Raw genomic sequence first — 72089 nt, 5'->3', positions numbered from 1 at the left:
TTTTTGTTTCCCAAGCGAATCGGCAAGCCGTTTGTGAAATTGTGTCTTGCTGCCCATTAACCGGTAAGCCGGTTAGTAAATCCGGCAAGCCGGATTCGTGGTTTATGTTGTTGTTCATCTTCTTCCTCTCTCGTGAGTTTTCTGCACGTGTTCTCTTCCTCTCTCTCAAAACCGTGAACCACCCTCTTCCATTTCCAATCAATTCCTCTTCATTTCTCCACCATTTTTATGCCAAGATCAATCTCTTAAACCATTACGCATGCATTTCATCTTCATTAAACACTTCTCCATCATGATTTCTTCACTTGTTCTCCATCATTCCATTCCCGCGTGAATAGTGTTCTCCATTTTTCTTTCTCAAATCTCTTCATCTTTCACTCATTTTCTTGTTAAAATCAATCATCCAACTCATTATTCATCCATTACTCTTTCAATTTTCACTCTCAAAACTTGATTTCATCATCTCTCCACATAAAACCCAAAATAAAAAAAACCTAACTACCCGTTTCTCTCTCTATATTTTCAAGCTTCCTTTAGCCCATTTTTGATCCAATCTACATCATCTATTAGCTTCATTCATCTCTAGGATCGATTTTCTTGGCTCAAACAAATCCATTTCACTCAATTTTTGTAAACCCGAAATTGGATCTTTAAGCTTGTTTTTGTTCCAACAATGGTGGATGGTTGTATTATGCACCTATATTTTCATATGCATAATTGTTTTAATTGCGGATTACGGATGATGGTTGTTTAATATTTGGATAATTTATATTTGGATGATATTTTTCTGAATTCTTAGAATGAATATGACTCTTTGAATTAATTGCATGCTTTATTTTTATATGCTTCTTGATTAATCATTGAGATGTTCTTTTTGGTATAAATATGGATTCATATTGAATTTGAAAATTATATATGTGTCGCTTGATGAATGGATGGAGTTGTTGGTTTGGTATAATTGTTTAAGCTTATATGGAAGCGTTTTTAACCATGTTGTGTATTTGAGGATTTGTGCATTTTAAGGGGAGACTATGTCGAAATTTTTGCTCGCACAAAATTGGTAATATCTTTATTGACTTATTTTTTTTGCTCTTGTTTTGATTGCATCTATCTATTTTTTGTGAAGGGGGAGACAAATATGACATGTTTTTGGATAATATCATTTTGGTTAATTTTTTAAATTGGCCATATATTTAGGGGGAGCATATAATATGTTTTAGAATAATATGCACTTTGAATATTCTTTTGATGATTTTGATGATATGTGATTATGGTGAGTACTTGATGATTTTGAGATATGATGATAATTTATGAGTAATATTACTAAATTTGTATTTGAGGTGATGCTTGTTGTTAGGGGGAGATTTTGTCGAAATTTCTATTCGGACAACATGGGTAACAAATTTCCTACTCTTATTATTTTCCTTTACGTTTTCTTTTTTATGATGAAGGGGGAGAAGAATACATGTTTTCGAATTTATAAAAAAAAAAAATTGCTATTTTTTTTTTTTTGCCAATTAAGTTTTTTCTTTTTGATGATGAGGGGGAGAAAAATCCATGTATTTAAATATGGTAATTTAGCTAATTGGCAAATTGTAAAAGAAGATTATATTTAGGGGAAGCAATTTGTGGAATCATTCTTTAAATACATGAAATGTTTGTCATCATCAAAAAGGGGGAGATTGTTAACATATATGTTTCCATAATATTGATTTTGATGATAACAAACAAGATTAAGAATGATTAATCTTTTAAGATCAAATTATTTTTTATACATCTTAAATAAATCATTATTTTCACATTTTAAAGGTTTTATATTTAATGGAAAAATGATTTTATGAAATTGATTGTTTTTATTCTTTTTAAATAAATCATTATTTTCACATTATAAATGTTTCATATTTAATGGAAAAATGATTTTATGAAATTGGTTGTTTTTCAAAGTTTATGGTTTAATTGAAAGAATTTTGAAAACTTTGAAATAAAGAAGTATTGCTTGAAATTTTGGTAAAGGACTTATTTGAAACGTGTCATAGCATTTTTGGCTATACCATAATTTCAGAAAGTTTTGGGATTAACAAAGTATTATTTAGAAATTCTGAAATTGGACTTATTTGCAAAGTTTCATACCGTTTTGGGCCATAGTACAGTTATATAAAGTTTGAGGGTCAAACTGTTATTTTACAAAATAGTGCACTGTAGTAGTCACTGTAGCAGTCACTGTAGAAAACGGCGATCCGACATTTTGTTAACGGCTCGCCGACATCGAGCAGAATTGAAGATCAGCCTCTGGACACTAACGGCGATCCGACTTCGTGATAACGGCTCGCCGACATCTAACAGAATTGAAGATTAGTCTGTGGACACTAACGGCGATCCGACATCTAGATAACGGCGATCCGACAATTTGAAAATCAGCCCCAACGGTCATATTGACCAGTCAAACGGCGATCCGATATCTAGTTAACGGCGATCCGACAGTGTGCAGACAGTCTATAACGGCTAGTTTTCAGCTGCAACTATAAATAAGCTCATTCAAATCCAAACAAAGTTTGATCACAACACAACCATTGAGCTTATATTCGAGAATACAATCTTCATAGAGCTTTAAACACATTTTCTCTTCATCTATTCACACATTGGGCATTGATTTGTAATCTTAAATATTGTGTGAGAGAAAAACAATTTGTAATCTTTTACTTTGAGTGATTGTAAGTGTTGGGATACACTTGGGTTAAGAGATTGGGGATAATCTCTTGTTGTAAAGGTCCATTGACACCTTGGAAGTCAAGTGTAAGCGTTTGAAGCCTTGGGAGGCTAGCTTAGTGAAATCCTCAAGCCCGGTGAGCTTGGAGGCGTGGACGTAGGCGGGGATTGCCGAACCACGTAAAAATCCTTGAGTTTGCTTTCTCTTCCCTTGCTCATTTATTATTGTGCTTTCATTGAATTTATTGTTTTCGAATTTATTAAGGCATTAGATTGGATTGTTTTGTGGTTTATTTAGCTTAATTTTTAAATCCCAATTCACCCCCCCTCTTGGGTTGCCTAGTTAGTATTTCAAAAATAAACACAAGGATTTTTACGTAGTTCGACTATCCCTACCTACGTCCACGCCTCCAAGCTCACCCGGCTTGAGGACTTCACTATCCAAGCCACCCAAGGCTTCAAATGTTTACAATTGACTTCCAAGGTGTCAATGGACCTTTACAATAAGAGATTATCTCCCCAATCTATTCACCTTAAGTGTCTCTCATGAAATACAAGTATGCAACCCAAGAGGGGGGTGAATTGGGTTTCTAAAAATTATTCAATTTATAAAGAAAAACTTAATGCAAATATAATCCAAATTCAAAGCAATAAGAATTAAGTTGATCACAATATAAAAAGATAAAGGAAGAGGGATTCAAACACAAAGATTTTTACGTGGTTCGGCCAACCTCGCCTACGACCACGCCTCCAAGCTTTCCGGGCTTGAGGATTCCACTAAGCAAGCCGCCAAGGCTTCAAATGCTTACACTTGACTTCCAAGGTGTCAATAAACCTTTACAACAAGAGATTATCCCCAATCTCTTAACCCAAGTGTATCCTAACACTTACAATCACTCAAAGTAAAAGATTACAAATTGTTTTGCCTCTCACAATATATAAGATTACACAATGATGCTTAATATGTGAATAGATGAAGCAAGAATGTGTTTTAAGCTTTATGAAGATTGTATTCTCGAATATTTGCTCAAAGGTCGTGTTGTGATCAATCTTTTTTTTTTTTGAATTTGAATGAGCTTATTTATAGCTGCAGCTGAAAACTAGCCGTTATAGACTGTCTGCACACTGTCAGATCGCCATTAGATAGATATCAGATCGCCGTTTGACTGGTCAATATGACCGTTGGGTTGATTTTTCAAATTGTCGGATCGCCGTTTATGTCCAGAGGCTACACTTCACTTCTAGTTGCTATCTGCGAGCCGTTTATCAAATTTTTTGGATCACCGTTTTGGTCCAGAGGCTACTGGTTGATATCGGTGAGCCGTTTATCAAACCTGTCGGATTGCCGTTTAGGTCCAGAGGCTACTGGATGATATCGGTGAGCCATTTATCGATCTTGTCGGTTCGACGTTTATGTCTACAGACTGCCCTTCAGTTCTGGTTGATATCGGTGAGCCGTTTAGTAACATATCGGTTCGCCGTTTAGATCCAGAGGCTACTGGTTAATATTGGCGAGCCGTTTATCACACATGTCGGTGTGCCGTTTACGTTCAGAGACTAATCTCCATTTCTGCTTGAAATCGGCGAGCCGTTTATTACACATGTCGGTTTGCCGTTTTCCATAAAAACTACTGCAGTGAGCTATTTTTGCAAGAAGACTGTTTTGACTCCAAATCTTTACTATTCTTTATGAGGCTTTGTTAAAGATAGAGAAAATTATATTGAACTCTTAAAAGATTAACCAAAAACTTAATCATGTTTGTTATCATCAAAATCAATGAAGAATTATTTAGGTTAACAATCTCCCCCTTTTTGATGATGACAAACTTTTCAAAAATAATACTAGTGTAATTTTGCTCCCCCTAAATATGTGCTCCCCCTAAGTGAAATTTTGAAAGACTTGTTAACTCCTTTAAAAAAAAAATCATTTAACAGTTAATCTCAAAATTTTAAAACACGACAGATAGATAAAAAAAAAAATTATGCCAATACTATTTTGCCAATTACCAATAAACTCATGCCAATTTCTCTCCCCCTTCATCATAAAAAATGGCTTATGTTTGGAAAAAAAAATTGGGCAGAATCTCCCCTGAAATGTGAGTATATCCCCAAGAATACATAGAGTCAAATACGAAAAGCACTTCCATATAAGTATACCACCAAAGTAGCCGAGAATGCGACGTTGTCCCGCAATTAACTCCATCTGCTGATCTGAAATTTGCTCCCGAAAGGTTGCAAAATCAGATCGAAGCTGCTACTGCTGCTGGGACAAAGCATCCACTCGGTCGAGAAGCTGCTGGAAGCGATCCTCAGGAATAGCTGATGCCGCAGGAGGGATGGCAGTCTCGGTAGGCTCGTCATCCTGAGGTGCATCTGCTGCTGGTGTTGCTGGTGCTGCTGCTCAGCGAGGAACACGCGGTCTAGCCCCAAGACAGAAATCAGGTAGCTCATCCTCGGAGTAGACATCATTCAGCATGCGATCATCCTCGGGTGCAACCAGTGTGACTTCGTTTTTGGAGGATGTGGTCTTTTCCCATTTCCCACGCTTCTTAAAGAATCCGATGGCAGAAATAATTTCTCGTCCGAGCTTACGAGTCTCGAGAAAAACAGGCTCGACCATAGGAACATGAAAGTGGTTCAGGATCCTAGTGATTATGCTGCCATAAGAAAGGGATCGGTTGGATACTTTAGGAGTGGATAGCATATGACACATAATAGTGTAGGTTAGGCTCACATGACGTCTACGGATGAGAGAATCTAATAGACCAATATCAAGCCTAGTGACCTCATTAGTGTAACCCTGTCTAGGAGTGACCATGTGTTGGAGAATAATGTGAAGTATTCGAATCTGAAAAGGGAGGAGTTGAGACCTAAAGGACAAAGAGCAGATGTCATCGGAAAGATCCCGACGACGACAGATGTTCCGTACACCATCCACATGACGAAAATTACTAAAAGATAACTCTTTCCTAGCGGTGTACAGATCTAACCCTCCATAAACGATTCCTAGAATACTACATAATTCGGGTTTATCAAGTTCAATGCGAATTCCTCCTACGAATGTATGAAGCTTGTCACGACTAGTAGAGGAGAAATCTATGTTTGAATAAAAGACTCGAACTAGATTTTCATAAATAGGTTCTTTAATACTTAAAGCTTGCTGCCAATGACTAAGCATTTGAGTAATTGAGTGACCACAAACAGTAATATCCGAGAACTCCGAAATGTTAAGAGAAAAAGAACTTCTCACGAAAACGCTGAGCAGAGGTAGCATCGGAAAAATGAAGACTCTCGAAGTCTTGAGGAGGAGACCTAGGTGGACTAGAACGGCGTGGAGTAGTGTGCTTGGTTCGAGCACGCCTTTGTGGTCGTTCCGCCATGGATGTGTTAAAAAAAAATTTATGGAAATGAAGTTGGAGAGATGAGATAGTGATTGTGGGTGAAAATGTGATTGGAAAAAGGAAGAGATTTAGGTTAATTTGAGCAAGGAAGGCTCGGCTGGTTCTAGGGTTTCAAAAGGAAGATTTTTCAATTTTAGATGAAAGAGAAAGATTTGAGTCGGTTAAAAGGGTCTAGAGAAGATAAAAATGGTTTGTAATGCTTCAATTTGATGAAAAATGACAAGAAAAGTGATGGATTTGAGAGTAGAGAACTGGTGCAGTCGCGAGCTGAAGAGAGAGAGAGAGAGAAAGGGAAGTCGAAATGAGGAGGAAGACAAAGGACTGTTCAATTAACGCGTGATAACGGCGAGCCGTTATAAAGAAAACGGCGAGCTGACAGAGTCCAGAGAGGCCTCCAAACAAATTCATCAAAACGGCGAGCCGTTTATAGAAATAACGGCGAGCCGATAGGATCCAGGGAGTCCCCTTAGAAATTTGTATCAGGAGGGCGAGCCGATAGATAGTTATCGGCAAACCGATAGCTTCCAGAAAATGTTACATTGTTTCTGCCCAAAATGGTTAGCCGTTTATTGAAATAACGACAATCCGTTTTCTACAACTTATGATTTCGCACATGTATTATGATATTTGGCTACTTATTAATACATTTCAAGATCATTTTATTGATCCAGAATGATTTGAGTGCCAGTTCAATGCATAATTCATGAACATATATATATATATATGTATTGCAACAATTGATTCATACATTTTCAAATATACATACACATCACATATATATTACGATTGAGCATCCCATAGAAATTAAAACATCAAGTCATAGATCAATCAATGTTAATAGACTCAATAACATGAATGAAGATGTTAATGTGAAAATTTCATCATCCCAAGTTCATGCCGAATTTTGAAAAATTGTTCTTCGCAAAGAGGTTTTGTAAAAATATCGGCAAGTTGTTTTTCCGTAGAAATAAACTCTAATGCAATGTCTCTCTTTTGAACATGATCTCTCAAGAAATGATGTCTTATTTCTATATGCTTGGTGCGAGAGTGTTGAATGGGATTCTTTGAAAGATTTATGGCACTAGTATTATCACACTTAATAGGAATTTGTTCAAGATTAATACCATAATCTCTAAGTGTTTGTTTAATCCAAAGTGCTTGTGCACAACAACTTCTGGCAGCTATATATTCAGCCTCGGTAGTTGAAAGTGCGACAGAATTTTGTTTCTTGCTAAACCATGGAACAAGAGAGTGTCCTAGAATATAGCAAGTACCACTAGTGCTCTTTTTATCCACTTTATAACCAGCAAAGTCCGCATCCGAATAACATGTTAAATCTATATGAGTTCCCCTAGGATACCAAAGGCCAATATCTATGGTTCCACTCAAATAACGAAAAATTCTTTTAACACCAAGCAAATGGGATTCCTTGGGACATGACTGAAATCTTGCACACAAACATACACTAAACATGATATCGGGTCTACTTGCAGTCAAATAAAGTAGGGATCCAATCATACCTCGATACATTTTGATATCCACTTCTTTGCCTTTTTCATCTTTGTCCAGCTTGGTTGTTGTGCTCATTGGTGTATTTTTGGTCTTCAAGTCATCAATGCCGAATCGTTTGAGTAGATTTTTTACGTACTTGGCTTGATTTATGAAGATTCATTCCTCGTTTTGTTTGATTTGAAGTCCAAGGAAGTACTTCAACTCTCCCATCATACTCATCTCAAATTCTTTGCTCATACACGATGAAAATTCTTTACATAACAACTCATTAGTAGAACCAAAAATAATATCATCAACATAAATAGAATAGTATCCGTTTTACCCATTGAAAAGTCATTTTCCAACAGAAAATTCTTAAGTCTATCATACCATGCTTTAGGTGCTTGTTTTAATCCATACAAGGCTTTAAGCAACTTATAAACGTGATTTAAAAATTTTTCATTTTCAAAACCAGGGGGTTGTTTTACATACACTTCTTCCATAATATACCCATTTAGGAAAGCACTTTTCACATCCATTTGAAATAAAATAAAATCTTTATGACATGCATATGCTAACAACATCCTAATGGATTCTAACCTTGCTACAGGAGCAAAGGTTTCATCAAAATCAATTCCTTCTTCTTGGTTGTAACCTTGAGCCACTAATCTAGCTTTATTTCTTACAACCACACCGGATTCATCCATCTTATTTCTAAACACCCATTTAGTACCTATGACAGATTGATGTTCCGGTTTAGGAACTAATTCTCACACATTGTTTCTTTCAAATTGATTTAACTCTTCTTGCATTGCCATAATCCAAGATTCATCATTTTGCCGCATCCGCAAAGGATTTGGGTTCAATTTGAGAGATAAATGCATTATGCTCACAAGTATTCTTAAGAGATGATCTAGTTGTAACACCTCGTGAGGGATCTCCTAAAATTACATCTTTAGGATGAGAAGAGATATACCTCCACTCCTTGGAGAGTGTTTGAGAAATACCTTCTTGTTGCTCCAGCTCCGTATTTGTTTGCTCTTCTTGTCTATCCTCTTGATTTTCGTGTGATGTATTCTCTTGAATCTCTTTTGATGATTCTTCTTGTAAATCTCCATCTGCATCATCATTAGTAACTCCTTTCTCTACAGAGGAGGGGTTAGACTCATCAAACGTAACATGCATGGATTCTTCCACAACTAAAGTTCTTTTATTATAAACTCTATAAGCTTTGCTTGAATTTGAATATCCAAGAAAGATGCCAACATCAGATTTTGAATCAAATTTACCAAGATTATCTTTTGTGTTTAAAATAAAGCATTTGCATCCAAAAACTTTGAAATAACCAATGTTGGGTTTTCTATCTTTCCAAAGCTCATATGGAGTTTTATTAAGATTAGGTCTAATCAACACCCGATTTAAAACATAACAAGCGGTGTTGACGGCTTCGGCCCAAAAATATTTTGGTAATGCATTTTCATTTAACATGGTCCTAGCCATTTCTTGAATAGACCTATTCTTTCTCTCAACAACTTCATTTTGTTGTGGAGTTCTAGGTGATGAAAATTGATGCTCAATGCCTAGATTATTGCAAAAAATCTCAAATGCATGATTTTCAAATTCTCCTCCATGATCACTTCTAATGCATACAATACCATGCCCTTTTTCATTTTGTAATTTCTTACAAAGCACTTTAAAAGCATCAAGAGCATCATCCTTATTGGCTAAGAATAATACCCATGTATATCTAGAATAATCATCCACTATCACAAATGCATAATATTTGCCATTTAGACTTGCATATCTAGATAGCCCAAAAAGATCTATGTGAAGAAGTTCAAGTGGTTTTGAAGTAGAAATATGGTTTTTATTCTTGAAAGAAGTTTTAATTTGTTTTCCAAATTGACAAGCTTCACAAATCTTATCCTTTTGAAAACCAATTTTCGGAAGACCTTTAACTAAATCATCTTTCAAAATTTTTGAAATCAAATCCATACTTGCATGTCCTAACCTTCTATGCCATAACCAACAATCATCATGCAATGCCGAAAAACATTTATCAAGAGTAGATGCACATTCTATGTCAATGATATAAACATTACCACATCTATTTCCAACAAATAAGGTTTTGCTATCACATGAGTTCTCAATAACACAACTAAATTTATCAAAGATAACTTTATAACCTTTGTCATATAATTGACTAATGCTAATTAAGTTGTGTTTCAAGTTCTCAACCAAACATACATTCTCAATTAGAGTTGAAGAGACTTTACCAACATTTCCAATTCCAAGAATTTTTCCTTTTGAGTTGTCTCCAAAAGATACATCTCCACCATTTTCAATTTTGGTGAAGTTTGAGAACCATGCATAGTTTCCAGTCATGTGCCTTGAACAACCGCTGTCCAAGTACCATTTATTTTTCTTCTTCTTCAAGCCCTACAAGAAAAAGTCTCAAGTTTTAGGTAACAAAAGCTTTTTGGGTCCTTGAGAGTTAGCAACGGTTCCTTTTGGAACCCAAATGCATTTGACACCATAATATGCATTCCTTTTTACGGGACATCTATATTTCATGTGACCATTTTGATTACAATAATGACATATAATCTTATGATCATTTGTGGAGGTAGCGTTAACAAAATAATTCTTATAATACTTTTGCTTCAAGTTAGGCTTATATCCAAGTCCTCCTTTATCAAAAACACATTTTTGTGAGTTAAGCATATTATCCAACATCTTTTGCCCATTTGTAAATTTCAAAACAATTTCATTCAATTCATTACTCTTCTTCTTGAGCATTTCATTCTCATTTTTCAACTCATCTATGTGTGATTCTAAATGCTCATGTAAGATGCTAGGTTTCTCACTTGATAATGCAATTTCATCATGCAATGTTTTGTTCCCTACTTCTAGGCATACAATTCTTGCATTGAGAGATTCATTTTCATTTTTAAGTTTTGCCATTTCTTTTTTAAGACATACATTCTTTTTACCAATCTTCATCAACTCATTATGCAAATCTTTAAAAGCATCATACAATTCATCATAGGTGGGATCACTTACCTCATTGAAATCATCATCCTCTCCTATTGCCATGAGTGCTAGGTTAGATACTTCTTGCGATCCTTCTTCATCACTTGATTTGTCCTCACTATCATCCTAAGTTGCAACCATTGCTTTCTTCTTGAGTTTGTTGATAAGTGGGCACTCCGATCTTATATGTCCAGGCTTTTTGCATTCATAGCATGTGATTGCCTCCTTCTTCTCCCTATGGTTCTTGAAGTTTCTGAAATTTCTTCGCTCTCCAATTTTCTTGAAGAATTTTCTGAACTTCCTTGCTAGCATGGCTAGCTCTTCATCGTCCAGTTCACTTTCCTCATTACTCTCATATTTTGAAGCTTTGAGAGCAATGCTTTTCTTCTTCTCCTCATGTCCTTTTTCTGCAGCTAAATCCTCTTCATATGAAATAAGAGAACCAATTAAATCATCAAGAGGTAAAGTATTTAAATCTTTGGCCTCTTCAATGGCGGTTCTTTTAGGTCTCCATTCTTTTGGAAGTGACCTAATGATTTTCTTAACTTTCTCACTATTTGAGAAGGTTTTCCCTAAGGCACCTAGGGTGTTCACTATGTCCGTGAATCTAGTATACATAGAATACACATTTTCATTTTGTTCCATTTGGAACAACTCATATTGACGAGTGTATCTACTGATTTTAGACTCTTTTACTTGATTTGTCCCTTCATAGACAACTTCAAGTTTGTTCCATATCTCTTGTGCACTTTCACAACTAGATACTCTATGGAATTCTTTCTTATCAAAGGCACAAAACAAAGCATTCATAGCCTTGGAGTTTAGAGACATTTTTCTCTTTTCTAACTCACTCCATTGACTCGATGGTTTAGGAATATCATCTCTTACTTTATCTTTAAAATAGGCATGAATGGACCATCACAAACAACTTCCCAAATTTCATAATCTAAAGCTTGCAAATAGATTCTCATTCTAGTTTTCCAATAAGCATAGTCATTACCATCGAAAAATGGTGGTCTAGTTGTGGATTGCCCTTCTCTAAAGGTTGAGTCATTTAGGGTTGCCATGGATCTTTTACTCTAGACGATTAAGTCTTAACAAGAGAACAAGGCTCTGATACTAATTGAAATACAAGTATGCAACCCAAGAGGGGGGGTGAATTGGGTTTCTAAAAATTATTCAATTTATAAAGAAAAACTTAATGCAAATATAATCCAAATTCAAAGCAATAACAATTAATTTGATCACAATATAAAAAGATAAAGGAAGAGGGATTCAAACACAGAGATTTTTACGTGGTTCGGCCAACCTCGCCTACGTCCACGCCTCCAAGCTTTCCGGGCTTGAGGATTCCACTAAGCAAGCCGCCAAGGCTTCAAATGCTTACACTTGACTTCCAAGGTGTTAATAAACCTTTACAACAAGAGATTATCCCCATTCTCTTAACCCAAGTGTATCCCAACACTTACAATCACTCAAAGTAAAAGATTACAATTGTTTTGCCTCTCACAATATATAAGATTACACAATGATGCTTAATATGTGAATAGATGAAGCAAGAATGTGTTTTAAGCTTTATGAAGATTGTATTCTCGAATATTTGCTCAAAGGTCGTGTTGTGATCAATCTTTTTTTTTGAATTTGAATGAGCTTATTTATAGCTGCAGCTGAAAACTAGCCGTTATAGACTGTCTGCACACTGTCGGATCGCCGTTAGATAGATATCGGATCCCCGTTTGACTGGTCAATATGACCGTTGGGCTGATTTTTTAAATTGTCGGATCGCCGTTAACTAGGTGTCGGATCGCCGTTTATGTCCAGAGGCTACACTTCACTTCTTGTTGCTATCGGCGAGCCGTTTATCAAATTTTTCGGATCACCGTTTTGGTCCAGAGGCTACTGGTTGATGTCGGTGAGCCGTTTATCAAACCTGTCGGATCGCCGTTTAGGTCCAGAGGCTACTAGATGATATCGGTGAGCCGTTTATCGATTTTGTCGGTTCGACGTTTATGTCTAGAGACTGCCCTTTAGTTCTGGTTGATATTAGCGAGCCGTTTAGTAACATATCAGTTCGCCGTTTAGATCCAGAGGCTACTGGTTAATATTGGCGAGCCGTTTATCACACATGTCGGTGTGCCGTGTATGTCCAGAGACTAATCTCCATTTCTGCTTGAAATCGGCGAGCCGTTTATTACACATGTCGGTTCGCCGTTTTTCATAAAAACTGCTGCAGTGAGCTATTTTTGCAAGAAGACTGTTTTGACTCCAAATCTTTACTATTCTTTATGAGGCTTTGTTAAAGATAGAGAAAATTATGTTGAACTCTTAAAAGATTAACCAAAAACTTAATCATGTTTGTTATCATCAAAATCAATGAAGAATTATCTAGGTTAACATCTCACACTTGTACACTCACAATTTGATGAGAAATGAAACTTACAACAATGAAACTCTCTTTAAGAGTGGATAACAAATTATAGCTCAATAATGACTCAATAAATGATGATTTGCTAAATGAAAGCTCAATATATGTTATATGATCTTATTTATGCTTGTATTAGTTCTTATAATGAAGTTTGAGTTGAGTTTTTATAGTTAAAGCCCGAAAACTAGTCGTTATGGGCAAATTCCCGCGCCCAAGCGGTTAGCCGCTTGATTTATCCGGCTAGCCGCTCATGAACAGTGATATTACCGTTATTTTTGAATTTTGCTACAGTAATATTGTTCACTAAAATTACACTTTGGCCTAAAACTTTCTATTATTATACTACGGTCCAAAATGTCATAAAACTTTTCAAATAGGTCCAATTTCATAATTTCCTAAGAATAGTTGTCTGTCCAAAAACTTTCTGAACTTATGATATGGCCCCAAAGATATTATTATTTCACAAAAAGGTCCTTTTCAACATAATACCCATATTTTTCAAAGTTCTCAAAACCTTTCACTTTAGTCCAAAACATTTCAAATGTTTGTAAAAAGGCCCAACTTTGAAATTCAATAATAATACTTATTAAAATCAAGGATTTCAAAACTTTGCATTTAAGTCCAAATTACTCAAAACCACAAGGTACTTTATCTTATAAAAATAAAACCTTTTAGTTTATGAAACGTAATTAATTAAATTAATCTCTTGAGCTTCTCAAATGCTAAATCATGCATCAATTAAATCATACCAGCTTTACAAGAATTTATCGCACCAATTTGTCCGTTGAGCTCTAAACTTTATTCTTAATTTCGCCATTGTCCGTTGAGTGTCTTGAGCTTGATTTCACTTGATTCACTTGCATAAATATTACCCTTCAAAAACTAGTGAAAATGTGAAATACAATATCTATTAAATCATTTAATACATATGTTTGTTATCATCAAAATTACATTATGTATAACCCTTTAGGCTAACATTATTTTGTAATTTGTATTCTCGTTAGTTAAACGATTATGATATTATCGGTCATTATTTTCATATTAACTAATTTGGTGTTGTTTGCAGCTGTTCTACATGTCATCAACTAAGTTTTATCTTTCTTCTGTTGTCGAGAATAGATGTCCTCTTAGTGCATGAACTGATAGTGAAATAAAAGATTTCTCAAGTGTGACAAAAGTTTAGTGACCTTAAGAGCAATGTGGTTTGTTCCCTTCCATAATTGTATGATTTTTTTAGTTATGTTATTAAATTGAATAAATTATTTATGGATTTTTTTAGTTAATGTAGGTTCCGATGTGAGAAATCAGTTGCGGCACATCAGGTGCTCAAAGTGAAGGACAAATTGACGATGGTGACGCAGCAAGGAAGCATTCATTTCATGCCATATTAGCAGTAATGAATAGAATGGAGGAACATATGAGAAGAAACAATGATGTGCTACAAAAAATGGGCTTGAAAATGGACTCTCTTATTGAAAAGGTTCAAAAATTAGAACGAACATATTTTCGTAAAGAATGAGTGAATGTCACTGATGATAGTCAATCACTTCCTACATATACTGGTGTCGAGGCAATTGATGGTCCAATCTTTTCCTCTCCAAATATGGAGATGCATCCGCTTATCCTTTCAGTTGTCATGCTTTCATCTCTAGTACAGGAAAAGCGTAAGCCTGTCGAAGTTCAAGATCAAAAAGTTGTGAACCTCAGCACATCCACTAATGATGAAGCCTAAATTGGTACCGGAACTTGAAGATGAGGTATACATAGACTAATAACTTATTAACTTTTGTCCAAATTAATTATGATTTAGTCTAATCTTTCATTTTTCTTTGTCTTTATTAAATATGTAGTCTTCCGCGCAACAAGTGGAAAAATGTCAACAGCCCCAAGATTTTAATCCGCTGTCTTTAGGCCCTCCTCGACCATATAGAAATCGAAAGCTAGGGTGGTACCAATTGTCCTTGTATGATCAAGTCCCATCTGGTCCATAGATAAAATACCGAGCGAAATCTTTTTTCGTGAATGAGCTGATGACCCTCGATCAATTGAAGATGATCCAATATGAATTCGAGAAAAGCGCTAGCCAAGAGTAACCATGCCTTCATGCTCGCTCATCAAGTTGTTTCAAAATATATTGTAATAGTAATTTTATTTTGTTAATATATCATGAATTTTATGTACAGTGAAATAATTATGCAATCAAGTCATGAGGATATCACTCGACAAGGCTTGTTATCAATTTTGCCCGATGTATCACTTGACGAGGATGTTTGTTCTTAATTTTACTTTAATGATGAAATTGTAGTTAATAAAATCAATTAAATTGTTCTTATGTTTAGATTATTTGCATGATGAGTGATTATCTTACACGACGTGAGTCATGCAAAAGCCATGGGCAACCAATCAGCTGGTTCCTACCAACCAGCTATGTAGTTAGTGATTCATTCTTGTCTATTTGTTTATTTCATATCCTTTTACTCATAATTAACTACAATGCCAAATGCACATTTAGATGGTTTCAAGGCTGCTTCCCAATACCGCAAACATTATATGTATGACTTGCACCGGTGCCATCAGGTAGCATGTGTGTTTGGTTAAATGGTTATTTGTTATGATTGATATTATGTATGGTAAAAGTGACCCTAAATTGTTATTGAATAGATCTTTGTTCCCATGCATGATTGTGGCCACCATTGGTTTATGCTGTTGGTTAAAATTAAAGACAAATATATGGAGATCTGAAATCCACTACCGGATGCACGACGGACACAAGATCAAGAAATCCAAGTGAATAGTATTATAAGTCTGACCAATTTTTTGCTAAAAAAGATGAGTTTAGTTTTTTGTGTATTGTGTTATTAATAAATGTGATGTTGATTTTACTTGAAAATAGTTACACTTGTTGCATGCTATACTTCATGGCGTCGTGGATGTCACATATTTAGTAGCTTGGAGTTTCTTGTCATTTGTAGTGACCCATGGTGAAGGAGTTCCTTGGCAACCTAATGGTTTTGATTGTGGAGTTTACGTCATCAAATTTATGGATACTCCTGGAATCATTACCAACAAATCGTATGTGGTATGCTCACTTATTCGTCTTATGTGGTATCTTCGTTGATGTTACTAATATTGTTGGGCCATTGACATGATGAAATTGTATAATTATTTCGGTAGCATGACTCACAGAATGTTCGGGCACAACTTGTGTTACAGTTTATGGACTCTTTGTTCAATGAACAACGCGATCAATTATTGGCGTTAGCTAATGCACACTACAATAACGCTGCAACTTTCATACACAAATCGAAGCTGGCATCAATAGTGAAGCCTCGTAATGTGTCCACCAGAAAAGGTCATTAGAACAGTTGCACAAAACGTCGTTTAAGGCGGAAGGGCTGAGATTATTGTGAATATAAATTATGATAATTTTTTGTTGACTTCATACACAATTATTAACTTTTGCTAAATTACTCTTCTAACTGGAGTTGATAGACATTCCACGTACATTGTTTTGATGATCTGAAGTCGTAAAGAGATTTTTGGGGCTACTTTGATTTTTTTTCTTCGTCAACCGGTTGTCTTAATTAATACTTGTTCAAAGGAAGATAATTGTTGTTAATGTTGCTATTATCACCAAGTACCCAAAATATGTTATTACATTATCATTGTTCACTTCATGCATGATAATATAAAATCAATGACTTCCAATAAGTTTGTTTTGCTCATTCGATTCAGATCCAAAAAGTGCTTCATTAGCGATCATCCCCATCCTCCAAGGATGTGTACCGTTCTTAACTATGCATAATGTAAATCTGAGTTAGTTAAACAACATAGGAAAGTTAGTCAAGCAAATTCATATATCATGAGAAATCACTTACAAATTATTATGAGGCCACCAATTATAGTATGTTCTTGCATCGGTTTCATAAGTTATACCAAATACATTACTGCTGTCGCAATGGCCATCAATTCCTTCTGAAATGTCATGCCTCCAAGGACAAGTTGTCTTGAACGTAAATGTTGGGGAACTTGGCGGGCCTGTTGCCATCGACACAGTTGTTGTTAACACATTATAAGTACAAGCCCTTGGCTGATTGTTAGTCAAAACACAACCTACACCGCCAACGATGCAGTGAAAGTCATTGGGCTGCATGTCCTTTGCCGGATATAGCGGGCAAGTCCGTTTAGTATGACCAGGCTGAAAACATTGATTGCATTTGCGATTTTTAGCCCCATCATGTTTAACGATTTTGGAGCAACCTTTACTGTTCACCTTAACTGGGTCTTTCAACTTCATACGTGCTTGAAGTACACAATTCTTGGCTCGTTTAGTTAATTCATCATCGGCAAGTATTTGTTCAAAGCGAAGCGTCAACCGTTGAATTTCGTCTAATGCTATCATATAACTTTGTTCATTCTTTGCGGCAAAAAAATAAAGATTAGTAGATGCTGCTGAAAGTGAGCCAAACTCTGCAGTTTCTGACACTTCCTTATCGAGATGTGACACTGTAGCGGTCATTCTCATCACTTTACTTACCTTTGCTGACTTAGTCTGGCGACCAAGAATTAATATTGGTGGTATGCGAACTAGTTGCTCCAACTTCATGACGTGAAATATATGCGTACATGGAATACATGAGATTTCATCATCTTGCCTAAACAATTACAACCATTATCCTGCAAATTCCACCACTATCCATTTTTTGTTCTGAATGCTGAAATTTAGTCAAAGTATAGATGTGGGAATCATCTGTCTTGGCGCACTCAAGTATAATTAGTGTGGCTTCTCCGAGGATCTCTGTCCGCACCCACTTCAATACATTCCTTGTATATATTTCGGACGCATGTTTTTCAATACTTTACAGATGTATTGTAAGAACAAAGGCTGTGTGGTTTGTCTCAAACTCATTTTGGATTTCTTTGTGCCTTTTGCAATACATTGCACAATGAATTTGTCTAATGAAATCATATTGTTTTAGCTTCTGTTCAACAAACTGACGCAAGTAGGAATTCAAGCTCTCACACCTTTGTGCGATTTGGATTCCGCCAAAAAATGTTCCTTTCAAATAAGCCTCTGCCCATTTTTCATGCTTTGCACACATTCTTTTACCCAAGGATTTTGTTCAATTTTTTAAGCCCATATCCTTGCCCTGAGCAAACCCATCGCTGACTTGCTATTTTACCACTTTTACCGTCGCAACAGAGTTCATCTTTTCTCACAGAGAATCCAACAGACTTAGCATAATTTTTATACCATATGTGGGCATCATCAACAATATCAAAATATGATCCGACACCCACTTCAATGAGATCACTTTTTGTGGGAATAGTGTAGGTTGTATGACTAGATGATCTTGTAGCAGATATGTCCCCAAAATATTCATTACTTTCGGCAGTTTGTGGGGGTAATGACGTACCTGCACTTGCACTAATTTCTGTCCCATTCTCATAAAATAGGTTTTCTTGGGCTTTACTAGTTTCTTGTTCCGATGGCATGTTATCATTAAGGTCTAACACCCATGCAAAAATGCTTCCCACGTTTGAAGTTGTTGTCATGCTGTCTGGTGATCTTGTGTCAAGATATTACCATTTCAAGAGCATGAAAATGAGCTAGTTCAAGGCTGAAACAAGAGAGTAGTGCGTGGGTTGGGTTTTTTTTTTCACGTTGAATGTCTTCATTAAATGGTGGGTTTAGTTAGTGCTTGGGTTGGTGGATACATCAATTCCTTCAATTTACAAATCATTAAGCTCCAGCTAACCTTTATATATTAACGGGTTAACTGCATACAATGCAGAAAGCAAACATCCTTTAAATGGCTACCCTCTTAAATAAAAAGGCTAGCCAGTTTTGCGTTTTTGCTCTTTGGACGTTAAACGACTAGCTGTTTTCGTGTTGGTTGCACACTTCAATATATTGAACAGCTAGCCTTTTAAAAAAAATGCTATCCAATTTCGTGTGTTTTCTCTCTAGATTTAAACAACTAGCCGCTTAAACACAAACGACTAGCCTTTTTCGCTTTGGTTGCTCTTTGGACGTTAAACGGCTAGCCTTTTATGTAGCAACCGTAGCAGCTGCTACCTGCTTATGCCAGTATAACCAGCAACTGCTGCTGCATAAGCAACAGTTGCTGCCTACTGTAGCATAAGCAGCAGCTGCTATTGCATAGGCTGCAACTGCTACTACTGCTGCTGTTATTGCATAAGTAGCAACTGCTGTTGTTGGCCACTTATGCCAGCATAAGCAGCAACCACTGCTGCTGCTGTTGCTGTATAAGCATTAGCAGCTGCTATTGGCTGCCTATGCCAGCATAAGCAGCAACTGCTGCTTGCTTATACTAGAATACGCCGTAACTGCTACTGCTGCTGGTTGCTTATGCCAACATAAGCAACAACTATTGCTGTTGGCTGCCTATGCTAGTATAAACAGTAACTGCTGTTGTTGTTGTTCAATAAGAAACAACTAATACTGCTGGTTGCCTATGCCAGTATAAGCTGCAACTGCTGTTGTTGTTGCTGCATAAGCTGCAACTGCTACTGCTGGCTACTAATGTCGACATAAGTAGAAGCAGCTGTTGCATAGGCAGCAGCTGTTACTACTGTTGCTGCATAAGCAGCAGCTGCTGTTGCTTAAATTCCAGTTATTGCAGCAGGCATAGGCAGCAGTAGTTTGAGAATTATACGGCCTTGTGATTTATCCTGTATTTTTTTTGTTGATGTTTGCTTAATTATCTTCCTTTTTGTTATTTTTTGAGTGATCTCCAAAATCAAGAACCAAGATATCAAGTTTTGTTAATCTTTTAATTCAATAGTATTTTTAGAATTATTGGCTTCCATCTTACATTAAAATAATCACCCAATGAAAAATTATTGTGTTAACATTAAATTTTATTTTGCAATATGCAACTCAAGTTACCAGAGTAAATTTTTCAAAAATAAAAAAAATTTTGTTAGAAGAATTATAATGTTATCTTCTATATAACTGAAAATTAACAATAAATTCTATGTATTAATTAAAGTTAAAATAAATGTACCATTGAAAGAAATTCGGTGTATATTATAAGATATGATTTCGCAAAATGAGGTACTGTTAAAGCTTATAGACAAAATGGAAAACATTTTTGAGATTTTTAAATCAAAAGTATAAAACTTTCTTTAGAAAACGTGAGATTATAAACTTCCATTAAAATTAATCATCGCAAATAATAGCCCAATAAATATGAAAACACGACCATTAACTTAATTACTGGACCATTAAACTTCAAACAAAAGCAATTAAACTTCATGAGATCATTAACTTGCACCATGGAAATCATGCAATTATTGGACTAATAAACATGAAACCAGGACATTAAACCCGATACCTAGACTATTATATTTGAAACCAAATGAACTTGAAACTTAGGGCGATGAACATGAAACACGAGATCATTAACTTGCAACCATGAAAATCGTTTAATTAATGAACTTGAAACTAAGGGCAATAAACATGAAACATGTGATCATTAACTTACAACCTGAAAATCATTTAAGAAACTTGGATTCAGTGCTGCTAATACTCATCATCAACAGATTCGGAATCAAAAGACCGAGTAACCGGATTCGGAACAGATTCAGAATCAAAATACCGAGTAATTGGATTATCAGATGCAAGAAAAGGATCAAAAGATGGTATTGATTGTCACATTAGTAGTCGTTGAAAATCCTTTATGTTTAATTTCGTTGTGCTTGAAGCTGATCTTTAATTGTTCTTGTGACTACTTTTGAAGGCATAGACCTATCAAAAAAGGAAGACAGGAAGATCAATTATTTCTATCTAATTATGCAACATGTATTATGTTTTTCAGGGTGATGATGAAAGCCATGCTCATGGTTCTTAGGCTAAGTGAATTCATACAAGAAAAATGCCAACGAATGAGAGTTTTGTCAAATTTTTTTATCCGTATATCATTGCTATTCATACAATTTCTACCAATAATTTCTCTTACGATATATGCTGCTGCTAATGTGTCAATGTAATGTGGTACACCATGCATGAAGGAATTTATAGGATTAAAGATATCAACAGAGAAGAAAGAGAGAGACACGTGGGCTATTCAGGTATGAATGAACTAGTTCAGTGTGCTTCTTCGTACAAGTGTAAAGGGAGAGACGCTGACATTGATTGCAGCAAAGCTGGGAGTGATAGAGATGGTGGATAAAATTTAAGATACACTTCCAGTGGCCATCCATGGCTTGGATTCTGATTGGAAAAATGTTGTCCTCTTGGCCTCTAAGAGTAGGCAAACCAGTATCTACAATCTCTTGCTCAATCAGAAAATATTGTGAGCTAGAAACCATTTTCCGGCAAGCAGACAACCAATGAAGCAATGAATTGCATCTTACTGCTAAGTTTGGAGACCATCGGCCTTAGTTTATTCATGAAGCTACATTGCAAATCCAATGGGAAATCAACTGGTATCAGGTATGTAGGCTAAAGCAATTTTTTTTCTTTTTTTAAATCATGCTTGTCTCATGATTTGAGTTTCCTTTTTTAAAGAAATACAACATAAGATTGAGATTGATATGGATTTTAAAAAAATATATAAAAAAAATTAATTACAACTCAATCATTCACAATCATAAATAAATAAAAACAATTAAAAAGATTGGACATGGCACTGTTAGAAATAATGGTAAATTTGGTGTCGATTTAATTTTTCACTGTTTTTTTCAGTGTTATATTGGTTTTTCTCTTTTGAGCAAAATATAGCAAGATGTGAAGTTGACAAGTGAATCAAGTTGATTCCCAAAATACGACAGTGTTTAAAGCTTCTATTGCCTTAAGAGACTCATGTGCAGCTCAGCTGCTATCAGCAAAAAACAAATACATCTAAACAGCATGGTTGCGGCACGTTTAGTTGAGCCACTTAAGTAATCACGTGAGGAAGCACATGTAGGAGATAGAAATCAGTTCGTTAAGTTTGTTACCCACGTGTCAACAAACTAAACGATATGGAAATCTTCTAAGCCTCTGATACATGTTATAAAGGCTGTGGATGAAGGTCAGAAATGCATGGTTGTCGTGAGTCTTGTAGAGAGAGTTCTAAAAAGAGAAAGAGTGCATCTTGTTCTCAAAAGAATCTTGTAAAAGGCTCTGTGCTAAATCTCCATTTGTGAATTAATAAAAACTCATCAAAGACTTCTCCCATGGATGTAAACAGAGTACCTTGTGCTCTGTTGAACCATGTAAACCTTCTGTTTCTTGGTTGTCTATTTTGTTTGATTCTTGGTTCTTTCTGTTTCTTGGTTACATCCATTTTGATGAGTTAAGTTGTGACAGATTCTATTCAATCTTTAGTTTTGTACAACTTGCATTGATCTAATCTAGGAAATCCTGGGCAGTGGCTAGTTTTGTTTAAGGTTAAGAACAGGTTGGTTACTACAATTGGTATCAGAGCCACAATATCTTGTGATTAGATCCAAGTATGGCGTCATCAAAGGTTGATATAGAGAAGTTCACAGGGAAAAACGATTTCAATATGTGGAAAATTAAAATGGAAGCTTTGCTGATCACACAGGGTTTGGGAGATGTAATTGAATTTGAAAACAGTAAGGATGGTATAGGGGTTTCATCATCCAAGACTCCAGAAGAAGTTGCTGAGATTAACAAGAGAGCAAGGAGTGCTATAATTCTCAGTCTTGGTGACTCAGTAATAAGGGAAGTGGCTAAGAAAAAGACTGTGGCAGGTTTATGGGCCAAGCTTGAAAGCCTCTACATGACCAAGTCTCTTGCAAACAGACTCTACATTAAAAAGAAGATGTTTACTTTGAGAATGGTAGAGTGATCTTCTCTGGAGGAACATATTGATGAGTTTAATAAGGTGTGTGACACACTGGAAACCATTAATGTTGCTTTGGATGTTGAAGTGAAGGCTCTTCTACTGATTAGTTCATTACCAAAGTCCTATGAGAATCTTGTTGATGCACTGATGTATGGTAGACAAACTTTGACACTCGATGAAGTTAAATCTGCCTTAAACACAAAGGGACTTCAAGAAAAGCAAACCCACCTGGAGAAGGATATAAGTGAAGGATTGACAGCAAAGCTCAAGACTGTCAAAAAGAAGAAATAAGGGAAGCAAAAGAACAAAAACAAAGACCTGAAGTGTTTTCAATGCCATAAAGAGGGTAATTTTAAGAAAGATTGCCCCGAAAAGTAAAGAAAGCCTAAAGACTCAAGGAATCAGAATGGAGATGCAGCTATAGTTGAAGAAAAATGGTATGAGTCTGCTGGTGTGTGTGTGGCAACATGAAATAGCAAAAAAGGTAAATGAGTTCTGGACTCTGGATGCACCTTTCATATGTGTCCTGTTAAAACTTACTTTACTGAATATTAAGAAATTGATGGTGGTAGAGTAATGATGGGAAATAACTCAATCTGTAGAATCATTGGAATTGGAAATGTCAACCTTAGGTTACATGATGGTTCAACTAGACTGATTAATCAAGTTAGGCATGTGCCTGATTTGAAAAGGAATTTAATCTCTCTTGGAATGCTGGATCAAATTGGGTGTAAAATTAGGCTTGAATCTGGACAATTATGTGTGTTAAATGGTTCAAATCTGGTCATGAAGGGGACTAGGAAGAATGGGGTTTATATCTTAGATGGTAAGGTGATATCTGGAGAGGCTGGAGTATTAGAAAAGTCTACTGAAGATGAAACCAAAATATGGCATCTAAGATTAGGACACATAAGTGAGAAAGGGCTAAAAGAGCTAGAACAAAAGGGTATGTTTGGCTCTGACAAGATTGGGAAGTTGGAATTTTGTGAAGTCTGTGTTCTAGGGAAGTCTTCACGGGGTAGTTTCAAGAGATCAAGTCATAAGTCATTAGGTAGGCTGGAGTATTCACACACTGATTTGTGGGGGCCAGCTCAAAATGTATCACTTGGAGGTAATAAATATTTCTTATCCATTAAGATGACTTCTCTAGGAAAGTCTGGGTGTATGTTTTGAAGAACAAAGACCAGGTATTTGAGAAGTTCAAAGAATGGAAACATTTGGTTGAAAATCAAACAGGACAAAGGTTAAAGAAACTGAGAAAAGACAATAGTCTGGAATTTTGCAACCAACCTTTTGACAGTTTCTGTGTTGCTAAAGGTATTGCAAGACATAGAACAATAAGGATGACCCCACAATAAAATGGATTGGCTGAAAGGATGAATAAGACCCTTATGGACAAGGTAAGGTGCATGCTGATTCAGAGTAAGTTTCCTAAAACACTGTGGGCAAAAACATGACTTCCAGCTTGCTATCTGATAAATATAAGCCCCTCAACTGCTATTAATTTCAAAACACCATTTGAAATGTGGTGTGAGAGACCTGTTGACTATGGGATTTTGAAAGCTTTTGGATGTCCAGCTTATGTTCACATTAGTCAAGGTAAACTTGCTCCTAGGGCCTTGAAAAGTGTGTTCATAGGCTATCTAGAAGGAGTAAAAGGTTTTAAAGTCTGGTGTATAGACCTTAACCCACCTAGGTGTATAGTGAGTAGAGACATAGTGTTTAATGAAGGTGGCTTAATTAAAGATAGTGAAGCAGCTGGAGATGAAAATGAAAAATCTAGATCAGAAGATAGATTGGAACTTGAGGTGGAGTCTTCTGTATTAAAAAACAGACAAATTCAGGTGGAGTTAATGAACAAGAAAAAGACATAGTATCACCTCAAGAGCAGTCAAGTCCTCAGGAACAAATTCAAGAATATCAACTCACAAGAGATAGACAGAAAAGGCAAGTCAAACCCACAAAGAGATTTGGATATGCAGACCTCATTGGCTATGCCCTAACAACTGCAAATGAAATTGATGATGAGGAACCAAAAAGCTTTAAAGAAGCAACTCAGAGCTTATTCAAAGAGGAATGGCAAAGAGCTATGGAAGAAGAAATGACTTCACTCTATAAAAACAAGACATGGGAGCTGGTTAAAAGGCCAAAATGCAGGAGAATGGTTGGGTGTAAATGGATATTCAAAGTCAAGAAGGGCCTAAGTGGATCTGAACCAAGAAGATTCAAATCTAGACTAGTAGCTAAGGGTTATACACAAAAGGAAGGGATATAGTTTAAAGAAGTATTCTCCCCTGTTGTCAGACATGCCTCAATCAGGGTGATACTAGCTATAACTATTGTTCAAGACATGGAGCTTGATCAACTCAATGTCAAGACAACAGTTTTACATGGCAGACTTGAGGAAGAGATACTGATATCCCAGCCTAAAGGGTATGTTTTCCCTGAAAAAGAAGACGATGTATGCAAACTAAAGAAATCTCTTTATGGGCTTAAACAGTCCCCTAGGCAGTGGTATCTTAGATTTGATGAATTTATGCAAATGCATGAGTTTATTAGATGCAGCTATGATTGTTGTGTTTACTACAAAATAATCAAAGATGGTCTATACATATATCTCCTTCTATATGTAGATGACATGTTGGTTGCTTGTAAAGATAGAGATGAGATAGACAAGCTCAAGGTGCTGCTGAACTCAGAATTTGAAATGAAGGATCTGGGGTATGCTCGAAAGATTCTGGGAATGGAGATAAGAAGAAACAGAAGTAAGGGCAAATTATTTCTGTCACAAAAGAAATACTTGAGGAAAGTACTAGAAGTGTTTGAGATGGATAATGCCAAGCCTGTACAATTACCTTTAGCTTCTCACTTTAGGCTGTGCAACCTGCAGTGTCCTCAAATAGAAGCTAAAAAGCTAGACATGACCAATGTTCCCTATACAAGTGCAGTAGGTTGCCTCATGTATGCAAAGGTACTCACAAGGCCAGACATAGCACATGTTGTCAGTGTTGTAAGTAGGTACATGGTTCAGCCTGGCAAAGATCACTGGAAGGTTGTCAAATGGATACTAAGGTATCTTCATGGCACTGTGAACTATGGCTTGACATATGGCAAAACTAAAGAAGAAGATGATAGACTGAGAGGGTATATAGATTCAAACTATGCTGGGGATTTAGACGGAAGAATATCTCTCACTGGTTATATATTCATGCTGAATGACTGCACTGTAAATTGGAAGGCTACATTATAGAGTGTGGTGGCCCTTTCAACAATTGAAGTAGAGTATATAGCTGCTACATAAGCAGTAAAAGAAGCACTATGGCTCAAAGGGCTAGTGAGAAGATTAGGGTTAAGTTAGAAATCAATGCCTATTCACTGTGACAGCTCGAGTGCAATACACTTGTGTAAAAGCCCAGCACACCATGAGAAGACTAAATGCATATATATCAAACTCCATTTCATCTGAAATGAAGTGTCAAGAGGTGCTGTGAAAATGGTGAAGATACACACTTATTTGAACCCTACAAATGCTCTTACTAAGGTAGTACCAGTAGCTAAGTTCAGAAACTGTCTGGACTCAGCTGGCTTATGTGACCAATAAGTTGCGTAAAGTTCAAGAGAAGGAGTATGATTAAGGAAAACTTTGATTCAAGGTGGAGAATGTGAAGCTAACAAGTGAATCAGGTTGATTTCCAGAATACGACAGCTTTTAAAGCTTCTATTAGGGGTGGGCGTTAACCCGATCCGAACCGAACCCGAAATTTATTTCAGGTTCGGTTCGGTTTGGGTTAACTTGTGCAACCCGAACATATTCAAACTATCAACCTATTTAGGTGAAAATTCAGTTTGGGTTGAACCCAAACCGAATTTTAACCCGGACGGGTTGATTTTTTTTAAAGTTTTAGCTTTTTTAAAAAAAATATATATGTATTAAATAAAAAAAATCTCTTTGACTACATGTTTTATGTTTTATTAACTTTAAAATGACTTGTTGAAATGTTGGTAAGGTTGTTTGGATTTCAGATTTTTGGTAGAATTTGTATATTAAATTGTTCCAACCCATTCAAACCCGAATTACCAAACCAATCCGATCCGAATTATAAACTCGAACCGAATTAAATTCGGTTTGGTTTGGTTCGGGTTGACGTTTTCAACCCGATTGGGTTCAATTCTCCAGCCCGATCGGGTTGAAACCCAAACCAAAACCCGAACAACTAGAACTGAAACCCAATATGCCCACCCCTAGCTTCTATTGCTTTAAGAGACTCATGTACAGCTCAGCTGCTATCAGCAGAAAACAAATACATCTAAACGACATGACTATGGCGCGTTTAGATGAGCCACTTAAGTAATCATGTGAGGAAGCACATGCAGGAGACGGAAATTAATTCGTTAAGTTTGTTACCCACGTGTCAACAAACTGAACGATTTGGAAATCTTCTAAGCCTCTTATACAGGTTATAAAGTCTGTGGATGAGGGTCAGAAATGCATGGTTGTCGTGAGTCTTGTAGAGAGAGTTCTAGAGAAAGAATGCATTTTATTCTCGGAAGAATCTTGTAAAAGGCTCTGTGCTAAATCTCCATTTGTGAATTAATAAAAGCCCATCAAAGACTTCTCCCGTGGATGTAAACAGAGTACCTTGTGCTTTGTTGAACCACGTAAACCTTCTGTTTCTTGGTTGTCTATTTTGTTTTATTCTTGGTTCTTTCTGTTTTTTGGTTAAATCCATTTTGATGAGTTAAGTTGTGATAGATTCTATTCGATCTTTAGTTTTGTGCAACTTGCATTAATCTGATCTAGGAAATCCTGGGTAGTGACTAGTTTTGTTTAAGGTTAAGAACAGACTGGTTACTACACAAGAGGTAAGTTTTATAATGATTAAAACAGAATGTAAAAGTAATAAAATCTCAATCGTACACTTATTCTTATTGTATGCAGTTTGTCAAGGAATCCATGCCATAACATCTTTTTACTCAATTCAACGACAATGGCAAAACTCCAAAGGAAGTCTTGGCGGGAACACGCAAAGACCTTGTGCAAGAAGGAATGGAATGGCTGACCAAAACCTTCGAATCATGCTCCGTCGTGGCGGCACTCATAACAACTGTAGTATTTGCAACTTCGGCAATCGAGCCAGGCGGCGTAGACCAAGAGAGTTGTAAACCATTTTTTGAAAATGAGCTTGTATTCAACGTATTTGCCATTTCATCACCTCTTGCTCTATGCTTCTCTGTTACAGCCTTGTTTTTTCTTCCTTACAATTCTCCCTTCTCGTAGCCAAGAAAACGATTATGCCAAGGATTTGCCGAGAAAGCTTCTATTTAACGACACTCTTCACATCAATAGCTGGTATTTTGATCTCATTCTGTTCGGGACATTCCTTTATTTTAAAAGATGAGATGAGATTTGCAACATATCCAATTTATGCAGCCGCATGCTTGCCAATGACTCTTTTGGCTTGTGCTCAACTTCCTCTTTACTTCGACCTTATATGGGCCATCTTCAAAAAGGTTCCTCAGCATAGTTACAAAGTAATTTCTGACTAGTTAAAGGTTACTGACTTCATTTGCTCATTTGTAGCTGTTTGGATTGAAGTAATCTATATCTTGGTATGCTATATATTAATTAATCTTGAAAAAATAGCATGTCTATATGCTATTTTGATGGCACATTTTGAGTGGGCCCCACTTAGTGAAAGTGAGAAATCTTGTGAGGTTCGGATTCTATTCCATTAATACTTCAAAAGTATAATTTTATTTTCTCAAAATGGTGCTTGGGTGAATAAGAAATTGTCTCTCAAAGATCACCCTTGAAGTTGGAAATTTGAAAGGAAATGAGGTTTATCCCACATGGGAAAAAGAAGCCAAGGGATTAGTGTTTATATATAAACACTTAACCATGTATGAGTAAGAATTATTAGGATAGAGGCTCTCTCCACACGCGCATGCGCAGGGGGTGTAAATCCAAGACCAATTTGGTTGAACTCGTGTGCACCCGCGCGCCCTGCGTACGCGAATGTCAGCCCAAAATCATGGAAGCTTGCATGGCAACAGTTTCACGTTTTGAATTCAAAGGATTTGTAACAGCTTCACAACAATAATTTTTTAGCTGTTATACAATTCACGTTTTTTAATTCAATTTTGAAATCAATTGAATGAATTGAATTGGCTGTTATAACTATTTAATTGCATTTATTGAATTCTGAAATTCAATACAAATGCTGCTGTTACATCCTCACATGAGTATAAAAAGGCACATTCTCTTCTATTTTTACACACGCTGAAACCAGCACACAGAGCATTTGTAATTTTTCTTTCCTCCTTCTTTCGTCTGTTTTTCTGATCGAGTTAACCGCTCTTGTGGTTCGCCAGAATTACCTGTCTGTGCTTGATCGGAAATTCATCCCCGTTGTATTCTGGGAAACAGTTAACAGCAGACCTAAAACACTTCAGTAGGTGGTAAATTTGTTTTAAGGAAATTGTCTTGTGCAAGCCTCGGGTTTCATTTACTGTTTCGATTTTTCTTTTCCCTCCTGTTTTTCAGTTGTGATTTTCAGTTGCTATTTACGTTGCTGCAGTTAATTTACTTACTGGTTTTTCTTTGTTTAACTGAGTGTGTTTGTTTTTTCTTACAATTAATATCTAGATCTGAAGATTGAACGTAAATGTTTTTATATCACGGCATGTTGAGCTAGCCGATCATATCAGTCCAATTGATGAATTAACGTTAGCTTAAACACGCCATGAGAAAAAGCCTCGTACCGAGCATGCCATGCCTGGCTCCTTAATGAGTATTTATCCAAGGGAATATTGAAATTCAGTGCAAATATGTGCTAATATTATATAAGGTTGCGATGGATTGTTATTGGATGATAATATATATGGAATCAAATTTAAACATAAAGTGACACTGGGAGTGGGACTAAACCTTTAAAATTTCTTATAATTAATTTGAACAACATTGAGTTTAAATTCTATTGAGATTAACTAATGATCATGATAAGAATACATGCATTATGAGAGTTAAATTTAAAATACGTGACATGTTCAAAAGGGTCGATCGAGTTCTTGAGCATAAGACTAGGCACGAGACACGTCCATACAACATAGCATGATGCATACACGTTTTGTCAGGGCTCATAGGCCATAAAAACGTAGCACGGTTTGAGACAAATGTGAACAAATTACAAAAACCATGCTTTGAAATTTTGTAACTTAGTTTTAACTGAATTATACTATTCTGTATATATTATTTAAATAAATTAATTTCAACCAAACAATATCAAATCTAATAATGTTACATTCCATTTCAATTGAACTAGAATTTTATTATTAACTAACATTATGTTATTTTAAATTATAAATTAACTTTAAGTCATTAATCAAATTTGAATTGGATTTGCACTACTATTTAGTGATATGTTGTTTGCTAGATTTCTATTTAAACTTATGTTTACAGCAATGCAAATTAATATTTAGTTCAATGGCCGAAGGCTTGGACTAAAATTATTACAATTTAAAATAAAGTTCAATAACCATTGTTTGACAAAATTTAATTCTTATTTTGTGAGAAAGGCAAGAAAATTAAAAAAAAAAAATGAAACGGACCAATATGACTCACCCCATGGGCCGGCCTTGCCCAAAGCTGGGTGTGGCACTGCCAGCGAAGAGTGATGATATCTACCCCTCAAATTCTGACATCAATTCCAGTAATTATTTTTATTCTACTACTCATTCTGTCCTTAAATGAAATTATTGAAAAAGAACGTAACTTTTATCAAATTTATCATTCACCTCACATTCTAGATAAATTCATTCATTCCCCAACTCACAAATTTTTTTCACCATTAACAACACTCAAGTAATTAAGTTCTAGTGTTTTATTATTACTATCATTATTACTACTGCGTTTTGGCTATACAAAAATTTTAAAACAAGCTTATGTTTGAACGAATTATGAATTTCATTTTCTTTTTATAACAAGAGTAATGTGGGATTAGATGGAATACACAGAGAAAGAAAATTATTTTAAAATTTTTAGTGGAACGTATTGATAAGTAGAAATTGGTGAAATAAATTTGGAGATCAAGTTCACCATTCACAAGCGAGTCATTGAGAATTACTTCTCCAGTATTATTTTTCTTCTCCACTTTTCTTCCTAATTTGTCCATCCTTCACAGTTTATTGTCACATCATCTAATAGAATTTACTAATTTGAAGTCCACACAATGCGCTTGAAATAAATAATAATATTAATATTAATAAGAATTTCGATTTGAAGTTTTCAACCTAGTAATGATCAACGTCTGCTAATAGTTAACTATCAACTTTTAATATCTAATATAAAACAAAGTAAATAAAGAGAGAGAGAGAGAATAATTGCCTTAGTAAAAGCACCAAAGTGAAAGTAATGCATCACTTCACGTTGAAGAGTTGTTCAGGATAACTCAGCAGCAAATTTTGACCTTTCTCATAAAGAAATATATAAATTTTATCATTCATCAAAAGTATTATATAAATTCAACTAAGTGCATAGATTAGCTGGTATGAGATTGTTATAACTTAATCAAGGTCCTCGATTCAACGATTCGAGAATTAAGAATACAACTGCGTTAAATACTTATTGGGAGAGCTTTGACACCTAGTGGTCTTACCCGGCTCGAATCTGCATTATTCGAGACATAATTTAATCTTTAGATATCAGATAATTTAATATACCCAAAAAAATGTTTTATATCAATCATACAATAAATAAGTAATAGTATAAGATATGTATATTTATTTTAAAAAAACCGCCATCCAACTAATAGCTATATTAAATTTAATTATATATGTCATATATACATTAGTTGATTGTATTACCTCTAATGTATTTTAGAGTTCCTCTAATAATATAGCGTTAGAAAACATTCGAGGCATTTGTATCTAGAGTGATTATGTCAAGAAAAGCATAAATGCATTCCTAAGACTTAGGACTTCTGTTCTAAGACATAGGACTTCTGTTCTGTGTTATTTATTATTTTTCTTACATTTTAGGTAAATGCTCCTTCAATTCTTAGTATCAGTTCTTGGGATAAATTCTTAATAGATTTTCTCCATTAAAAAAAAAAAGAACGAAAAGATCACTCGGATTTTCAAATTTTACTTAAATTTAAAGTTGTACACAAAGCTATTGAGATTTTCAAATCAGACTATTTTCTTTTTCATTCTTTACAATCTTTCGCAGTGAAAGAGCCTTATTTTGAAGAAAAGAAATGTTTACTCAGATGGGATAATAGGATAAGTGGATCCAGCTATGTTGCGTCAGGGGTTTGGTACCCCACTCCTTTGTCTTATAGCGAATGAGCCTTTAGATTGGGAAGGAAGATATTTAACGGTCGAGATTTACCATTTAGAAAACGGGTAACTGGTTGAAGACGTAGCACGTGTAAATCGAAAACAAAAAAAAAAAAAACACTCGCGTGTAGCAGCAATTGCAAATCTTCCCACGGATGAAGTTTTGCAGGCGATGGTCGTCGGCTGTGTTGTGTTGAAAGTATTATCGAAAGCTGTAATGAAGTATTGAATATTTATTATTTAGATTTTATTACAGGAAAACAAGGTAATCAGTTATAGGGTCAGTGTTTGCAAAGAAGATTGGGTTTTTATCTGTACAATTGGGGATTTATTCACTGATTAAGTTACGTTGTGAGATTAAAAATTATTGTCAGTTCTAGGCGATTGGGTTGGTATCCAACAGTGGAATCCAACCATTTCAATCGCGGCTGAGAAAAGTGAGCAAAGATATACTGTGCAAAGTTGGTGTACATCATAGAGTTGCAATTTGGTATCAACCACCACTTACCAAGTGGCTTACTGCAGCGTTGAGGTATGTGTCGAAGCTGGAAATTCATATTTCGCAAAACATTTGTGTCCATGTGCATAATTATTTGATTGTGGTTCACTGGGTAGGCATGAAAAAGTGTAAATGGGCATAGGACGTTAGGGTTGGTTGCAAAATAGAAATTGACAGAAAGAAGTAGAAAATGGCAACATTTTATGTGTTGAATTCAGTTATCTTAGTAAGTTGTCAACTTATGAAATGAAACCTTGACGAAGGATAGAATTTGATTGAAAATACAGGTTTGTGCAGTAGAGATTAGCTTAGTAACTAATAGTTTATTTGAATTCTTAGTTCGGAAACTGTTAACTTTGGTGAGTGATGAACAATTGCATTGAAAATGATGTGAACAGTAAATAATGGTGTGGGTAATGTAGATTTTGCGAGGCTTCCATGTACAAGTGGTCGGTAAGCTGATTGTAGTTGGTTAATTGAACTGAGATGGTGGCGTCGCTTGTGTAATATGTAAATTAGCTATTTCCTATACACTTAGTGAAATGTAGTTAATGTAGTAGTGGTGAGAAATATGTGACGTATTTAATCGGGATAAAAGATTTGAGTGATTGACCTGACAGGTGATTGCAATAATCATGTTTCAAAACCGAAAGCAAAATATGTGATAGATTATGGTGCGATTTTGTTGTAGGAATGGAATGGGGGTCATGTCGCAACCGAAAGGAGTGGGATTCTCGATGTTGCAACAAATGTTCAGAAGATGAGAATGTTGAAGAAAATGAAGATGGTCATTGCAACTATGGATTCGTAAGCTTTTTGTAAGTATATTAGGATATAAGCTAATACATACATTGATAGTCCATCTAAGGTACATGACAACTGAAGAGGCGATTTGTGTGTAGCATAACTAATCATGATTTATGTTTTGTTTATTGGAATTGAGTAGTGGGGAAGCTGTATGGCGAATGAAAGCAACGGATGGAAGGGCATGCATTACAAAAGAGGTGAGGAAAGTTGAAGTATTGTTGTTAACCTTGTGCATGCATTTTAAGCTGTGTAGAAAACTGACTGAAGCTTGTCATATGGAATTGCCCAGGTTCGCAAGGAAATTGGACTACAATTTAAGAGTTTGCCACCTGAGAGAAAAAATCAATATAAAAGTCAGCATTACCCAGTAGAGAAATATGTCGGATTAGAAGCAAAATTTCTCACTAGGTGTGCTCTTGACAGGCTAGCAGCCATAGTGTCAGAATTGACAGATGAACAAAAACAAGCAGCATCTGATATAGGATTGGGCAGGCTAATTCAGATAAGTTGTGGAAGGTTAAAAAGAAAACTATGTAGTTGGTTAGTTGAGAGGATTGAGACAACGAGTTATACAATAGAATTGAACGGTGCAAATTTAGAACTGAGTTGTAATAGTTTTAGTTACATCATGGGAGTTAGTGATGGGGGAATGCCTATTCAGTTAGAGGGTGATAGGTCAAGAGTGGCAATATACTTAGAAAAGTTTAATGCAACCTCTAGTGGAATTAATATTAAGATATTATCTGATATTCTGCGTAATTGTAGGGGGGCTGACGATGATTTCAAAGTGACATTTATGTTATTTACATTATGCACTGTACTGTGTCCTCCAATTGGCGTACACATAAGTTCATCATTTTTATATTCTTTAATTGATGTTAATTGTATTAAGAAGATGAACTGGGCAACATTTAGCTTCAATAGATTGATGCAAGGTATTATTAGGTACAAAGAAGACAATCATCTTACCACCATGGTTCATAAAGTGCATTTACAAATCATGAACCCCATTCATTTAAATGTGAACACACAGAAGAACAACACATTGCATCAAGTGAACAGAAATTGAGTACACATAGATTGTTTATTATACCTTCAGACAAACAGTAGCGGATACCTTAGATAGAATGGGGTTGGCCAACTTGCACGTGCGCTTGCTGTGCCCCACACGACCACAATTTTGGCACTTATACTTATGACGTTCATTGCCCGGTTGAGGAGGAACCACAGTGGTGACAACATCGGAAGGCGTGGGATTAGGCACTGGTTGACTTGGAAAGGTCATGACTGCTTTGACCTCTCCATGCTGCTGTGGTGAACTGGTACTTGCTTCATGCACTCCTTTAGGATTAGGCACTGGTTGACTTGGAAACTTGCCTTTCTCAACAGTCATTGCCAAGGTTTGAACTGAAGAAGCAAGTTGTCCCACCATCTTCTCGAGGCTTGAAACTGATTGGGCTTGTGAATTGAAGCCTGTTCTCAACTCATTTCGTAGTCCATCAATGGTGCGGTTCTGTTGCTCAATCGTGGACTGAGTAACATTCTTAAAATTCTGGAATGCATCCTCCTATGGTCTAGGTTGAGAGTAGTTCTGGTTTTGATTGTATGGTCTAAATGGTGGCTGAGAGGCTTGAGGAACTTGAGGAATTGGTTGCATTGGTGGAACTGAAGCTGCTGGTCCATTCTGTTGGAGTCCTTGAGACCATGAAAAATTGGGGTGGTCTCTCCATCCAGGGTTATATGTGTTGGAGTATGGGTTGTAATTTGATGGCTTTCTCATTACACCTATGGCATTGGCTTGATCTGAGTATGAGTCATGGTCATATGGTTCTGTTGATTTAGCAGTCGATAACGATGCTATTTGTCGAGAGAGACCTTCAATTATCGCTTTGACTTCTTTAATTTCTGAACTTGACTCGCCAATGTGAACCTCATTTACTCCCTTAATTCTTCTAGTATTCCTGAGTGATCGACTCTGTTGTTGGGAATTATCTGCTTGTCGTTGGAAGAATTCCCAAATTTCTGATGCACTTTTTGACATTAGCTCTCCTCCACTTGTTGCCATTAACCATTCTTGCACATTCGGCAATAATCCCTCCAAAAAGTATTGGCATTAGTGCCATTTCTCGTACCCATGATGTGGACACTTCAAGAGTAGCCCATTGAATCGCTCCCATGTTTCGAAAAACTGCTTGTCATCTCTCTGGGTAAACTCCGAGATTTCCCTGCGAATAGCGTTGGTTTTATGCACTGGGAAATATTTATTCAAAAATTTCGTTACCATTTGTTCCCATGATGAAATGCTATTAGCAGGTAAAGTATTTAACCATGAATGAGCTCTATCTTTTAAAGAAAATGGGAATAGTCTAAGTTTAACATCATCGTCTGAAAAATTTTCATATTTAAAAGTTTGACAAATGGCATGAAAATCATTCAGATGATTATATGGATCCTCATTTTCTAGGCCATAAAATGTGGGGAGACAATTTAGCACACTAGGTTTTAGTTCAAAGCTCCTAGCAGCTACATTTGGGTATCTTATGCATGATATGTTCAAATTAGCTAAGGGACTGAAGTAGTCCTTAAATGGCCTCTCTTGTGATTGTAAATCCATTTTATTTTTAATTTGCTTGTGTGTGCGAAGTGTTTTTTCTAGTTCAAGGTCTATAGGTTCAAGATTAGGTAATAATGACCTACGACCGTGCATGCAAAACAAATAAAATGAAAATAAAGATGGGAACAAAACAAATAAAAATACATAAGAGAGAGAAATTACGATACTAACCTTATTGCGCTATTAAAACCTTTCTATAAAAATACACAAAAACAAATACGTGAAATAAATTAACTAAAAATTAAATTAATAAAATAAACAAGAAAAAATTATAAAGAAAAATAAATTGGAAATTAAATTACAGAATTTTAAAGAAGAGAAAAAAGAAAAGAAATATTAACCTTTAAATGAAGATTCACTTTTTTTTCTTTTTTTATAAATAAAAAAAATACCAGAAAACAATTTAAATGGAATTATTCACATAAATTAATTCTATGAATTAAAATTACTTACCTCCCCGGCAACGGCGCCAAAAACTTGTTGTGCAAATTTTAATGTACTCGCAAGCGCACGAATCTATTGTAGTATAGATCAATGGTGACGAGTGTCGATCCCAGGAGGAGGAGGATTTTAATTATATGTAGAATTAATTTTGTAATTGGGTGGTTGAAATTGCGGTGGAAGTGATTTAAATTATCCTAAAATTGGAATTGTAATGGCGAGAATAAATTGAAGCGAAATCTATTGAAATGACGTACTTGGGTATCTGGATCCGTATCAACATGCATCATGGGCTAAATAATCCGTATTAATGCCAATTAAATCATGAGAGAGGAATCCACACCTTATGAACCACGTTCTAATCAATATGGTGCTAAGGGCTTATCGTGCCAAATAATAATAACCTTGTACTAGAGGGCCGGTGAAACCAAGGCGGTACTAGACAAGAATATTATTATTTGTCGACGAGAAGTCAAAACATCCACAAAAACTAGAGGGGAAGAGAAAATAAATTTACCAAATTAAGCCCATGACACATGTTGAAAATTCACCTTCAACCCAAGCTTGAAAGAAAATTAGCCACTCATAATTGAACTAGGGGCAAAATGAGAATTTATTAAAATACGAAGAAAATACAAGATGGATAAGGAATTACAGAAAATGGATCCCAAAAATGGATTCAGAGATATCAAATTAGGGGGGAGAGGCCCCATTTTATAGATACATGGAGTAAATCATGGTCATCGGATTAAAAACAGTTTGGACGCTCAGGATTGCGCCACGTCATCAGTCAACAGTACGCGGTTTGACCACGCGGATGAACAGTAACACGGTTTGACCCGGATGAACAGTAACGCGGTTTGGTTGAAAATAATCCTGTGTGATGCATGTACCGTACGCGAGATTTTTCGTCCACTAATATGCTGCCACGTCACCATCAACAGTACATAAGAATTTTAGCCCAACAAGATCGTGACACCTCATCAGTCAATGCCACATCATCATCCGTCTATGTGAACAGTAACGTGTACAGTACCGTACACGTGAATAATACCGTACATGTGAACAGTGCTATTTTTCCTTTTATGCTCCTCCTAAGGTTTTTGACCGTCCTGAGTTCAAAAGTGATGTCCGTTTTGCCATCTGATCTCTCATTTATTGTGAAATGACTATGATGCCCCTAAAATACATAAAATACTTAATTAAAATAAAACAAATGGAATTAAATCAAAAGAAGGTTAAATTCATAAAAGTAAAGGTGTTAGTAAAACTTGAAATGTAAAATGACGGTTTTCTCCTTTATAAATATACATTTTCTAACACTCAATACACAACTGCGGCAAAGAAAAATGCCAAGAAAAGGAATGTTGCAAGGGTGTTGTTTCAACACCAAATGGTAGAACCTGATGGCAGTGGTGAAATATCCACTGGCCACCAACGGCTAAGTTATGGCCGTCAACGATCCAACATTCCATCTCAGCAGAGAACGTGCGGAAGGACATCGAAGACAACAATGCTAGATGATTCCATTTCAACGAAAAGGACACAATTAATTTCAGACTTTGAAGTGACACAAGCAATTTCTGAAATTCAAAATTCACTGATTGAAGGTAACAATCTACATGACAACCTAAGTTCCGCTAATCATCTGCCAACAACTCCTGACATTCGCAATTATCCAACCTCATGGGCATCGGATAAAGGTTGGGAAGCAGCTGATGATTCAGAGGATGAGACAGTTTATTTGCCGAACACCAATGAAGATGATGAAGAATTACAAAGGTCGTGGGTCGGCTATGAGGACGAATTATTTAAATTCGGAAAAGACCTGCAAAAAGGGAGCAAAAACACTAATGGTTTTTTATTTGACAATGTATCCAATAACCAACTGGTGATGAAGCTAGGACAGTGGTTCAAGATGGTTTTCAGTTTCGAAGAGCCTTAGAGGTTCAAGCAATTCGGGATGGTATAAAACTTTGCAAAATGGATAACACGAGTACCTGTATCAGTTGTGAGTGTTCAGATCTTAGCTGTGATTGGAAAATCACTACAATGAAAGAACACGCAACCAAGATGTTCATCATTTCATACATCACTCCAGTGCATAAGTGTACGAAACGTTTGTCTAAATTGAAGTGGGGGACAAAGTGGATTACAGCTAAGTTCCTTCACAAATGGAAGCAAAATCCACACCAGCAACTCCATGTATTAGGGAATGAAATTGCTGCAACTTATGGGATAAAATGCCCCATTTGGAAGTTGAAGGCTATAGACACCACTGCAAGAATGTGGCTTGGACTAGACCATGGAGAAGGGTATGCACAACTTCTGCAGTACAGAGAAGAGATGGAGATGATAAACAGCCACAACATCATCATTATAGAAACATCAACAAAACAACAATCCAGCGACGAAATATTTGATTGCATGTTTGTTTTCTTGTATGACACTGCATATGCATTTAAAACAAGATGTCGAATGCTTCTAACAGTTGATGGATGGGAGATTGATGGTCCATATAAGAGTGTGATGCTGATTGCAGTGTGTCGTGATAGGAATGATGTCGTCCTCCCTGTTGCATTTTGCGAGGTTCAAGAAGAGAACTTGGATTCGTGGGCTTTTTTCCTCAAGAATGTAAACGACGGACTCCGGTTGGAACGTGGAAAAGGACTGTGCATATTGGGTGATGGGGATAATGGCATTGATGAGGCTGTTGAAGAGTTCCTTCCATATGCTGTGTATAGGCAGTGTTGTTTCAGCCTTTACAGTAAAATAGTTGACGAATTTCCTGATGTCAAAATTCATTCAGCATTTTGGGGAGCGTGTAGGAGCACACGCAAGGAGAGTTTCAACAACCAAATGTCCATCATAGAAGCCGTAAATGTACAATGTTATAATTGGCTCCAGTACACTGGTTGCCTCAATTGGCCACTATTTTCAATGCCGGAATGGGTGAAGAGTACAGAGATAACAAAAATCGCCAGTGAACAACTTCGAATTTCATTAATGAGATATGTGCACTTGAATGTGGCACAAAGATATACAGCAATAACCCGAAAAATTGCTGAACTTTTTCAAACACGATATTTGGCTGGCTGGGAATGGGTTTATGATCCAATCACACCAGCTGTGAGACAACAAATCATTCATAATCTTTTTGAAAGTGAAGGGTGGACTGCTGATGTCACTCTGCACAGTCCTGTGGCCGTTGTAAGTAGACATGGACTTGTCTATCAAGTGAACAGAGAACTTCTAACTTGCTCTTGCAGGTTATGGCAACTCTCTGGAATTCCTTACCTACATGCTTGCCGATGCATTGACGTATGGGGAGACAACGTTGATGCATACGTACATAAGCTTTTGTCTGTAGATGAATATAGATCAGCTTATGGACCATGAATGAATATGCTTCCAGAAATAACGCAATGGGAATGCCAGTCATATGACCATGTATTGCCCCCAATGACAAGGTATAGCACCTGCACTTGTTTTGAGGAATCAAATCATCACCCCGAGATAACACCCTACAATTACTCCTTTCCTATGAGGTTTACCAATACAAAAGATTGTCTTATATTTTACATAACGCAATGACACTCACACTCTACTTTTCCTTTGTAGCAAGTAATCAGTGTTCTGTCGCAGGCATAGGCACCTCTGTTCGATTACCTGAATGCCCCTAGTAGGAGTAGGAGCAACATTGAGGGTAAATTCACTAAGATGTCATTGTTAATTTCATCGTCCAAGTTGTGGAAAATAGTAAATGACTTTTCTGTTTGTAGGCCTCTTTTTGCGAATTCGGCAGTTCGAGGTTCATGAAAATATATGTCCTACTTTGCGCCATATAGAAGTCCTACTCACAACTCAATGTATGGACACCCTGAAGTTGTTTGCAGAGTTCATGGGGAGTTTTCACACTTAATTCAGTTCGACACAGCTGTTGATAGTTTTTCAAATCTGTCAACATCTGTTCTAATTTTGTACTAGTGCTGGTTTCGAATATTGGATGTAATCATTTTGTGTATTTTTTGTATGATGATTTTTGCAATTCACTACTTATTGCCTTCAGTAGTTCATATACCCAATCCCGGTCCTCTCTTAATGTTCGTATACATTTTTTGGATTCCATATTTATCTATTCCTCCCCACTTACAAATGCAGAACGTTTGTTCGTTTTTTATCGTGTGGTTGTTCAATATATTTTTGTCCTCTACAATTTTTTTCTCAGTTTTTTCATTCCAATCATTTATCAACTTCACATTAGTTTCCTCTATTTTATTGGTTTACTAGTTCTCCATTTTCTAACTAATTTCCTATGGCTTCATGCTTCACTTATCTGCAACACCTATAATAACTTTTATCCATCATCGGCAGCGATTTCTTATCCCCTCCCACAATACTTAATTCCAAATTCAGTGAGCCTTTAAACTTCATCCACAATCTCTTTTTTTTTCCCCTTCTATTCTTGTTTTAAATTTTCCCTTTTCAGTCACACTGTCTTCTATTCCTATTGCATTACTGTTACCACAACTGTTCAATCAGGATTACTTGTTTCCATGGGCTTCTGTAACCAGTTTCTTTGCCCACTCCTCTATATGAAACCATGAACACTCATGTAAAAGTGATAAGTACATGCACAATCGAGTATTAAACTTGTTAAATGAAGATGATTAGCACCCAAATTCCATCCACCCCACCTAAACAAAAATATACACATACTGGTATCACTTTTTTACACCTACAACAACATTAGTGAATGATATTATTCATGTTTTCTCTTTTTATTAATACCATAACTCAAATATTAAGTCCGCTCTTAATATATCATCCAATTATAGTTATTTTCTTTTCTCCTTTTTTCTCTCCTTTTATTAATAACGTTTCGATTCATTACACATATTACGTTAGCAGATTATCTCTTAATTTGAAACGTTAACCCAACTTCTTAAATGGATTCGATTATGTGTAAATCTTTTATCAACTTACTTAGTTTTTTCAACCATACAATTTACACTAACTGTGTTCACATTATCAGTTATACAAAGTTTCATGTTCATTATGACTTACACGTTTGAAGGATAACCTCCAAAAGAAATCCCAATCAATTATATCATACAATAAGTTATGATATCAATAGCAGTGTCGAACTGAATGGAAAAAATCCCCACAGGGACAGGTACTTTAGGAGATTTTTCCCATTCGGGGAGGGTACGAGGATAATTCTATACCCAATTTCTTATTCGGGGAAGGCACGAGAAATTTTTTTTACCCAGTTTCTTATTCGGGGAAGGGGCGGTGATGAGGTTGAATCCCCATCCCTTCCCCATTTCCCTTTTTTTTTATTTTCTAGTAAATAAATAATAAAATTTGAATTATATTATAAAATTATAAATATTGCTAAAAGTAACAAATATCAAAATTTTGATATTATTAAATTTTTAGGCCTAATTAACTAATTAAAGTCTTAAATTTTTTTTCTGACATTAAAAATGTCGGGTAGATTTTATTAGCCCACAAATTTTGTTTTATTAAAAATATTAATTAAGTATCTACATTTTTTTTCATTTATTTTATTGTCGATATAATAATTAATTCTTTTTCTTTTTATTGTATGATTATGAAGATTGATAAAGATAATTATTTTGATAATTTGTACTTTGCATGTGACTTTTATAATGGATCAATGTTAATGTAAAATATATTTCGAACTTTACTTTAATTTTTTTTAAATATAATTAATTCAAAATAAAAAATTCTAAAAATTTGTATTACTTATTCGGGGATCGGGGACTCTCGGGGGTCCCATGTTATCATTCGGGGAGGGGATGAAGATTCTTTCAAGCAATTCTAACAAGAATAAGGAGGGGACGAGGACATATGTAAAATATCGGGGATGGGTACGGGGATATTGGTCCCCTCCCCTCGCCTCCCCATTGCCATCCCTAACTTCTTCACTGACTTCAATCATCCATTTCATATTAACTTATTTTATTTTATTGATATCAATATGCACAACTTACCTTTATTTTGTTTTCTAGACTAATAAATAATACCACGGCCACATTATTTTCTACCAAAAAATGGCTAAATAGGTTATTTGCTTGTTATTTTTCTCCATATTTTGTTTTCATACAATTAAAATTATTACCCCTACACTAACTTATATTTCTTACTTTATTATTCCATTTATGTGCTTTCCATATGTAATACAAAGTCCTCAGTGTGTATTCCATCCTAAACACACAATAGTCAAGTTCACGTGCCAAGAGGGTTACTGCCTTCTATATAATTACAATGGAATTATATTGCCTTTGTTCCTCTTACTACGACCAACTCACTATCTTCATTTATAACTTTCCAATGTTTATGTATGTTACACTACAATCACTTGACAAATCCCTCTACAACTAAATTCTTTTTTCCCACAAATATACGCTCAGGAAACGCATCACCTGCTTATTGTGCAAACCTTGCTTAACATACTTATGAAACATTTTCTTTCAATCTTACTCCGACCAGTACTACCACACTTGCACCATGTTGTTTGCAATCATTACTTCCATATATCGTTTTGTTATTGGATTAAACACAAAGGTTGTAAAATTACGAAAACGAACTTATCATATATGCTCCTTTACCAATCCTGCTGACCGGCCCATTACTTGCTTCTCCGGTTACTCTATTTCTCTGCGTGTTTTTTTCCCAACCGTCTGATTAAATCGAAGGCTGACTTTGCTACAGGACAAACAAATGGGGTACCATACGTCTGATGCAAAGTAGTTTTGGCCTAGGATAAGTAAGGAATTGTTTGTCATTACCGAAGTCTAAAGGCATGCATACTACTTGTTCTAGCTGGTGGGGTAGGTTACAAGAGAAATCATTTCCAATGCTTATTTACTGTTTGTTTTTCTTTGTCACTCTTACCCAAGCACATGAGAAGTCCAATGGTGGCCTGGTGTTATATACAATGTAGAAGTTAGAAACTTGAGTCTTTATTAAACTTTTTCACTAAAAAGAATTATAGCAAAGGAGCAGATCCTTCTTTAATATGGTAGCAGTTAGATTTCTGAACTAGTTTCAATAGATTTAAAATTTTCTATAAATAAATTTATAATTTTTCTGTAAATATATCTAGATTTTAAATTTTCTATAAACATATATATTTTTTTATAAATATATCTAGAGTTGCGGGGGATTTTAGATTGTAACTATAAACATAGATAAATATTCTCTCCAAGCAAAAATCTATACATATAGAGTTTTTACTTTTTAGTAAATTATTGTAATGTGTGAATCACGGCCATTAATAAAAATATATAGAAAAATGCTAGGTAGAGAGAAAGCTGAGAGAACGCTGAGAGAAATAATGAAAAAAAAGGGTAGAGAGAGAGTGGGTAGGTAGAGAGAAGAGAACTAATTTGTCTCAGCATTCTCTTAGCTTTCTCTCTACTTAACACCACTTTAGAGTAAAGTCCACCCTGCAATTAATTATTTTCGTATAAAAAATTGTTGGTTTGTTTGTATTTTCTTAAATATCATTTTTCTTTGCCAACACCCATTTAAAAATTATATTAATATTAATGCTTATATAGATTGCAAGTGTTTTGCGTTTATTTTGAAGATTCTCAATCTTCTTAGCACAACAAACAAATATAAATATGACATAATACCATTAGGTTAGAAAAATGTTTTGGTATATCCGAAGTAATTAATGCAATCAATTTTCAGTGAGAATATGATTTGGAGTAGTACTATACATTTCAAATTAATTATCTCAAATGATGTGACATTTACCAACCAATGATATATCATCTGAAATAAATTTTGAGATAAAAAATTTAGGATGTCTGTATCTTATTAAATTTTTTATGTGGATAACATGGTACCTAGATGTACAATAAAAATACTAATTTTGAAACATCTTATTATTTATATTAAAAAAACAAAAACAAAAACAAAAAGAAATGACAGTGCAAAATATGAGAAATTTACAAAAATGGCCATAAAAATTTTGCATTTTTCAACTTTGACCTCCAAAGTTTTTTCTATCATAACTAGCTAAACACCCTATTTTTAGACTACATTACCCTCATCACTTTCATCAAATTTACAAAGGCATGCCACTTTTTCAATTCCAGCACAACTAAATACGGATCTTCCTCAACAACTTAACAAACTTCATCACTCTCAACAAACTCCATCAATCTTAATAAATTAACAAATTTCATCAAATAAATATTGCATAATTGAAGATATAATTATCAATTGGAGAGCTTCTTAAGGTTAGTTTATACTCTTACCATAACCTAAACTTTTAATCTATTGATTTTATCATTTAAGTTCAAAATTAAAGTGGGTTTTTGTGCAAACATTGTTATTTTTCATTAATAAAATAATGTAATTTGTTAAAGTACTTAGTTTGAGTTAAGAAATGAAGATAAATCATTGAAACTCCTGAAAAATCGAGCAAAAAAGAAGCCCAGAACAAGTGACACAGGCACCTGTCTCACATAAAACCAGTGGGTTTATGTGAGACAAACACTTGTCTAACTGCCTGTCTCACTTGTTCCTACTAGTTTTATGTGAGATAGGCACCTGTCTCACTGCTCGTCTTACTAAATTTCAGCTATTTTTTGAAAGTCATAACTTGGGCTACATGTGTTCGTTTTAGGCGTATAATATACCGTTTCAAAGCTTACGACGAGACAAATCAAATCCAAAATCGTATGGTTCATTTCATCCATATAAATGTAGTGCATCTTCACTTTACCATATATTTGTCGCGTGTAATCTTATGTCTTTTGTTTTTTTATATAATTTTTTAGGTTTAATGGATTCTGTTGTACTTCAATTATGTTACGACAGTTGGTGGGAGACGTTAGCAGATGCCTGTACGGAGTACGTGAATGCCAAGAATACAACTTTTTTAGTTTGGAAAGATTGTACGTTTGAGCAATTTCTGGCAAAGGTGTATAAAGTTTTACAGATAAATCCTAATGAATATAGTATGACGATGAAGACAACTTTGAGATCTAGTAACACAATGTATCGTGCATGTTCACTACCTATGGACATATTTAATGATGAAATGGTTAAGGTTGTTGCTGCACATGGCCTCTGATGTAGTCAATTATGGATGCATCCATATATTTGTCACCACATCTCCTCGAGTTTCGGCCGAAAATCCTGAGCCACTTGTGGAAAGTAAAACTTCGTTTAGAGCAAACGAGTCTATCCCCGATATTGAGGAACATGTGTTACCACAACAAATGTTATTGCAACAACGTTACTCTTCACTCAACAAAAACAATGACACCATTGATGAGAAAAATATTACGTTAGCGGTTGTTGAAAAAGAGGTGTTATCATTAGGGATATCGTTAAGACAACATTACTCTTTATTTCACAATAATGATTTCCGTAGTTATGATGATCCTGCTGATGACACCAACAACACAGAAGTTGATAATGCTTGCTTGGAACTGTTCAATAGTATGCAAGGTATGAACTCCAATACTAAAGTTGATGATAGGGGCATTGGTCATTTTGATATTTCTATCAATGATGAGGATGAACATCAGTATGATATTCCTATTAATAATAAAGACAACCGATTGATTCCTCCGATGGCCCATTTGAGGAGAAGGACAACAGTTAATCCTCTGGTGTGTCTAGCTCCAGTTTTGCTTGTTGGTGTGACAGGCATCAAGAGGCAGCACCTCCTGGTGCGACAGGCACACCAAGAGACGCTGTCTCTTGGTGCGACAGGCACCAAGTGCGCGACCTGTCGCACGCGAGATGCGCATAGGCTGGCATGCAGCTCGCGTGCACAGGCTGGAGCACCCACGTCGCGCGTGACAGATGCGCGCGACAGCCGCATCCCACGCGCGCCAGCCTGCGCGCGCGAGTTGCGTGCCTTCCCTTTCCCACATGCATCTCACCCATCACCGCCATTAAACATCAACAACAGCCTAAAGACTCAATCCATCACCAATGCAACCAGCACAACACAACAACAACAACAACAACAACAAAACACAACAATGTCGGGTTTTCAATAACTCGCCTAGGGTTTTCAATTTTAGTCTTTGATTTTGGAGATCTTCAAAGATTTTGAATGTGATATAGCTTATTTTCACCGTCGACAATTGCCTATGCTGCCGATCCACGCCACCGACGATGTATATGGGATTCCGGTGATGAGATTTTAGTTAGAGGGAGAGGATTTGGGCTTGAGAGAAAATGAGAGTGATGAGGGTAGTTTGGTCCTCAATTTTGGGATTTGGCTAATATTGATTGAAAAAACTTTGGAGGGTTAAAGTTGAAAAACGTAAAACTTTTGTGGCTATTTTTATAAATTTGCCGCAAAATATTCGAAGCCTAAATTAGGAAATTAAAATGATGACGTGAGTAATATTGCCTGCCACAGTAAACGAAAGGAAAAAGCGGAGCCACAGAAAAAAAAGGGAGTGCTCACAATTAAAGACTCTATGCTGCTACAAAAGATATGCATGCTGCAAACCAATTACAATAAACTTGTAGAGATCAATGGAGGTGAACTGCTTGTCCAAATTTGCCATGACAGGCCAATGGGATAACATTGTGCAGGCCTATGAGAACAATCCCATGTCTCGAGAGGCCAAATTAACAAGATCTGGAGACACAGCTTTACACATTGCAGCTGCAGCTGGGCAAACAAACATTGTATCGGAATTGGTGGAAATCATGGGAGAAAATGCATCAAACGTTCTGAAAATACAAAATGATAGAGGCGACACTGCTTTTCATCTAGCTGCGGCTCTTGGGAATGAAGCAATGTGCCACTGCATGGCCTCAAAAGATCGCGAACTCATCTCTGTACGCAACAATGACAGTGAGACTCCACTCTTCTAGGCAGTCCTTCATGGCAATATGGCTGCATTTCTTTGCCTCCATTCTTATAACCAAGAAAAAGACAACCGTCCATGCAGAAAAAATAATGGGGAGACCATTCTTCATTCTGCCATAGCTGGAGAATACTTTAGTATATATCTTACCTTTAATTTCTAAATTTCTTTTCTTTTCTTTTCTTTTTGGGAATATTAATAATTAATTTCTAATTTTTTTTCCCTTTCTCTAATTCTTACAGGTATAGCATTTCAGATAATGCGAGCCTACGCAGATCTTGTAAACTCCGTGAATGAGAATGGACTAACTCCACTTCATATTCTAGCTAGCAAGCCTAATGCATTCAAGAGCGGTAGCCGCCTCGGGCTCTTTGATCGTATCATCTACTACTGTTAGTATATTGATCTGGTCCAATCTCTTATATCCTATACACAAATCTGCTTCAATGAATTAGTGTTTAATCTTCTAAATGGTGGGTTGAATTGTCAGTATCAGCTATGTTAGTATGCCTCACTAAGATACTTGAAAATATTCATATGAGCGTTAACCTGTTTAAATTTTACTTGTAAGGTATACCTGTCAACGAGTTCAAGGTGGACAAACATGATCATGAAGCTCACTCGACATATTCCAGGGCCAAGAATGGTCGTAATCACCCAGAAAACTATGAGACATGCTTCGAGTTCTTCAAGCTTATAAATAATTCAATAGGAGCACTAATTAGTGGGTTAATTTGAACCATTACATGTTTTAGTTTATTTTATTTTTTCTCCAAACTGAAATTACAAGTGCAATCCCTACAAGTGCAACAGAGCAGCTTCTTAATTAATTTCCTTGTTTATTTATTTATTAATTCTTTAAGCTTTCAATTTTATTTTGTCAGCTAAAACAAAGGGTGAGGCAGATGATAAAGAAAGTCCTGAACGTAGTAGATGCATAAACTTATCAAAGAATGGTGACAAAGATGGTCAATTTTTTCCACCAAATGATGCTGCATGTGTCCTGTTTTTCAGGCTGCTGATGAAGGCCTTGCTAATTGTTCTTGGTCTAGGTAAGTATCCATATCCATACGCTTGCCACATTGCTTAGTTTAATCGTTCATTGATTAGCAGGATTTTGGAGGATAAAGAGCATCACGGAGAAAAAAGAGAAACATACATGGGCTTATCAAGTAATGAATGAACTGGTTCAGCGTGCTTCGTTGTATAAGTATGATGATCATGGAAAAAGTTCTCGAGATTCTAGACCGGATAAAGATGGAGATACTTTCTCAGTTCCAGAAACTCCACCTGTTCTGGAAAATGATCAGATATTCCAAAGCAGAAACATATGCTTAGAATCTGCAGTTGCAGTTCATAACAAGGATGGCAATGCAAGAGATGAGACGGCAACAGGTAATATTCTATTTGTATTAACCTATTAGGATCCAAGAAATTAGGCTTACTGCTTTGGTACAAAACAGGAAATTGTATTTATGTGCTTGTAAAGAACCTGTAAAATAGTTTAAAATTATCAAGTACTTAACAAGATCGTTAGTCCAAAAATGATCACAGAAACTATATACAAATCAATGCTACTTGCCGCAGTTAAGGGCAGTGCTACATATCCTAAATTTTTATTATAAATGATGTGACATTCATCAATTGGTTGGATAAATAACAAAATTAATTCACCTGAATCTTGTAAAGAATTATCAATCACTCAATAAATGATTCATCTTTTGAGATGAAATTTGGAATGAAAACTTTGAGATGTTGATCGTTACCTACATAAAATGATTTACAGATTTCTTGAATCTTGTCCAGCTGCAGTCCAAGAATTAAAATTTATGAAGAAAAAAGATCAACAATCAGGGAGAAAAGCGACACCGATATTGATTGCAGCAAAGATGGGTGTGACAGAGATGGTGGAGAAAATTTTAGATACAATTCCAGTGGCCATCCATGACTTGGATTCGGAGAAGAAGAATTTAGTCCTCTTGGCTGTTGAGAACAGGCAAACCGGCATCTACAAGCTCCTGCTGGATCGGAAAATGTTGGGAGAAAGCGATTTAAACATTTTCGAACATGTAGACATCAAAGGAAACAGTGCATTGCATCTTGCTGCGAAATTTGGTGAGTATGGACCTTGGCGTATTCCAGGAGCTGCTTTGCAAATGCAATGGGAAATCAAGTGGTATAAGGTACATATGTTCCCTGTTGATTCTAATTCACCACAGCCACAGGCTCTCGTTCAATTCTTGTCCCTCATTATTATATATTTTGGACATCACAGTTTGTCAAGGAATCTATGCCGCGATATTTCTTTCTTGGATACAACAACAAAGGCAAAACACCAAAGGAAATCTTCACAAAAACACACAAAGAACTTGTGAAAGATGGCCAGGAATGGCTGTCAAGAACCTCCGAGTCATGCTTAGTTGTGGCAGCACTCATAGCAAGCGTTGCACTCACAACTTCAGCTACTGTGCCAGGTGGCCTCAACGAACAAAGTGGTAAACCAATCCTGGAAAATGAACCCGCCTTCAAAATCTTTGCCATTTCATCATTTGTTGCTCTGTGCTTCTCTATGACAGCCTTGTCATTTTTCTTCTCAATACTCACTTCTACATATCGAGAAAAAGATTTGGCCATGGCCTTGCCAAGAAAACTTCTCCTTGGTTTGACGTCGCTATTTACATCAATTGCTGCTATAATGATCTCATTCTGTTCAGGGCATTTCTCTGTTTTAAGAGATGAGATGAGATCAGCAGTATATCCATTATATGCAGCAACATGCTTCCCGATGATATTTTTTGTTCTTGCACACGTTCCTCTTTACCTGGATCTTATTTGGGCTATCTTCAAAAAGGTTCCACAGCGTGGGAAAAGTGTGATTCCTCATTAAGTTATTCCCTATTTTTGTTCTTTTCCTTGTTGTTTGGATTTGAAGAACTCGTTTCTGATGAAGTGTTTTAATTGAATTCTGTTTCTGTTTTGTCCGTACAAGTAGCAAGTTTCCGTGACATTACACCAAAAATAAAATTGAATATATAATAAAAAATAATTACTAAAAGAGTATTTTTATAATAAGGGATTCCTTACTTTACCACAAATTAAAGAGAAAAAGGGATTATTGATTTGCAGGCGCACGAGCAAAACAAAAATAATAAGTTCAGGCAGCCATGAATTACAACTTCGAAAAAGCCGAGCCCCCGCCCTTGAAGGATGATCGGTCAACCAAGAAAGCTAGATTTCGCTCCCAAGGGGCTGACGGGGATAATCCGGTCACTCTCTCTTTTAAGGACAAACTGATGGAGTCTCAGAGAACTGTTGTGGAGGATCCAATTAATGAAGATGGTGCGTTGGATTTTGAGCCCGAAGATATTATGGTTGAGCATGGGATTAATATGCCATCTATTTCTTTCTCTCCGAAAATCCATGCACAACTGGTTCGGCCATGGCAATATGCGGTGGTGGTTAAACTACTTGGGAAGTCTATTGGCTACCGAGCCCTTTGTAATCGTTTGGGAGCGCTATGGAATTCAACTACAGGGTTCAATGTTATTGATTTGGAAAATAACTATTTCTTAATCCGTTTTAAATCCAACGAAGACATGGAGTTCGTTCTAACACAGGGACCATGGACGTTAATGGGGCATTATTTAATCGTCCAACTGTGGTCTCCACAGTTTGATAGTTCGAAAGAGGAGTGTGATTCTGTCATAGTCTGGATCCGGTTACCTGGGATGGCGCTTCACTACTATCATAAGCGCATCCTTCGGATGATTGGACAGGTAATTGGCAATGTCGTTCGAGTAAATTATAATACGGAGTCTGCGACAAGAGGCAAGTTTGCGAGAATTGCAGTTGAAGTCTCCCTTTCAAAGCCACTGGTCTCACAATTTCTTTTGGATGGTAAGGTCCAGAAAGTCGAGTATGAGAATCTCCCTTTTATTTGTTTTAGTTGTGGAAAATATGGTCATTATTATGAGGCCTGTCCGGATAGAGTTATGAGAAATGAAACAATGCGAGAGAAGGGTCTCGGTGGTGAAAAAACCACTACCGCAGCTGCTCCGGGGAAGGATGCCGGAAGGGATGATCAGAATGAACCGAAGTTTGGCCCGTGGATGGTGGTCTCTAGAAAAGGAAAGCAACGTGTTAATAAGGGTAAGGAGTTAATATGGGATCTAAACCATGATCATCAGAATAATTTTGGTAATAGTTCCCGTTTTGAAGTGCTTGATAGTGATATGGCTGGAGAGATTGACAAGGAAGCAAACTGTGAGGGATTTGTTCCTAATCTAGACCCACATGGACCCACCAATAACCTTAACAGACATAAACTAAGACCAAAAAAACAGCTTTCATTTAAAAAGTCCCCCGCTCCCATGCAACCAACCCGAACCATACGTAACCAAAAGATTGCCATCCCTGACATCCAACCAGCCCCTAGCCCCATGCAAAATTTACAAGTTCCACGTGATTTGAACAAAGACCATGCAAATCAACCTAATCTCCCCACCCATGTTTTCGCCCATACTAGCCTCAATCCCCTTTTCCACACTGTTATTTCTTTCCGAACTGTCACAAATATCAACCCCATGTCCACGCCTTCCAACCCAACAGAATTGCTATCCTCCAACACCGTGGTGGCAGAAACGCCTCAACCACCAGGGGAGCCTCCTAATACTGGAACTTTTGAGGTGAATGAAAATGCTGAAGATGACAGCAATGATAGTGACTTCATGCATGAGAGTGGCGATAGGAACTCTGACTCAACAGAGGATGATGTATCTCTAGACGATGAAAATGACATAAACCTGGACCATGAGGTCTTGGAGAGGACGGAGTAAAGCTGTCCTTTTCTCTCTTTTTTATATTTTATGTCTAAGTCTATTTTGTTTTGGAATGTGCAAGGTGCAGCCTCGAAGAAATTTTACCGAGCTTTTGCAACTATTCTAAATAACTACAAACCGAGCATTGTGGTTATCTTAGAGCCAAGAATTAGTGGCTGCAAGGCAGATGATTTTATTATGAACAGTGGCTTTTCTCGGTCACATCGTATTGAGGCTACTGGTTTTTCTGGGGGAATTTGGATTCTTTGGCATGAAGCTTTTGTCATTAAAGTGGTGTTGAATCACAAACAATTTGTTCACATGCAAATTGTAGAGAATAATAATTTTTTTTCTTGGGCCACAGCTGTTTATGCAAGTCCGAACCCAGTTTTGAGGAGGCATCTTTGGGTCCATCTCAACCACATTGCAAAGTCGGTTCAGGGCCCCTGGATTGTAGGTGGCGATTTTAATGCTATTATGTATGCATCTGAGAGAAAAGGAGGTTCCCAGTATGGAAGTAGAGTTTGTAAGTTATTTCGGCAATGGTTTCACTCGAATAAGCTTCATGATCTCCATTTTAAAGGGCCACGTTACACTTGGGCTAGGGGTAATCTTTATAAAAGACTTGATAGGGTGATTTGTAATGATAATTGGTTCAGAACTTTTACTGAAGGCTCGGTCTTACACCTTCCAAAAGTTGAGTCTGATTACAGACCTCTGCTGGCACGTTTTGTTAGTGAGGAAAAGTGTAAGCATGGTCCCAAGCCGTTTCGTTTTTTAGCAGCTTGGATTACTACCAAGGACTTTGCTGATTTTGTTGCTACCCGTTGGAATTCCAATGTTCCTTATATAGCGGCTGCTCAGACGTTTACTAGTGAGGTAATCCAATGGAACAAGGATTGTTTTGGGAATATTTTTCATAAGAAAATGAGGCTTCTAGCTCGCCTGGGAGGAATCCAGAGAGCTCTAGAGGTTTACGATTCAAAGAGCCTTCATCGTTTGGAATGGAAACTTCGCAGAGAGCCGGAGGAAGTGCTGCATCATGAAGAATTACTATGGTTACAAAAATCTCGAAAAGAATAGCTGCGTTCGGGTGATCGTAATACAGCTTTCTTCCATCGGAAAACTATTACCAAATGAAAGAAAAATCAAATCATAGCTATTCAAGATGATTCAGGCCAATGGTTATACAATAGCGACGACATTAAGAAGCACGCTGGTGAATTTTTTTCTACTCTGTACACTTCAGATATGAGTGGCTCCCATCCTTATGCCCTCACGGGCTGCTTCCCTCCTATTGATGCTGATATGCTTCATATGCTGCAAGCTCCTATAGATGACAATGAAGTTAGATCGACTATTTTCAGTATGAAACCACTGAAAGCCCCTGGAGTGGATGGTTTTCATGCAGTTTTTTACCAATCTCAATGGTCTACCGTTGGGCCTTCAGTGTGTAGTTTTATTAAAAATATTTTCGAGAATAAGCACATCCCAAGGGAGATTAACAAGACCCTTCTAGTCCTCATCCCGAAAGTTGCCAATCCTCTTAATTTGAAGATGTATCGGCCAATAAGTCTCTGCACTGTGATTTACAAGACTGTGACCAAGCTGATTGCTAATAGGCTTCAAACTATCCTTCCTCATGTCATTGGACCGTATCAAACGAGTTTTGTTCCTGGGAGACACATTATAGAGAACATTGTCGTAGCTCAGGAAGTGATCCACTCTATGAAGAGGAAATCTAGTAGGAGAGGGTATATGGCTATTAAAGTGGATCTTGAAAAAGCTTATGACAGGTTAAGCTGGAGTTTTATCTTTGATACTTTAAATGAGACGGGTTTACCATTGGAGCTCATTCAGGTTACTATGGAATGCATTACCACTGCACGGATGAATGTTCTTTGGAATGGCGAGCTTACGAAGGACTTTGTACCTTCCAGGGGCATTCGACAAGGGGATCCTATTTCCCCTTATATCTTTGTATTGTGTATTGAAAGGTTGAGCCATGGAATTTCTAAAGCGGTGGCTGACGGTGTGTGGAAGCCTATGCGTCTGTCACAGAATGGAATCCCCCTCTCACATTTATTTTTTGCAGATGATTTGCTTTTGTTGGCTGAAGCTTCGAGTGATCAGGCAAGGATAGTTAACTCGGTTTTGGAGGATTTCTGTATCAGCTCTGGAGTTAAGATTAACAGAACTAAAACTCAGCTTTTTTTCTCGAAGAATATCCATAATGGTGAGGCCTCCCGTATTGGCAATTTTCTTGCGTTTACAATCACAAAAGACCTTGGGAAGTACCTTGGAATGCCTTTGCTTCATTCACGAGTAACAATGAATACTTATCATGATATTGTTGACAAGGTAGAAAAGCGGCTTTCGGGTTGGAATGCTTCACAATTGTCTTTGGCGGGGAGAATCACACTTACTCAGTTTGTTTTACAAGCAATACCAGTGTACGCCATGCAAACATCGGAGATTCCAGCTGGGGTTATTAATAAGATTAATCAGATCTGTAAGCGGTTTATATGGAGTGGGTCGAACGAGAATCGAAAGATGAGTCTTATCGGTTGGGATAAGGTTTGTCAGCCAAAAATTTGTGGTGGCTTAGGGCTTAAAAGTCTTAGGATGATGAACAAAGCCTTAATGATGAAATTAGCTTGGGGTCTGGTTCTGAACCAACGAGTCTTTGGTGTAGAGTACTCTATACCAAATATGGCGTAGCTGACTCGGATTTCCCTCTTGGTTTACCAACTCGCAGTGGTTCGCATCTTTGGAAATCAATTGGAAAGGTTTGGTCGAATACTCTTAAAGGGCTACGGTGGAATATAGGAAATGGTAGGAGGGTCTGTTTTTGGTTGGACTGTTGGGTTACTAAGCACAAGCCTTTGAGTTCATATGTGCTGGCTCCTATTCCTGTCGAGAGTTTAATGAATTTAATTGTTGATTTTGTTGATGCTAATGGCAACTGGCGCTGGGATTCTTTTGAACATCTCCTCCCGAATTGTATTATTTTAAGAATTGCAGCTGTTCGGCCACCAATGGAAGGAAAGGGAGATGATAAATTTTTTTGGGCTAATTCTCAACGGGGGGACTTCTCTGTCAAGTCTGCCTATATGGCCATAACCAAAAATGAAATTGGTATAGAACACTCTCGGTGGAACATTGCTTGGAAATGGAAGGGGCCGCCTCGTGTGCAAACCTTTATATGGCTTGCCCTTCATGATCGGTTGAAGACAAAAGCCGAAATTGGACGAAGGCACATCCATATTGACTGGACCTGTGACCATTGTGGGGTGGCATCAGAGACCACGCTTCATGTACTTCGTGACTGTTTTATGGCAAAAAGGTTATGGAACCAACTTCTCCCAAGTGAGTGGCGTCAAGTTTTTTTCTCTTCAAATCTTCTTGACTGGTTAACTCTTAATTTGAGAAGTAACCAATGCATGGAGAATGGTTTGGAATGGTCTTGTATGTTTGGAGTCGCAATATGGAGACTATGGTTTTGGCGGAATCAATACCAGTTTAATAAGGTTTCAACGGACTCAATTCGTATGGCTCAAGATGTTCTTATTCGTGCAGAAGAGATCACTAGCTCCAACAAGTCTGGCCTCAATAGTCCGACAAGAAAAATGGAAAAGTGGATTGGGTGGCAACCCCCTGTATGGCCTTTGTGCAAACTTAACTCAGATGGTGCATGTAAAAGAAATAGGGGTTCGTTTGCTGGAGGAATTCTTCGGAACTCTAACGGGGATTGGGTTAGTGGCTTTGCAATGAACATTGGGTATTGTTCGGTCATAGTTGCAGAACTATGGGGGGTTTATCAAGGTCTGGTTATGGCTTGGAACCACGGTATTCGCTGGCTTCTTGTTGAAGTCGATAGTCAGTGCGTTGTTCAAATGCTGAATAATCTTGAAGAAATGACTAATGAATACTCTCCGCTGGTTTCGTCCATCAAAGAGCTTATACACAGGAATTGACACATTTCTGTGAACCATGTTTACAGAGAGGCAAATTTTGCTGCAGACTCAATTGCGAATTATGCTTCCGACCTTCCAATTGGCCTTCACAATTTGAATAATCCCCCGGCTTGTGTCATTCCTTTTCTTCTTCATGATATGTATGGGGTGGCTCACCCCCGAATAGTGTCCTTGTAGCTCTTTTAGCAGAGCCCTTATTGAATCAAAAAAAAAAAAAAAGAGAAAAAGGATACAAACTTTAATAGATTAACATTATGTCAGCTTTTTTATTTATTTCCTTTTTTTTTAATGAATTCAAAACAATTCACTTTCTTGATGATCCCTCTAGAAGAGTGGGATTATAACAATATCAATTTCTCTAGTTAGTTCGTTTTATATTTCTACGTGAGAGAATTTTGAGGAAATTTTTTTTTCCCGAGCTAAAATTAAAAAAAAAAGAATATTATCATTTAATATCTATTTTGCTTTAGTCTAACTTATAAAAAAAAATCAAAATTAAGGATTATTTATCATTTGAACTAGACTTTTCTATCTTTATCCATGGATCCTTTACTTATACTTAAAAAATTGGAAGTATTGATCCAATTAAAAAAATAATTTTTATATTTAACAAATATTACAAAAAAAGATGAAATTAAGAAAACCACCAGTTGGGCAATGGAGCCACAGCCCAACGAATTTTACAAAACATCCCAGCAGATGGCTTTAGCAGCCCAGCTACTAGAAATCAGACCCAAACGAGTCCTTAGCAAACATTGGTTCTTGACATATTGTTCTCTAACAAAAGAGAGCATGATGCTCTGCTCTTCATTGAAAATTTTGCTATTTTGCTAGCTAGTGCTTTGTTTCTTATTACTATTTTCTGGGCTTCTTTTGATTGACGTTTAATCTTGGTTTGCATTTGAAACTTGTATGTTAGTGTCAAATCTTGGCTTACGATCATTGTTTGTCTGGCAAACACTTATCTTGGGGTTTAGATTGGAACCACTGCAGATTGGTTTTGCTTTAACAAAACATTTGCGTTCGATTTCTGATAGGTTACTAAACAAAGATCCGAGATTCTAATGTATGATAGTTGACAAAACTGAAAGCAATTTTTCCATAAAATATGTTAAGATTTCAAACTACAAACAACCAAATTTGGAAGATTTTCTTCTAAAGAAGCTATTGTTTGGCAAGTTAAGAATGAGTGGGCTATCAAATAAGAACTAACAATCAACAAGTCAGTTTAAAATATTTTTCATTCTTTAAAGGAGGAGGGATAGGTAAAGCTCAAGTAACTTTTTCAATCCTTACTTTTTTCATTATTCGAAATTAAATAGTCAACTAAATAAATTGCTTAAAATCACTTAGTCAGATTTTTTTCATTATTCGAAATTAAATAGTCAACTAAATAAATTGCTTAAAATCACTTAGTCAGATTTCTGTGAACTAAGTCTTCCTGACAGTATATTATTTGCGAGCTCAAAATACATTAATAAATGATCATTTTTAGAACATATGGAGGAAATTGATCTTGGAAATTTATTTTTAGATAGAATTGAGATAAAAATTTGAAGGAAGCGCCAATTGGACCCTCACTCAAAATGGATTCATTGAGGATTTGTGGACTCAATCAATCACCAGGTAATCTATCTCGTCATTTTATGATATTGACCGATGCAATTACACAACGTTTATGTGTACAATTTCCATATTTTTCCTTCAAAACTATACGTCCAAATAATGCTAGTGATTTCCTTCTAAAAATTTTGATGACTGTTTCATGATAGTAGGGATTGCTACATCTTGTACCACAAATTCATACTGAAAATATATAGATTATCAAAATCCTTCATAAAATGTCTTCAAGTATTGCTAGAACTTTATTATTTCTTATTAAATTAGTTGATTCTGTATAAGGACATGCTATTTTGTATGCTGCGGTATTGATTCGCTCAAGGCCGAACATTCATCGCTATTCCCCATTACAATTTGTACCCATTCATCAATATGATATTTTCCATTTACACTCTTTTTGGTTGGGGTGCACAAATGCAGCTGCTCTTCCAACATTATTGTAAACTCCATAATAAATGTCCTGTTAGAAATTTCACTGCTAGTGTATTCAATAAAATAACCTTTGTGGACTAAGTTTTCCTGACAGTATATTATTTGCAAGCTCAAAATACATTAATAAATGATCATTTTTAGAACATATCGAGGAAACTCTCCGAAGGACAGACAAATCTCTCATTCATTTATTAGGTATGTTGTACAGAGTAAGGGTAACTGCATGACCTAAAAATTTGATATGAAATAAGAACCATTTACATTGATGAGTGTCTTTCACTCACTACATAAAAACTCAAGCATATATGATGAAATGGACATTTAGGCAAGGGAAGAAAAATGAAGTGGTCGTTTTCCCATCTCAGTCTCTTACAGCACACAAGTGAAAAATTTATACTCGTACTATATCTGTACATATGTCATACGACACGCGTCAGCGTTTCGTAAATACATATTTCCCATGCATCCAGAGCAAAGGATATCACCATGGAACTGGAAAGCAGCAACATTTCTGTGAAACCAGAATGAAAGAAATATCAGATTAATTAAGCAAATTAACAAACAAAAATGAAATTGGAAATAAAAGACTCATTTGGTAACAACTCAAGGCTTTGTGTCGCCATTTTCATGCAGGGAAATTGAAACCATCAACAGAAAGATCCACCGTACCTTAAAAGCTTCATTTTTGTGTTTCTTCAGATCTTTGTAATGTGGTTTTCCTGGTGTTGCTGCTGCTGCTACATTTCCGGTCCCTTTGAGCCTCTCTTCTCTCACTTGGTTGAAAATATAAGTGTATCCATCAGCTGATGTAGGGTCAGGCTCATCCCAATCTCCGAATTCTGGAACTGGAGCAGTGTGATCAGTCTGCAGCATCAAAAGGTAGCTTGATATAACTAAGATTCCATATATTATTCATAGAGAAATTTCCCAATTGAAGTCGGTACACTTCAACAATATGGCATAAATTCTTTATTCCAAGAAATTCGACAAATTCTTAACACAAGTTGTACTAAAGAAATGTGAATCAGAAACAGGAAACTACAAAAGCAAAAAGCAGCAGCCAAAATCCCAATAACATGCTTCCCTATAACCAAACAATAAGTAGGACTTTTCAAATCTAGCTGCTGATCCAATTCTCCATCTAAATGTACATGTTCTAGTAAGCCTGTGTAAACTATGTAAGTGATTGTGATCAATGTTCAAGCAAGTTCAGCAACACACTTGTTAAAAAGAAATCAAGGAGGTAAAAAGATTACAGTTTCAGCGCCTTGAGTAACTGATCTCCGCTGGGAACATCCAGTTGAATAGTTTCTCCATGGGGATATGGGTGAGCGTCCAATTCTGCTGTCAAACCCTGCATTCTGCTGCCTTGTAGTCATTTTACGACCAGGGCGGTGAACAAGTGAGTTAATTGCAACTTCAATATTTACAGTATGATGATACCAGGGAGATTCAGTAGGTCTCCTTAGGTCACCATCTTCTCGCCCATTTTGTGCCCCTGATTTGGTTTCCGTCTCGAAGGTAGAAGTTTTAATAGAAGCAAGGTTATCTGAAATTGTATTTTGATTTTCATGAGTGTCATTTGGATTTATCTTTGCAGCATTTCTCCTTTTCCTTGCCTCATCAAAGTAGAGTGAGTAAGGGACATGCTCTTCAGTCTCCCAGTTCCCAAACTTGGGCACATGGTTGTATCGCTGCCGAAATAAGCAAGATATAGAAAATTTGGAGCTAGAGGTAAACATAAAACAAATAAAGAAAACAGAGAATATTGACACACAAATTAGAACAAAAGTATAAGTTTTTGCTCAGCTTAGTGGAAAATCTTTTTTCTCAAGCATTATACTTCTAACTCTGTTTAGATCTTTCATAATGAGACCATTAACAATTAAAATGTCCACCAGAAAATACAATCTGTACACTGAAGACTATCCTACATATCCAATTTGGTAGCTCCTGGATATGTAGCACATTCAAAACTTTAATTATACAAAGTAATCTGATAATTTCATGGAAGTAGTGAAAAAAAGAAAAGAAAACAACCAACAGCAGCCTAGCCATGGTTGATGTGGAAGCATAACAAATTTTCTTAAAGATATAGGCTTTTGTCGGCTTAAAGACTTATGTTAGATTCTCACGAACATTCAAATTTTGCCGTATGCACAAACATTGCAAGGCTTCTTAGTCACATCAAATGAGTTTTGTACATTTAGACCTTAACCTAAGTTTAAGACCTTCAAGATTGAATCATTTCATCACAAATGGACAAGCAAAAATATTCAGTGAAGATGTATATTAGGATTTAGGATACCAAAAAACACACTTCGATCATTTTTCTCAAGTTGAGAAATTTAATTCCAAATCTTTGAAAAGACATCACAACAGGTCCCTAGTCTTCTACCTATTATCAGAAGTATTTATCCACCTCTCCCAACATTATTGTTGGGCCGGTACCTGTCAGTTGAAGCCTTTGGATCAAGAGGTATCTTTTACAAACTAAGTGGATCACCAAAAAAAGAGCAGTAAGAAATAACAGTAACAGAGCAACTATTCATTTGCATTCTTTATACGTGCTCTAACAAACAGACAAACCAGAATTGAAAGCCAGATATTAAAGAAATGTAAATCAGAATCATTTAGCCAGAGCTTTAATTTTCCAACATCAATAAAACAAAATTAAATAAAACCCAGAAGATAAATTAGCATACTGTTTATGTAACCAATTCTTAATCTTAGAAACCCAAACTAGTACTTATACAATCAAAATTGATACAAAATCAAATAGCACTCCAAAGGCTATTCACTATCTTTCTTTTTTCTTAATTTTTTTCCTAAAATAAGATCATCATTTGACATAGAGCACTGACATCCAGGCAAGACAAAATTAGACAAAATACTGACAAAAGCTAATTGACTTGAGCAAAGTACCAGAATTGCTATACGATACAAAACAAGGCACAAAACAAAAAACCAAAACAACATAAACAATAACCAGAGAAAGCAAAAGAACTCACAGACACTGCCATTTGTCTTGAAAGAAAGCTTGGTTAGAGTTGGACAATATCCAAATGAGTGAATCGAGTTCAAGTTCACAAAGAGGATCAAAACCCCAAAGACTTCAAAGAAAAAAAAATGGAAAAACCAATCGACCATTGATTTTGACCCTTTCTAGTGTTCACAGCTCTCACTTGCATTTCATTTTCTGTGTTTCAAGTTTTGGAGTAAGCTTTAAGTTAGTGAATATTCAATGTCTCCATAGACAAAGATGAAAGAATAAAGATACCACCTAGTTGAGTTAATTAATTAACATAAATGAATAAATAAATAAACAGAAGGTTCAGTTAGTTAATCGCGGTCCCGCTAATATATATTTAATTTTAAAAAAAAAACAATAATTTCCTCGGCCCTCCGTCAGGTTTGACCAAGAGAAAACAAAAATTATTGGTATAATTAAATTGATCATCACCAAGAAATTTGACAAATAAACAGAAGGTTCAGTTTATTAATCGCGGTCCTGCGAATTATTATTTTATTTAAAAATAATAATAATTTCCTTGGACCTTCATCAGGTTTGACCAAGAGGAAACAAAAGATTATTGGTATACTTAATTTGATTATCACCAAGAATTTTGACATTTTTTTTTCTAATGGAAACTATAATAAATCATATATGCAAAGCCTCAGAGATTATAAATGTAGCGAAATGAAAAATATTTCATCTTTACAAAAGAAGTAGAACAACTCTAAGTTTTCTTGGTGAATCTGAAAATTCTACTTTGACATCATGTATAACAAATTTGACTTGATAATCAATGGAGATAAATCAATCTCACAAGTAAATCGTATGCCAAAAATTCAATAATTGGATCTTAGTGGTAGAGAATGTAAAGCATGAGTACTTTTGTTGGTTGATTGGGGTTTTAGAATTAAAGATTTATTGATTGACAAATTCTTCAAGTCAATTTGAGATGATTTTTAAAACTTTTAGAATGAGTGGTGATGCTTTGGCCCTCATTTAATCTCATTAGTCTCCACTCTTTACTTAACGCGATTAAAATTTTAAATAATCTTTATCTCTCAATATATTGTTGGGAAAATATATTTTTTAAAAGCATATGTGTTTATTTAATTATAATAAATAATATTCTGATTAATAAAATAAATGAAGTATTTTATTCAAGTATCTTAGTTGCATTAATATTTTGAGTAAAGTCCATTTAGTCATATTATATGTATTTATGTGATCACTATGTGGATTCACAGAAGACATAAATACAAGTTATCTTATGATTAAATAAATTTAGTTCGCAGTTAATAATAAAGTTGGGCACTTTATTTAGGCATAGACTGTAATAAATTCATTAAATTATTTGTCTTAGTTATGTATGCATTTATTGATGTAGTGATCACATATGAGATTTAATTAACTTTGTAATAACTGTCAGACTTATTAAATCTCATAGGCATTGATTTTACTATAATCTTAAGCTTGAGTTAGTTATAATTTCATGATTGTAATTGTTATTCCATTTGAGTTACAAATGGGCACGACACACACTTGGTGGGAGAAATTATGAGTAATGAAATTATAGATTAACAATATAGAATTTGTACAACACATCTCTTGATGGGTTTTCGGCACTTGATCATAGAATTCTTTGGCCAGAGTGTGTCAACATATTTAGTATGTTGAAAATGATCATTAGAGAAAACCAGTAAGTATCAAGGAACAAGATGTAATTAAATTGATTGGACAGTTGAGATATCAATTTAATTAACGATGTGATACAAATGATTATGAAGTAAATAAATCAATGTGGCATAGGTCAAATTATTATTCGAGAACACTATCCTAGATAACATACAATTATGGAGGTTAGTTCTAATCTTTTAGTGGAGTAGATTTGAAATTAAATAATTGAGCTAATTTAATTACAGACCTAATTATTGTAGCCATTATTGTATGTAACCCATATGATTACCGTGTTAGTTCATTTAATTGACTGTGTCACTACTTGATTAACAAGCAAGATAACTAGCTATTTGGATTAAAAGTTTAAATATATTATTTAGTGGGAGACTTCATTTAATATACTTATGTGTAAGGGGCCTTGTGTTATTTTACAATGTGGGCCCCTATAACAAAGAACAAGTAACACCACTTTTGATTTTATTATTTTTTAATTTAAACCAATTTAATTTAATAGAATTAAAAAATATATAAATATGGAGCCTAGAGTTTCCACCGAATAGAGATATAAAAAAGGTTTTTTTTTTCTCTAAAAGGAAAAAAAACCACAATATACAGATAAGAGAAAAAGAATATTTTCTCTAATTTTGAGAGGAATATTTTTCTCTTCCTAGTTGCTTTTAGTGGTGATAAAGGTGCTCAAACGTCAAGTGCAGATCAAACTTGAGTCATAACCTAGAAGATCATTAGTGACGGATCGTGATATAATAAGATTGGTGGTAACAGATCGTGATCAAACATGAGTGGTGGTGACGGATTGTGATCTCGGAGCCTAGATTACTTCAGCGAAAAAGTAAAAATAAATTGTCAAGGTATGATTTTCTAGATTACAGATTCTTATGAATTGTATGAGATCGGCCAAAGGAGTGCGTGCAACAGTACCACTTGAATTGGTATGTATAGATGTATGTGGATCAATCAATGTACAAGTTCGAGGAGGTTATGAGTATTTCATCACTTTCACTGATGATTACTCGACATATGGTTATGTTTATCCGATGCGTCATAAGTCTGTAGCTCTTGAGAAATTCAAAGAGTATAGAGCTGAGGTAGAAAAACAATTAGATAAGAACATAAAGAAACTTCGATCTGATCGAGGTGGTGAATTTCTCTCAAGAGATTTCAAAGAGTATCTGGTTGAAAATGAGATTATATCTCAATTAACTGCCCCGGGGACACCACAACAAAATGGGGTAGCTAAAAAGAGAAATAGAACTCTTTTGGATATGGTGAGATTTATGCTTAGTTATTCGTCATTACCAATCTCTTTTTAGGGACTAGCATTGGAAACTGTAGTTTACCTTTTGAACTTACTTCCATCTAAGTTAGTGACTAAAACCCCAATAGAATTATGGTCAGGTCACAAACCAAGTTTACCACATGTCCATATTTGGGGATCACCAGCACATGTGCTAAACCAAAGGCAGACAAAATGGATTCACGTTCTAAGGTTTATATGTTTGTGGGGTATCCCAAAGGAATAAGGGGAGGTTTATTTTGTAATCTTCAAGATAGGAAAGTGATTGTGAGCACACATTTCACTTCCGTCAAGGAAGACTAAATGAATAACTTTAAACCTAAGAGTAAAGTAATACAATTGTCAGGTGATCAGGTTGATGCTTAGCTTTCAACATCTGTTATATAACAAGAAAAATATCAACAACCAACTGATCAACACAATATTATCCCTGAACAACCATCACTTTTAGAACCTCGCCGTAGTAGGAGGGTAACTAGGTTACTTAAGAGATACATGTTATTGGGAGAAACCTATACGGCTATCTCAGACGAACATGTACAAGATCCCACTAGCTACAATGAAGCTCTAATAGACAAAGATGTTGAACTTTGGAAAAAGGCCATAAATCAAGAAATGGAATCTATGTATTCCAATAAAGTCTGGGAACTTGTAGAGGTACCAAATGGGGTAAAACATATAGGGTGTAAGTGGATTTAAAAGAGAAAAAAAGGAGTAGATGGAAGGGTAGAAACATTTAAAGCAAGATTAGTAGCCAAAATGTTTACTTAGAAAGAGGGAATCGATTATGAGGAAACCTTTTCTCCAATTGCTAGACTTAAATCCATTAGGATTCTGCTCTCCATTGCTGCAGTGCTAGATTATGAAATATGCAAATGGATGTCAAGACTGCATTTGTCAAGACTGCATTTCTTAATGGGCATCTTGAAGAAGACATCTATATGCAGTAACCAGATAGATTCATACAAAAAGGCCAAGAACACATGGTATGTAAGTTGCAGAGATCCATTTATGGATTAAAGCAAACATCCCAGTCATGAAACATCAGATTTGATCAAGCGATTAAATAGTTTGAATTCATTCAGAATATTGATGTACTATATGTGTACAAGAAAATTCAGGAAAAATCTGTAGCCATCCTAGTTCTTTATATAGACGATATTCTCCTAATTGGAAACGATATATGAGTATTGACTATAATAAAGAGTTGGTTAGCAAAATAATTTGATATGAAAGACCTGGGAGAGGCAAGTTATATTCTTGGTATTAAATTATTATGAGACCGGAAGAATAAAACTTTAGCCTTGTCTCAAGCAGTCTATATCGACAAGATATTGGGTAGATTTAGCATGAAAAATTTCAAGACTGGTTTGTTACCATTCAGACATGAAATTGCATTCTCTAAGGATCAATCACCTAAAACATCTGAAGAGATTGAGAAAATGAGACGAGTTCCCTATACAGAAGTTGTGGGAAGTCTCATGTATGCCATGCTTTGCACGAGTCTAGACATCTGTTTTGCGGTAGGGATGGTTAGCAGATAATCTAATCTTGGACCTGAACACTGGACTATAGTCAAGCATATAATAAAATATCTGAAAAGAAATAAAAATTATATACTTGTGTATTTTGGTGATGAACTCATTTCAGTAGGTTATACTAATTCTGACTTTATGTCAGATAAGGATTTCAGAAAATCAACTTCTGGCTATGTGTTTAGATTAGGAAGTGGAGCTATTAGTTGGAGGAGTGAAAACAATCTTATATCACAGACTCCACAACTAAAGCTGAATATGTAGTTGCATCTAAAGCTGTAAAAGAAGTTGTATGGCTCCGCAAGTTCCTATATGATCTTGAAGTGGTATCTGCTGCAACTGTGTTGAGTGTTAGAAAATGTATATTTATAAAAGAGATAATCATCATTTTACATTTCAAGTCTTACTAACACCCTTACTTTTATGTATTTAAGCTACTTGTGATTTAATTACGTGTGTTTTATTTTAATTAAGTATTTCATATTTTTTAGGGGTATTATAGTCATTTCACAATGAATGAGAGATCAGACGGCAAAACGAACATCACTTTTGAACTCAGGACGGTTGAAAACCTTAGGAGGAGTATAAAAGGAAAAATGGCACTGTTCACATGTACGATATTATTCACATGTATGGTATTGTCTACGTTACTGTTCACGACACTGTTCACATAGATGGATCGATGACGTGGCATTGACCGATGATGTGGCATTGAGTGATGAGGTGTCACGATCATGTTGGACTAAAATTCTTATGTACTGTTGATCGATGACGTGGCAGCATATCAGTGGATCAAAAATCTCGTGTACGGTACATGCATTACACAGGATTATTTTCAACCAAACCGCGTCACTGTTCAAGCCGGGTCAAACCGTGTTACTGTTCAAACCACGTGGTCAAACCGCGTACTGTTGACTGATGACGTGGTACAATCCTGAGTGTCCAAACTGGTTTTAATCCGATGGCCATGATTTACTCAATGTATATATAAAAAGGGGGCCTCGCCCCCTAATTTGATATCTTTAAATCCATTTTCTGTAATTCCTTCTCCATCTTATATTTTCTACGTATTTTAATAAATTTTCATTTTGCCCTTAGTTCAATTATGAGTAGTTAATTTTCTTTCAAACTTAGGCTGAAGGTGAAATCTCAACATGTGTCATGGGCTTTATTTAGTAAATTTATTTTCTCTTCCCCTCTAGTTTTTGTGGATGTTTTGACTTCTCATCGACAAATAATAATAATCTTGTCTAGATACCGCTTTGGTTTCACCGGCTCCCTAGTACAAGGTTATTATTATTTGGCACGATAAGCCCTTAGCACCATATTGATTAGAGTGTGGTTCATGAGGTGTGGATTCCCCCCTCATGATTTAATTGGCATTAATAAGGAATATTTAGCCCATGGTGCATGTTGATACGGATCCAAATACCCAAGTACGTCATTTCAATAGATTTCTCTGGACACAAGTGAGAGCGCACATGTCTCTTCACCCGAATAATTTTAAAGCTACAGTTTCGCTACAGTGATGAAGCTACAGTTTTGCTACAGTTGTGAAGCTACAGACTCGCCATAGTTAAAGATCCAATCTTTGTATTTAAATCGGAAGGAAGACTTAGACTCCTCAGATTTTTTGAATTCTAATTTTTCTTTCTTTCTTTCTCCTTTCTCTCTCTCTCTCTGGGAATCAGGAATCGGAAGACAACAAGGAATTTTCCTGTCTTCAGATTAATTTCCCATTTCTTTTATACTTTTCTTTAAAGAAGAACAAAGCAAGAAAAATCAAATGTAAGATTTGTAATTCCTTTTAAAGTTTGTAATAAATTTAAAGTTCTGTATGTTTAAATTTCTGCAATTTAATTTCCGCAATTTATTTTAAAGCATTTAAATTTCAGTAATTTAAATTTTTATGCATGCTTTGCAGACTGATTTGTATCAGATCTGCCGTATAAATTGTTACGTTCCTCATAAGCAAAGAGACCAGATCTCTGTCTTCTGTTGTATCTTCTCTTCTCCCTCCAACCATTCAGAGTATTATTTCTGGGATCCAGATCTAATACTATCTATGAGCCTTTAGATCTGTTGCTAGGCTTGCTAAAGAAAACATTTTCTACTTAAAGATTTTAAAGAAATTTAAATAGGGTATATCGGCTGAAAAACAGAACGTGCGAGATATTGATATGTTCTAAGTCAGATCTGGTCTCAAAGGCAGATTAAGTTCTGCATCGATCTGGTCACAACGCCACGTACCTATTAAAAATTGGTTATTTATTGCAATATTAAAGTTTAAATTTTAAATTCTGCATAATCACATCCATCCTTCGATCCTATTTCCATATGCTATCTCCCGTCATGGAAGACTCAGAGTCAGAGGACTCTATTACAGTGATGATGCTACAGTTTTGCTACAGTTGTGAAGCTACAGACTCGCTACAGTTAAAGATCCAATCTTTGTATTTAAATCGGGAGGAAGACTTAGACTCCTCAGATTTTTTGAATTCTAATTTTTCTTTCTTTCTTTCTCTTTTCTCTCTCTCTCTCTCTGGGAATCAGGAATCAGAAGACAACAAGGAATTTTCCTGTCTTCAGATTAATTTCCCATTTCTTCTATACTTTTCTTTAAAGAAGAACAAAGCAAGAAAAATCAAATGTAAGATTTGTAATAAATTTTGAAGGCTGTTTAATATGCCCATAATGATCATCGAGTCTCAATGACCAATCTTTTCTATCTGGTCTCATAGTCTTTCTAATATGTACTTATTTCCTTATTAGAGATCTCGACTTGGCCATTGGTTTGTGGATGATGTAAGGTAGCCACTTTGTATATGATGAAGTATTTTGCTAAAAGAGCTTTAAGTGATTTATTACAGAAGTGGGTACCACTACCACTGGTTATTGCCCGAGGGAACCCAAAGCGTAAGACAATGTTACCCTTCAGGTTGGAGACATGGAATACATTATGTATCTTCAAGCCTACTAGAAGATCACATTTATAAGCTACTAGACGAATTCTTGCTAAAACTTGATAAAGATAGAAAAAATTTTGGTGCCCACTTGAGAGTTCTTCATAGAGTAATTGACGACTGGTGATATGGTTAAAGATGAAGAAAACCCCAATCACCAACAACAAATTCCTGCTTAGTACAATGTCGATCACCCTGAAGCTTCATTCGAGCCTGTGAGAATTGGAGATTCTCCCACAATAACTTTAGGACTTCAACTTAAGACTTGAAAGGAAAGAGCTGGGTTGGACAAATCAAACTCTCACTGTTTAACGTGAACGCTCTCTCCTTACTGAGGCAGGAGACCCGGTTATTCAGTGAGCGTGTCTCTTATTCTTTTTTTTTCTTTGTCTTTTATTTGGTAAAATGACCACTGCCTTTAGTTGTTGCTAAAAAATGAAACGAAAGGATTAGCTATTAAAAAATCTCAGCTTACCACCACCATCACTTTTCATGTGTATATGTCTAGATTGGTCTATTGAATCTCTCAAGATGACCAAGGTAGACAAAAAGGGTTAGACAAAAAGGAGAATTGTCAGGAAAACACCTATGGAGGTTATTGAGAAAATTAATTAAATTTGTCATCAATTCATACAAAGTGTTGTAGAAGGGAAACGAGAGCTCAACCTCACTAGTTGGTCTAGTGTTTGTCAGCCTAAAATATGTGGGGTGCCCTTGGGCTCCAGAATCCCACCCTCATGAATGAGGCTATTCTAATGAAAATTAGCTTAAGCATAATGGTGTCGCTTCAAAGCCTCTGGGTCCAGGTTATATTAACTATGTATGGTTTAAGCATGACAAATTTATCTTTTCTTTTAACGCAGGATATGCTCTTACTTATGGAAAGCCATTGGCAATATCTGGAAGCATGTTATGGATAGTATTCATTGGGTAATAGACAATGAATAACAAGCTTGGTTTTAGAAGGATTGTTAGCCTGGTGACAATATTTTCTTGGGGAATAACTCTATTTAACCTATTCCTATTAAGTTAAGTCTAAGCATGTAACTGAGCTTGTTACACCAGATGGTAAATAGGGCTAGGGGTGATTGTGGGGGTTGATCAAATCGTTTGGGCCCACTCGGATTGGGCAAAATTTGTAGCAAAATTTACCTATCTTTCTCTAAGCAACCGAATTTCCAATAGTGAGCATGTGGCATGGAATTGTGTTTGAAAGTGGAAAGGCCCTTATCATATATGTGTTCTTGTGGATGATTAGGCATGGAAGACTCAAGACTAAAATAAAATTGTGCAGAAGACACATTCAAAGCAATGATACCTGTGATCATTGTAGGTGTGCTATAGAGGAAATTATTCACGCTCTTAGAGATTATGTCCAGGTTAAATGAATCTAGAATTGTTTGGTTTCTAATGGATTCAAAGATAAGTTTTTTGCATTGGGTTTATGGCATTGGAGGATACGCAATTTAAGAAACTAGCACAACTAGAAAAATGGTCTTTACTGATACTTGTGTTCTGACACTTTATTTAAAAGTATCAATATATACATATATTTGGATCATTTTCCGTGTTTAACAGATATGTATCAGTAATTACTAATACTGAAGTATCAATAGCTTTAGTAATAGCGATCAATGACGCTTAGGTATCAGCAATTAAAAATTATCATTTTAATTTTGTTTTAGTCGGAATTCGAACCCAAGACCTCTTAAACCTAGAGCTTCTACATTGAATCAAAAGACCACTAGGCTACGATTTTTAATTTTTTTAGAATTGTGCTTTTTGAGTGGATAAAAACAAAACAAATGGACAAGTCTTATCTTATCCAAAATACAACTTTTCAACTCCCTCTACCAAAGTATTTCGTTCCCTCATAAGCTCCCCAGATCTGAAAAATCCCTAACATCCAAATTGTCAAAAAGTGCTCAACTACCAATCCCTAAATTAAACACAAGCAAGAATCAAAAGCCAACAACCGTCGCCCGACACCCATACAACTTAAATCGCAGCCATCACCGATCAATCCAACCATTGTTGAATGCTAATCGAACCCATTAGCTATCACCACCAGCTAGTGATGCAGCAGCCACGAGAACCATGCACCAACAGCGGCGAACCCAACACGAGAGCGTGAGCAGCATCAGCGGCCAGTAAGCCTCTGCGAACCCAGCACGTGAGCGCGAGCAGCATCAGCGGCTAGTAAGCCTCTACGAACCCAGCACGCGAGCAGTAGCATCAGAAGCCAGTAAGCCTCTGCGAACCCAGCACGTGAGCGCGAGCAGCAGCATCAGCAGCCAACGAGCCTCTTCAAACCCAGCATGTGAGCGAGAGCATCAGCAGCGGAAAGCGAGCCTCTTCGAATCCACGTGATTTTAAGGTGCAAAGAAGTGCCAGATTAAAGGCCAAAAGGGAAGATTTTGCAAAAAAGGAGCTGGAGACTTTTGTGTATGACATTCTTCATTAATCGTTGAGCTCTTTCCATTTCGTGTAAAAAAAAATCAATTATGAATATAATTTTTGACAAAATTTATGTAACCATATGCCTCTAGTTAAGAACTTAAATTATTATGAAATTGTTCTCTATTATCAGCAAGTGACTGATGATTTTCCATATGTAAATCTGAAAATTATTTATGTGCTAAAAAAAAATTGTCAAAAAGTGCTCAGCCATGATCCTGTCAAACCGGTGGCACAAGTTCACCATTTGCCTTCAAAATCCTAACTTCTTGTTTCTTTTCTTATTTTATGATTTCGGGTCTCTCTTATTGTCATTAGATCTTGAGTTTTTTTTTGTTTTAATTGTTTTTTTAGGTTTAAATAAGTGATTTGGAGAAGAGCTTCTATGTTTCTTTGGCTACTTGGAAGAAACAAGAAGGTAAAGATTTAACTTTTATTGTGTTTTTTTCTCTGCTACTTTCTTTTCTTTTATTGGCACCAAATAGCCTTCATTATATTTACTTTGAAAAATATTGTGTTTAGGGTGATCGTCATTGTAAGATTAACTTTATTTCGCTGATGAACGGCATTAAACATTTTTTACACTAAAACCCTAACATTTTCTAATTTGGGAATTCTTAAGAGCATCATGATTATGCTAAAATTGATGGTTTATATTGGTTCATAGTGGTTCTATGTTGATATAACTTATTGCTTATTAACCATTTGTTCATGTGTTATTAGTTTTTTTTTTCAAAAGCAATCTTTTCATTTTTTTTCGGCTGCTATTTTTTAGTTTTGTTCATATCGAATAGATTTCAATTTTTATTTGCTATAAACATTC

The 72089-nt window shown here is 36.0% G+C and overlaps 3 protein-coding genes, 1 non-coding gene and 1 pseudogene across 4 annotated transcripts; 4 read left to right on the top strand and 1 right to left on the bottom strand.

Annotated features, from left to right (window-relative positions):
• Positions 1 to 35648: 35648 nt before the first annotated feature.
• On the top strand, positions 35649 to 35752 carry LOC127900191 (small nucleolar RNA R71). Its single transcript, XR_008052205.1, has one exon. It is a non-coding gene; the product is annotated as a small nucleolar RNA R71 (small nucleolar RNA).
• A 2805-nt stretch (positions 35753 to 38557) lies between these two features.
• Positions 38558 to 39973, top strand: LOC127899893 (uncharacterized). The gene has a single exon (XM_052434038.1). The coding sequence runs from the start codon at positions 38558 to 38560 to the stop codon at positions 39971 to 39973; it is 1416 nt and encodes a 471-aa protein (XP_052289998.1).
• A 7149-nt stretch (positions 39974 to 47122) lies between these two features.
• LOC102627627 (uncharacterized) lies at positions 47123 to 50347 on the top strand (annotated as a pseudogene).
• A 1978-nt stretch (positions 50348 to 52325) lies between these two features.
• LOC127899892 (uncharacterized) lies at positions 52326 to 53360 on the top strand. The gene has a single exon (XM_052434037.1). The coding sequence runs from the start codon at positions 52326 to 52328 to the stop codon at positions 53358 to 53360; it is 1035 nt and encodes a 344-aa protein (XP_052289997.1).
• Positions 53361 to 58463: 5103 nt separating this feature from the next.
• On the bottom strand, positions 58464 to 61599 carry LOC102624283 (RPM1-interacting protein 4-like). The gene is made up of 4 exons (XM_006493017.4): positions 61318 to 61599; positions 59563 to 60000; positions 58976 to 59170; positions 58464 to 58817 (listed from the first exon to the last, which is right to left on the bottom strand). Exons 1-4 carry the CDS (start codon positions 61327 to 61329, stop codon positions 58788 to 58790), a joined length of 675 nt encoding a protein of 224 aa, XP_006493080.2. The 5' UTR covers positions 61330 to 61599; the 3' UTR covers positions 58464 to 58787.
• Positions 61600 to 72089: the final 10490 nt, after the last annotated feature.

This window comes from Citrus sinensis, chromosome 9, assembly GCF_022201045.2.
Source record: "Citrus sinensis cultivar Valencia sweet orange chromosome 9, DVS_A1.0, whole genome shotgun sequence".
Taxonomy (NCBI): Eukaryota; Viridiplantae; Streptophyta; class Magnoliopsida; order Sapindales; family Rutaceae; genus Citrus; species Citrus sinensis.
The sequence above is the reverse complement of the archived record's forward strand: the minus strand, read 5'-3'. Positions and strand labels throughout refer to the sequence as shown.

Excerpts from the sequence above, each read along its gene's own strand:
- LOC102624283 (XM_006493017.4), bottom strand. Across the intron at positions 59,171-59,562 it reads TTACTCAAGGCGCTGAAACT|ACTGATCACACTGCTCCAGT; the intron begins GTAATCTTTTTA and ends TTGATGCTGCAG. Across the intron at positions 58,818-58,975 it reads ACAAAAATGAAGCTTTTAAG|AAATGTTGCTGCTTTCCAGT; the intron begins GTACGGTGGATC and ends CTGGTTTCACAG.
- LOC127899893 (XM_052434038.1), top strand. The coding sequence starts at position 38,558 with ATGGATAACACGAGTACCTGTATCAGTTGTGAGTGTTCAGATCTTAGC.
- LOC127899892 (XM_052434037.1), top strand. The coding sequence starts at position 52,326 with ATGTCTAAGTCTATTTTGTTTTGGAATGTGCAAGGTGCAGCCTCGAAG.